Here is a 72,089-nt window from a genome sequence, read left to right as displayed (position 1 = left end):
TGTCTTAAAGCTATTTATTTTCACCACTGAATACATTCAAACAGAAATAATCAATAAATGATCAATAAACAAACATCACACATTTGCATATGGTTGGACAAATATAAGGATGTCAAAAATAACATTTCAATCACAATTTTAGACCAAAGTTGAAACTGCTAATTTGGGGGGTAAACATTCTTTGATTATGCTGTGCAATTTCTGAAAGGGTTGGGATATTTTCATGAGCAGTCACAAAAAAATGTATTAATAAATAAAAATACTGCAAATGACACAACCAGTCCGACGGCTCACTCAGCTAAATCCTCCCAGTTTTGGAGAAACTACAGTCATTTCTTCAGCCACTCGAGTGTCCAGACAAAAGAATGAACACTTTCTTGATTGCTCCCTGTATGTCTTTGAATAAAATATATGCAGTGTTGTTGTAACAGTTCTCCTCAATGCTATGTTCTTATCAGAAAGCCATCAAGCTGCATTGTGTACAGGTGGCTTTTATTCCTCCTGGCACCCTGCAACCTCAGGTTTGTGTTTGGCTACTTCATATCAAAAACCAATAAACTAATCAACTAATGTCCAGATCGTATGGTCAGAAATACACAAAACATTAAAAAGAGATGCACAGAGGTGAGATAAGACCTTTACATCCAAGCTAATGTTGTCAATTGATATGAACAGATCCAAGAATAACAGTGTTCTTCTGGCACTAAATAGAATACATTTTTCAGATTTCTTTAATACTTTTAGACTTTATGTCTTGTCATGTTGATTCCAAACTCCCTCTGCACACAGGTGCTGCTACATCATATTGAAAATGGCTTATAACTTTGAAATAAAAAAAGCTAACCTCAACCATTGCTTTCGATGTTATCAGCTTTCTGTTGCACAACCATCATTAACTCCTCCCTGTTATTAAAGATTTAAGCTGTTTCATCTGCCTTACAGCAAGACATGTCTTGCAGTTGAAAATATGAGATTTCTCCTGACATGTTTTTGATGAATTAACAGAACAACCAGTTCTGTAAAGACATTGTTTATTTTTTACACCTGGGCATGTTTACAGCTGTAAGTTCGATAAGCACCTCCCCTCCTGTGACTGGCTTCGCTCCAAGGAAGCAAATGTGAACAAATGATTTTCTTTGCAACTTTTATGTCCTTGTATTTTACGTGGTTTTCATGAGTTACTCAGCAAATTGACTTTATTACTTTACCAGCTCAGGGGAAATTAGGGGATTTTAGAGAATGAAATGGGTTCGTAATGAAATTATCCAACAATTCATTACTAATTTGTCTTAAGGGATCTTTCTTTCTGCGCAAATATGATACTTACAAGCTGAAAGGCGTCACTGTATGAACCCAAAGATTATTATTCTTTCATAACATGTTATTGCTCTAAATTTTTACTGGAAAGGATAAACTACCAGATACCTATGTATTTTTATAGAATTTATCCCCACTATTAGTGACTCAGTACCAGGCCCATGATCATAACTCGGACATGTCATCCATGCTTGGACCAATCTTCATAGGAATACACGTAGATGTTCATGTAAAAGTGTGATTTACAGAGAAGATAAATATATCAACTTAATAATAAGATTGCTTAAATCAATGTCCGATAAAGCATACGTCATGAGTAATGGTCTGTTTCCTTGATTAGTTTCATTACATGGAACTTGCATCAGCCAGAGATTTCTTGGCAATGTTTCGCTTGCCATTGCACTCCCACTGGAGGATATTTCAATAACTGTTCAGTCAAACCCACCTGCTGTGGACAATGTCCTCGCCCCTTGAAGGAAAAGGGAAAGTTGCGAGGAAAAATATGGCTGAGGAATTAAGAGCGCTGCTCAGAACTTTTTAAAGGCGACTCAGTGGGGAAGGCCCTCTTTAAAAACAGATTATTTCTTTAGAAAATGTGCACGGGCTTACTAAGCTGCAACAGCAGTCAGTAAGTGCTTGTACTTTTCCCCGTCAATTACGCTGAATGTGACAACACAACAACAGCAAGCTCACGCCAGGTGATTCCCAAACACGCAACTGGGGAGGGGGGGAAATTATTCTGTTATTTCATGATATGTTCGTTGGTAATTGTATGGTGCTACCTTCAAACACACGGTCCAAACAGCAGGATGTGTTCAAGCTGTGATAATGACTGAGCTCTGAACCTCTCGCTGGGAGGGGAGAGGGGGAAATGATTGCGGACTAATACAGCACAAGGAAAGTGCTGCACTTAAATATATTATTAAAGGTGTTTTTTTTAAAAGGGTTCTTTGCCCTTTGGACCGTTTAAGTGATGATTTATCGCTCCGCATTCCTGTGATCGCACGTGAATATTTGTGTGCAAATTCCTTGTGTGTTTCAAACTTACTGTTGTGCTCTGTAATGTAGTTTAAAGCCTTCCTCTATGGGGAGGAGTGGAAGAGCTGAGTTTTGGACCTGCCTCCAGCCTTTTGCTAGTTAATTTCCATTGGAATTCCACCTAACCTCACCTATTGAATGCAGTGTAAACATGTTTCAGCAGCATCCAAAGCCCCAGATTATAAATTAGTCTCCACGCTGAGTCACTGGCGACAAAGTGTTTCAAAGTGCATTTAGGTGGGGTATCATAACAAGCCGTGAGCTTCACACAGACACTTTATGAATCAAGAGGGCCTCTGATGCAACATTGCCGCCTTTTGCGTTTAATGCACAAGGTCCTTTTGAAGTTGAGGGTGTAAATACTTGCAGAGTGAGTTAACTGAGCATGTGCCTGACAGTTTTCCTCATGTGGTTAGAGCGTCACATCAAATACGCATTACAATTCTGAATAAGAGAAGCAAAATAAAAGCAAATGGCAACTAAAATATTATTGATAAAGTAAACTTAATTAAATAAATGAAATGTCTGCAATACAGTTTGTTTTGATAACGTAACAATTTGTACCGACTTAGTGGATTGCTTTGTACTTATTTTTATTAATTAAAAACAATTGTATAATTATTTCTGTGATAGACTGGCAACCTGTCAAGGATGTACTCCGCCTCTCGCCCATTGACACCTGGAGATAGGTAACAGCATCCCTCGCAACCCCACAACAGATAGACTTGTTAGAAAATGGATGGATGGACGGATTGATGTGTGATTATTTTTATTTTTTTTATTCTGCACTTGACTCATGGGCTACTCTGAGGAAATCTGACGGGTCGTGGGCTCCGTCCGAATACGTCTATTGGGTGAGGACTCTTTAGCCAAAGTGGAAGTGTGTCAGCTGTCACCACGATAAGTGCTGTCTGAATAGTGCAGCAGTAAGGAAGGAGGGAGGAAAAGCCTGCATGCTTTCTCTCGCATAAGGAATCCCACAATCCTTTGCATGACATGACGTATAAGCAGAGCTCACATCAGAAGGATGTAGAACCGGATTTGACTCTCATCGTCCATGTGCGTTTCCGAGCAGGATCTAGGAGCTATAGTTAGAGGTATTTGGATGGAAATTGAGATATTTTGGTTGATTGGGGGTCCTAATATCTCATATTTTATGAAAATCAATTGGTCCACACGAAGATTGGAACTGCGGTTAAGGGGGTATGTTTAGAACGAAAACTTTAGAATTAAATTGGCAAATATATAAACTTATACATAAAATCTGAAGATTTTATAATTAATAATCTACTCATCCGACAGAACAACCAAAGCAAACTGATATGTGGTGCTTAATGTCATGTTTATGAGGCAAAAGCTGGACCAACTTGAAGGTACTCGGGAGCTGCATTGGGATGGAAATATTTCAATAAAAAGTAAAAATACAAAAACTTACAAAAGTTGAGAAAAGCGTTTGGAGTGGAAGAAAAGACTGGATAGAACGGCAAAGAAAACAGGCATAGTAACAGAGGGATCCATTGGAGAGGTACAGAAACCGGTAAGAATATATACTGAGGCAGAGGTGGAGAAAATGGCACTGAAACAGAAGAACTAATCAGAGGAAATGGACTTCAGTTGAGAAAGAGAAAGAAGAGCAATCAGAGGGAGGAGGGGATCAGATGGGAACAAGGCAGAGAAGGAGAGAGAAAAGACAAATAAACATGAAATTAAGTTAAACAACAAACCCTAGGCAATCTAACAGGGAACAATCCTGAGACAGAGAGTCTAAGGAACAGAACTAATATAGAAATACCGTACCAACAATAATGACAGAGAAGAGAACTCTAGCGTGGCAAGACCAAACAAGAGTGTGATCAAAGTGAAGACACGGATGGAAAATCAAAACATAAACACCAATGGATTACGACACTTAAGTGCATACAGTAGGTGAGAAATTATTTGCTTACAGCCATGGAAGAGAAGTTAGTCGGGAAAATAAATGGAAGTATGAATTGGACAAATTCATCATGAGCCATTTATTTATTTATTTGTAATGTGAAAACAGATTTGAATCTTTACAGATTTTTGTTACACTTAATTGTTTTAAGGTTATCAAACTACTTTTTTATCAGACAAAGACAACCTGATTATGTAAAAAATTCTGTTTTCAAATTATTGTTTCAGTTATGAAGGCAAAAAAAGCTACCCAAACCAACTTGGTTCTGTGTAAAATTATAACTATGCCCTAAACCTAATAATTACTTAGTCCTTGGTAGCAAAAACTACCATGAAGCATTTGTGATAACTAGCAATGAGCTTTTTACATAATGGTGTACACCACTAGCCATGTCTCCGTCAATGCTTTTTAATGCCCATTTTGTAGTATTGCTTCTGAAAATTCAAAATAAAATACTAATTTTTGCAACAACAACAAAAAAAGTTTTTACGTTTGCTTGAGGTAGTTTTTGGCTTTTTTCAAAAAAGAGTTAATGCACAAATGAGATGGAAACACATTTGCCGAACAGGTTCTGACGTAGAGAACATTTACCTCACATGATCAGCTGTTTCTGCTGTCGCCGTCTTCCTGGGTATTCCCATAATACGCATAGGAATGCATTTCTTTCTCTATGTCTCTGGACTGCATGTAACATTGCCAATACTAGTTGACATGACAGAATAATTACAACTTGCCTGATAGGAACACGTTCCTGAACACCACTCGTTACAACCTAGTTTACGACCTCTACTTCCTGTTAATTACAGCCATGTGTAACATCAACTTCTGGTAATGTTTTTGCTTTGTGTAGCCTGGTTAATTCGCTTCAAACCAGTGGATGGAAACATGCCTAATTCACATTTTCTTTTGTTTTTCTTTTTTGCAACATTTAAAACGTTTGCTCAAAATTGGCGTGACAATTGGATGGAAACATTTTGGCCCTCTTATCTTTGCAGCATTATTTTAATCCACCCACATTAAAGGGCTGTTTAAGGTCATGCAATATCATCTCTATTGGATTTGAGTCTGGACTTTTACTGGAATTACTTACATTTTTTTAGCGAGACGTAGACTTGCAGATGTAGTTCAGATGATTTTCTTGCTAAATAATACACGTGTTGTCATGATCTGTGCCAGCCTCCTGAGTGCAGCCTCTGCCGTTCTGCCGTACTGTCCCAGCATTTAAAGCCAGCTCTCTTCATTAAAGCCGCAGCCTGTCGTGACATCATCATTAACGCAGAAGCTGCTTGCTGGCTTCCCCAAGGAACCAATGAGCTACTTAACAGCTCATTGGTTCCTTGGTTCAAATTGCTTCAAATACCCTACCTGGATTCTGAGAAGGTTAGCGGCTTTATTTCTGAGTCTCTCAACATTCTTAGACTCTTCTGCAACCACTAACCTGTCCTCTTCTTTCCCAATGGTTCCTACATGTGCCTCCAGAGGTTTCCAGTCTCCCACAGTTTACTCTTTAAAATAAAGCTCTCCTTCTCTGGCCAAATTTGCAGGTCTCCTGTCTGGCACATTACATATGTGCTTGAATTTAAGCTGACAGACTGATGGCCGGACATTTTCTTTTAGGGCCTTGTGGTTGAGAGCAGAATTTGCGGTACCATCAATTACAAGTCATCAATATCCTGAACAAGTCAGACAGTCCAACACCATCAGACTACCCCCACCATGTTTGATTGTTGGTATGATTTCTCTTATCCAGCAATATGTGTTAGTATTAATTTGTTATGAAATATTTGTTGCTTTCTGGGGCTATTTTTCGAACCTAGAATAAATACGCTTACCTTCACTGCGGTGCTTCCTCTACCCATGTTTGGTCGCCTATCAACCGCTGCAGCAAAAGAGCAGCTGTTGTTGCTGCGCAGATCAGGTGTTAAAAGAGCACCTTCATATCAACTTTGAGAAGAAATGATCACGCTCTGCCCCACATCAGTCTCGTTGGTGTTATTTACTGGACAGGGGTGGTACAGTCAAGGTAAATAGCTACTTTCTGGAAGGGGGCGGAAAATTACCATTCTATGTATACCGGTCATGGCTGCTTGTTTTCTATGACATTGAGTGGTTGTTGCTCAGGGAGCAGAACTCACAAAGATTACTCAGACATGCACGAACCCAGTTAAAAAGCTCAAAAAGTTGATTTTGCATGATACAGGCCCTTTAATACCAGATGTAACTCAAAGCACCCTTTTCAAAAAGTTCCACTTTTGTCTCACGATGTTTGTTTTTGGACTATTTGGACTTAACATTCTCACTTGCTGCTCCCCTCATCTCAGTCCCCTCACGGCCACGACTCACCTTGATTAGTTCCACTTGCTGCTGCCACTAAGCAGACGCATCCGGCTCACCAGCCACTCTCCCTGTGTATACCTGCCTCATTCAAGGTCCCAGTGCCAGAACGTCTTGTCTTGTTCTCTTGCCTGTATGTGATTTATTCCCCCAGTGTCTCGTCACTCTGCCTGCTAACCCTTTGGACCCATTCTCACACTGCCCTCGCTAGTTGGGTTTCTAGCGCTTTTGCGCACCACCTGTTTCAAGTGGTTGTTGTGGTTCTCTGTGTCTCGATCTACTTCACTAGGGACTCATCAGCAGCTCCTGGTCAAGTTTGTTGTTACATGCAGTCAGTCTCTGCCTGCATCGTCTGGCCAGTTCTGTCCCTCTCTGCATTGTATGGTCAAATCTACTTCTGCCTTAATCCTCTGAGCAAGTCTGTATCTGCCTACTTCACCTGGTCATCTGCACGTTCTTGTCACTTCCACCTAGTCAGCCTGCCTCTGATGTTTCCTGTCATTACCAGCCATTCATGCTTACCCCTTTCATCTGCATCACCTTAATCTCTTAAGAATTATCACAACTTCCGTGTCCGGCTTGAATATCGGGTTCCCGGAGCTTCCAGTCATTACACACAAATTCACAGAATATTTTCCAAAAGGTCCTAAGGAATCATCTAAAGGGGTTTTGACAAATGTGAAGCAAGCCTTTATATTGTTTTTGGTCATCGATGATTTTGACTTGGTAACTTCTATGGATGGATTTTTTTTTTACCATTGTCTTTTTTTACTTAGAAAGAGAAACATTAACACTAACCTTAACTGGGGTAAGTGAAGCCTGCAGTTTTTAAGGTGTTGTCTTTGGTTCTTTTATGAACTCCTGGATGAGTTGCTGCTGTGGTGTAATTCTGTTGGGATGGTGAATCCTGGGAGGGGTTGCCATTGTTCTGTGTTTAATGCGTTTCTCCCTGGTCTGCCAGAGTCCCAAAGCCTTACAAATAGCTATACAATTATTTCCAGACTAATGTCAGAGATGGCGACTTGAGTTTGAGACTCTGACTGGAGTCACACTTAAGTCACAAAAAATAATACTTCAAGCTCAACTTAGACTTGTGCCACAAGGACCTGAGAGTGTTATTTAATTATGTAATGAATAGTAAAAGAAAGCCAATATGTGAGCTAGAGATAACGCCTCTGACAGGTGATGCACTGCTGTGCGTGTTTTACTGTAAAAGGATGAGCTTAGTAATTAACCAGTCATGTAGGTGGATTATGGGCTGATAATGTTAATGTCATGTTCTCCCTAAATGTTTAATTAAACTCATTAGAGACTCAAGACTTGACTTAAGGCGAAAAACTTGAGGCTTGACTTGGACTTAGAAAACAGACTTGGATGTCAATAGCATTGTCATTTGTTCAATTTCTTTAAATTGGGGCCTGGTGTGATTTTTTATTTTTATTTTTTTGATATTTTTGTCTACTTCCTGTTGTCAGACATACTCTATATTAGTGATTTCTTTTTTCTGCAGGTCTCGCAGTATTTAGGCCTGGGTATTTAGGCCTGGTTGTGGCAAACTGAAAACAAAATTTGTGGTTAAGCACAGTTAGTTCATGATCTAACAAGGGGCACAATTGTGTTTTTCTAGTAGACCAGATTTGTTTAGATAGTTTATTTTTTTCCTAAATGAACTGATCACTGATTTATTTATTTATTTATTTATGGAGGAAACAAGAAAAAAAACTGTGCAAGCAGTAAGTTTGATTTGAACTACTTCTGTTTGTTAGTATTCTTCCCAAGCCAGGTCCTGGCCTTCCACTTGACAAGTCGCTATCAAAACTTTCCCTTAAACATTGTAAGTCCACTTTGTGAGATTCTCACCCTTGATTTGATGATATGTGTTCATTGTTTTACATGTTTAGGTATGTCATTTTCACAGTTTTATATGGTGCAGGTCATTAATAAGAAGTAAGTTGTTATTAAACTTGAATATGCCCTAGTTTACACATTTAATGTTGTAAAAGATTCAGGAGACAAAATGTAGAATTCCCCACTAATGTGAGAGGGGTGGTATTATTAAACTCATGTGCAAGATTCATATACAGTGAACTTCTATATCAAATATGAAGGCAATCTAATCAACATTGAGTGTGTGAAGTCTAAGGGGAGAATGAACACCAACCAAAAACTACCTCCATTCCAAAATATGAGCCATTATAAAAGAACTACGAAGAACTGTAGTCTCGTTGCCAACATAATGCCATTATGAAATATTGTATTAGAAAAGATTGATGTTGCAAATTTGCAAACAAGTTTTTACGCTCACTTAAAGTGTTTTTTTTTACTTTTTCAAAAAATTTAAATGCGCTAAAGATGAGATCGATACACATTTGTCGAGTCAGTTCTGATGTAATGAACGCTTACCTCACATGACTGATCAGCTGTTTCTGATGCGGGCATCTTCCCAGATATTCCAATAATGCAATCCAATAAAAGTAACAACCGGTACGTTTGGACTGATGAAGAGATGAGAGTATTTCTCATCCATGCAAAATAAAAAGTCAGCACATTCATTAAAGCCATTACTAATCTGTGGTGCGTGCTAGTTAGCAACTGCTACTTCCTGTTTATTACAGCCAATGTCATTATCTGACAACATTACACTGCGCGTCGCCTGGGTAATTAGCTGTAAACCAGTAGATAGAAACATGTCTGATGTGCATTTTCTATTTTGAGATTATTTAATAGTTGGCTCAAAATTTACATGAGAATTGGATGGAAACACTGTTTATGTTGTAATCTCCATTATTGAAGGTATCCTTTAGGTGTTAAATCCGTTTGCATTTATTTAACCTTCACAGGACACTAATTAACCTGAGGTCAGAGCCTGAGGTCACAGGTCAGCGTTCGTGAGGAACTGGGCACCCTGATAAGTGCTTGGCTTCGTGTTTGTGTTTGTGCTTATGGGAATGCGTGTGTGGCCATCAGCCGGGCGGATGGGATAGTTGTGACAAGCCCACAATGAAAGGTACACACAGATAAGACAGTGTGTGCGTAAGTGGAGCGTCTTTAGCCAAGAGTTTTCAAACACACCTGGGAGAGGGTCCTGCTAGAGATAAAAGTTCTAAAAACTTCTGCCGTAAATACCATTAGTCAAAGCTTGACATTTGGGACTGAACAACCTTTCAGTTTGTACTCTCAGTGAGGAATCTGTGTAGCAGAGGGGACAAAGTCATGAATGCAGGCTGTAGTGCTGGTTGTATTTGGCTCTCTCTGGCTTTTTGCATTTCCTAATATTACAGTACATTATTATTTGCACGTTAAATTATCCAGTGTCTTAAGAGCAACTATATGTTAAGTGTACTCTGTTGCACATTCATCGCATCACAACTATCATGTTGCAAGGAAGATTTTGGGGTTGATTTTGAACAAAGCCATGGATTAGTTGTGTCTCAACTCAAACTCAGCTTTATTTATATAATACTTTAATATACAGCTCAGATGACCAAAGTGCTTTACACACCCTAAAAAACAAGTAATTCAAAACATAACGGAATTGAAACAGTACAAGCAACACAATAAAAAGTAAAATAAAGAGCAACAAATATTAAAAGACAACAATAGAACCTTTAAAGCCAAAACCTCAAACTTGGTTAGCCCCATAACTCCAAATGTATCATTTTTAATACAAATATTTCTGAGGCCTCGACCTCTTCAACAAAGTCAGTATTTTTCTGAACATACAATTCACAACTTACAGATGAATATATTTTACACACCCTACATATAAATGCAGAAAACATGAGGAAAATGTATCTTGTGGTCTGACATATCAATTACGACACAAAGAAAATTTGAAAGCCTGATGTTTTATTTTTTTTTTAAGCCAACCAAAAATATTTCCTTTCTTTTAAATGTGAGGTTTCCTCACAATTACCTGTATCAGGCTTTAATGGGTTAAAATCCAAAGAGAAAAACGTGTTTTAAGAGAAGATGTAAAAACAGACAATGAGTCTCCCTGCCTGGTATCTAAAGGTAATTCGCTCCAGAGTTTGACTGTGTCTGGCTTCATCATGCTGAGTATTCATGAATTAGGTCCCTAATGGAAAAGCACCGTTCCCTAACCATGGCCTGATAACAGTTACCAGGGCACTATCACAAGATCGTAATTGTCTTAAGGGTACAGTACATGTCAATGCATCTGTGTTGTATCTAGAGGAGTGATCATTAAAGCTTCAAAGGTGAGAACTAAGATATCGTACATCAATACAATCTGGCAAGAAGCATCTCCAAGCGGCCAAGAACTAGGAAATTCTCTTTATGCTTTATAATATGAATAATGGTGGCTGCTGCACATTAAGCCAACTGGGGGAATGGAGGGATCAAAGTAGACTAAAGAATATGTGAATGTGAATATGTGAACTAGTCTGGAAAAAAAAAACTGTTGATATGCCAAGATGGTAATTAAGCAAGAATGCTGATATAAGGAGGGTTTAGCTGTGAGTATATGTATCATCTGCAAAAAACAATTATGTAAACTCTGGTGAAGGTGTTGGGATGTGTTGGGATGCTGCAAATGAGTCAGAACTGAGTGTAGTGCTAATGAGAGAGCATCCTCTGTGGAGCGATTCTCCCTGTAGGCAAACTGCAGACCGTCCAGGTCAGCAGGGATGGCATCCTTGAGCTACTTTAGGAGAATCCTCTCAAAGCACTTCATGATGACGAGGGTCAGAGCAACAGGACAATAATCATTGAGGCAGGTGATGGTTGGTTTCTTGGGGACAGGCAAAATAACGGATAATTTCAGAAGGGTCTCGTCTGGGCTAAAGACAGAAAGGACTGGACTGCTGCTGAGTGGTTCAAAGTTATGTTCTCTGATGAAAGTAAATTCTGTATTTCCTTTGGACATCAAGGTCCCAGAGTCTGGAGCAAGACAGGAGAGGCACAGAATCCACGTTGCTTGTGGCCCAGAGTAAAGTTTCCACAGTCAGTGATGGTTTAGGTGCCATGTCATCTGCTGGTGTTGGTCCACTGTGTTTTCTGAGGTCAAAGGTCAACGCAGCCATCTATCAGGAACTTTTAGAGCACTTCATGCTCCCTGCTGCTGATCAACTTTATGGAGATGCAGATTTCATTTTCCAACAGGACGTGGCACCTGTACACTGTGCCAAAGCTACCAGTACCTGGTTTAAGGACCCTGTTCTTAATTGGCCAACAGACTCACCTGACCTTAACCCCATAGAAATCTGTGCGGTATTGTGAAGAGGAAGATGTGATACACCAGACCTAACAATGCAGAAGAGCTGAAGGCCTCAATCAGAGCAACCTGGGCTCTCCTAACACCTGAGCAGTGCCACACACTGATGGACTCCATGCCATGCCGCATTGCTGCAATACAAGTTTAGAAACATTATTCTGTAACAGTGGTGGATTGCAATGTTTCTTTTGAACAGATCTTTAATTTCAGGCTGATAAGTGGCCGATAGAGAAAACATCTGACGTCCACTTGGACTTCGTGCAGCCCAGATGCATTCAGTCACCCCTAATAGTGACCGTATAAATCATGAGTCGATCAGTGTCACAGCTGTTAACCCTGGCCAGCTGTGTGGAGCGTGCCTCACAGAGGCCACGCACGTCCACAGGGCCTTTGTTGCTCCTTCCCGCTCCTCCTAAGTTCTGCTTTCTCATTATTATGTGGACATAAGCAGAAAGTTTTAGACAAAGAAGGAGCTAAAGTTCAAGTGCTTCTACAAGCAGGAACACAACTTTCTCTTTTTTTTGCTGCACATAGTCCCGTTATCTTTCACTCTTTACTTTATCTGCGTTGGTCTGTTCCAGTAAGACAGTTTTTTGTTGCGTATTCTGTAGTTCAAAGAGTTCACAATCCCATGTGGTCAGCAAAGAAGAAAAATTAAGGGAAGGAGCAAGAGAGAGAGAGGGAAATTGTGTCTCGTTTAACCTGACCAAAGGCTAGGCCTGTCAACATTGATCATATTCAGAAATGCTGGAAGAAGCTCTGAAGGAATAACAGTAAATGCTGTGTGAGTAAGTCACACAGAGTGAATCAGATTAATTAAACTGAACTTTGGTTTGCAGAACAAGCGATCCATTCTGTATGTTCAGTGAAAGAATCTTTCAACGTTCGTTGCTCTTGCTTAGCCACCCAGTTGTCTATGGTGAAGATTTTAACATGCAATATGTGCAAGCAGTGTGGTGCATACATTCGGCAGAAGGGACCTATTTGATCATGTTAATTGGATACTCAAACGCCTAAATCCAATTATATATCTTTTGACCAAAATATTTGGGGAAATGCAATACTATCTAGGGATTAAGTCTGCACATCTGTATTATATCTGTAAACTAATATAATAATTTAACATTGTTTGTTAATGATTGATACGACATATATGTGGTATCCATCCATCCACCATCTTCCACTTATCCAAGCTCTGGTCATTGAGGAAACAGGTCCAGGAGAGAAACCCAGACATCCCTCTCTCCAGCAACATCCTCCAGCTCATTCTGGGGGACCTTCAGGCATTTGCAGGCCAGACTGTATTCAGGTGCTGTTCATATAATTAGAATATGATGAAAACGTGGATTTTTTTTTTCCATTCATAAAGTGAAACTGGGATATTCATTCATTACACACAGAATGATATATTCCAAGTGTTTATTTCTTTTAATTTTGATAATATTGGCTGACAACCAATGAAAACCCAAGATACGGTATGACAGAAAATTAGAATATTACTTAAGACCTATAAAAAAAAAGTATTTCCAGAAATGTTGGCCAACTGAGAAGTATGAGCATGTAGCACTCAGTACTTAGTTGGGGCTCCTTTTCCCTGGAGAAGGGGCAGGCGGAGAAGGTTTCTGTTCAAAGAGATGGCCCCAGGTCTTCAGCTTGAACACAAAGGAGACTTTGGGTTTAGCAAGACTATGCTCTCACTCCAAAGGGAGGCTCTCTTTCAATGTGATCATTTTTTGACCATTTGCGCTGAATAAAAAAGAAAGAGAGAACGTTGTGTCCTAAGACATGAATAACATTTTTGACAGTTTAATGAACTATTTGGAGACTGTTCTTAAATCAGTTACATGAATAGCAGAGAACAGTAACGGTTGATGGCTGACTACTATGACGGCCATAGTAATTCCACTGGAAAAAATTATTTTATGTTCTACCAAAACAAAAGTTTACATTATACTTTATACCTATAGAGCTATACTTGATTTATATCAAGTATGTGATTTCAGGGGTGAATTGCTCATAAAACCCTTAGGGCTTAAGGCTTTACAAAGATTGCCTCATAATGTTCCTACAGTTTAAAGTCTTAAACTGTAGGAAAAAACACAAGATAATGTGCAAGAGTGACCAGAGTTTTTTACGGCTGCATAAACCAAAGATCATTGCATTGCTGCCCCTGCCCCTTCTATTAATGCTGTGCATTAATAGAAAGAAGGCAAATGTGTTTTTCCCTTGAAAATTTGTTCCATTTAGAAATATTTACGGTCACAAGAAAACAATCTTGTGGAAACTATATGAGCATTCTGTTTCAAAACTACGAATTATAAGCTAAGAGCAGCTCACTGCAAACACTGTGGGAACAGACAGCTCGACTAACAGCTTGTTAGACATGTGTTTCTATATAAAGAGCAGAACTACAAAAAGGTTACACCATTCTGCCCAATAAACGCGAGAAAACTACTACTGAGCTTAGCGTATTTTCAATCTATAGTTTCCCTTAGGTTTGTACATCAATATAACAACATAAATATCATAGATAGCATTACTATAACCCTGATATACAGCAGGATATATTATTTAATTGGCTTTCTGATTCAAATAAAAGCTACTAGATCACAGTCTACAATTATTATTATTTCAATTTGTTTGTGTTATAATATTGGACAATGGTGTTTTTGTTCTTAATTCTTAAATAGTATGAGATTTAAGAAATCTCATACTATTCCAGTCTTACTCGGCACACATGCAACACATAAGTGAACACCACTGGGAATAAATTACTCATGCATGACTCATTTTGTCTAGACTCAGATCACGTAGTAATATGTTGGCTGCTGAGGAAAAAGTTTACCACTTTTATATGACTATAGATCTGTCACCCTGGTGTCTGTGATCATGGAATAATTTGAGCATCTGTTGGGTATCACAGGCCCCCTGCTGGACCCGCTGCAGTTTGCCTACTTTGATAACACTGATGTAAACCAAGATCTTAGTTGTGGATATGAGCTCAGCCTTCAACATCATCTACCCCAGCCACACTCCACCAGAGGCTCACCCAGCTCACAGTGCTGACCTACACCTGTTAGCTGATAACCAGCTTCCTGACTGACTGTCTCACCCCACTCCTCCTCTCCCTGTACACAAATAACTGTAGATCATCTGACCTATATGTAAAACTCCTGAGGTTTGTAGAAAACACCATTGTCAGTGGTCTGATCCAGGATAGTGACAAGTTCACACATTGAGAAGAAGTGGATCGGGTGATGCACTGATGTGGTCATAACCACCTGGACCTTAAACCACTCAAGATTGTGCAAACGACGGTGGACTTCCACAGCACTCCCCACACATACCCTTTCCTCACCACCCTCAACAACACTGTGTCTGCTGTGGATTCCCTCCTCAAATAGACACTGTTGAGAAGAAAGTCCAGCAGAGGCGTTATTTCCTGTGGCAACTTCAGAACTACAACCCACCACAGGAGCTGCTGATCATCTTCCATACCATCGTTGTCCGGTGTTCCTTCATCACCATGTGGTTTGCCTCATCCACCCAAAGAGGACAGGACCAACCTTCAACAATTATGTCCACAGAGAAGATCATGAGGTCATAAGATTATAACCCTCCCTCCTTCCAGGGCTGATGTCTCTAGGGTGAGAAAAGGGCAGCTAACATCTTTGCAGAGCCCACACTTCCTGGACACTAAATGTTAAGACTTTAACTTTCAGGTCAGTGCCACATCGCGCTATTTGCAAAAACCAGCTGCCACAGAGACAGCTTCATTCCCCAGGCTGTCAATCTGAGGAAAACAATGAACATCTTATATCTGCGCTGGTGTGACAACCCAGTCTAACTGAACAATGTGTAATATCCACGTTGGTCCACACGGGGAAACGTAGTATTGTCACAATTTGGCTCTTTGGTCAGGCTTATGTTTTATTTGGCCTATTCATTTATATTGGCTTGTAACCAGGTCACGTGACTATCAAGTTTTCCCCAGCCAAAAAAAGAACATGGCTGCCGTTGCCCATGGAAAAGTAAACATTTAAGCAAAACAACTGCGTTTTTATGCATTTTGATTACATTTCTCGCTAGAAGTATGGATATTATTTTCATAATCTTCATTCAGAGAAGGTTGATAACCTTTCCTCTATTAGTTTTGGCAAGGATTTCAGTGTGTCTCAGAAAGACGTGAAGTATTCATGTTTGTAGGCGGTTGCCAGAACGCAATCAGTTATGTCACCGATGTGTGCGGACTTGTGTGTTCATAAAAATCAGTATTTAAGAAGAAAATCACAGTTCTATACATTTCGCTGACATCTCTAGCGAAACATAAGCATTATATATTTATATTTGTTCAAGGGAGGTAGACAATCTTTCAGTGTCACGGTTTCTACCGCGTATAGGCCAGACCAAAAGTGGGGTGCATTCTATTTACTCTATATCCATCCGCCATACCTATAGAGGGAAATGCAACATTTAACGACAGCATCTGCAATTCTTTACATTTTTATGACATTTGTAGCAAAAGTATGCATAATCTATGACGTGGTTGAAAGCCAATGTAAATGAATAGGCCAAATAAAATGTAAGCCTGACAAATATTGTAGAGTCAAATTGTGACAATACTATGTTTCCCCCTGTGGACCAACGGGGATATTACACATTTTTCAGGGAGACTGGGTTGGCTGTAAAGCTAAATAAATATATCTCACTTTCAAAACTTCCCTTTTTCTTTTTGTTGCATATAAAAACATCCATTCATCCATCCATCCATTTTTCATCCCTATTGGGGTCGCGAGCTGTGCTAGTGCCTATCTCCAGCGTTCACTGGGCGAGAGGCGGGGTACACACAGGTCGCCAGTCTATCACAGGGCAACACAGAGACAAACAGGACAAACAACCATTCTTATAGAAAACATACATACTTTTTATATATGTATATACTGTATGTAATTATACCGAACTAGCCAATGTCAAATTCCTTGATCGCATACAATCATGGCAGAATAAAGATGATTCTAATTCTAAAAATGAAATACAGCCTTGGCCTGTCCAGCACAAAAAATATGTTTGAGCCAGTGATACACTGCGGAATCACGGTCACTAAATCCTGTTTTATTCCCCGGTTTCTCAAGTTTGAAATATACTGAGGTCATATCCGCTTTAGTTCTGTTTCGCACAATCCCTCGACCCTTTATTGTCCTCATCTTATCCAACATGAGGTTGCAGAGGTAAGACATCCCTCCACTCACTGACACTCTCAAGCTCCTTATGGGGTATCTGAACGTCTTTATAGAGTACCTCTAATAGGTTCTGGGTCTGCCCCAGGGTACCTTGAAAATAACAAAAAGGAAGTGTCCAGGGGGCACCAAAATCAGATGCCTTAAACCACATTGCCTTACCCCTTCAATACAGTGCAGCAGTGGCTCTACTCTGAACCCAACCCCAGATATGGGAGTTCCAGGGTGGAATTTTTTTTTTTTTATTATCAAAGTTGTGACTCATAACAAATTACACTCTGCCAGACTTTCTCTCCAAAACATACTCATCGAAGGTATAATCACACTGCCAAATTGACCTGGAATCTGAGAACCTGCGTAAACTGCAATTATGCACTGCACTATTCATAAGCCTTTCTACTGTTGTAGCAATAATCATAAATCCACATCATGTACGCACAGCAATACTTATCCCTGATTGGAAGGAGTGCTTCAATTTAACTATGACAGCGTTGTACGATAAGTGTGTAAGAGGTTCAGTTACATACCATCAATCTGTAAATGATAAAAAGCTCATTTTCAGGAGCTCGTTTTAGGATAATTTACAAGATATAACACAATTTAAGATGTTAACCCATACAGAAGTACCCTGCAGTGCCACCCCCCACCCTCTTTCAGACTTTCAGACAGCTTTTACTCTCTTGAACGTAAAAGGCAAAGAGTGGATTCTGACAGAAGGGAGTGTAAGAGGCTGAAAGGAGGAGAGGGAACATACGAGAAGAATGTGCTTATTTGCACCAGGTGATAAAAGACCGTGGCAGTGAGCCATCAGGCTTTTGGTAACAGAAGGCTTCTGGTAAATTGTACATAATTTAAGCAATGTGACTTTCATTTGCTGACAGTCAAAGACACAAATAGAAGAGTATACAATCACGGTTTAAATACAGGTTAAAGGAAAAATAAAAAAATAAAGCAATTATGGAAAAATACTTCAGTAGCTTTGCGATAACATTTAACATTATACGTTCCAGAAAACTGTTGCTTTCCTCAGTTTTGTTTTGAATATGAAAAAAAGGAAAGGATATATTTTCACATTTGTATATAAATACAAATCTGACTAGTGTGGTATGCATTTATATCCCTCCTCCATGAATCGTTTTTTTTGTGGAACTACCTTTTTGTACAATTACAGCTGCAAGCTATTTAGGGTATGTCTCCACCAGCTGTGTACATCTAGAGACTGAATTTGCTGCCCAGCCTTTGCAACATATCTCAAGGTTTGTCCAACTGGATGGAAAGTGTCAATGGATATCAGTTTTCAGGTTTCGCCTTGCACTTTCTATTTAATTTACACTACATGTTAAATGTTTAGACACATTTAATCTAATTCAGTGGTGTTTTTTTTACTACCACTTCTGGGAACTCCATCAAGACTGTACAAAATCCATTTCCAGGGACTACCTCCAGAAGTTAACTGACAGATTGCCAAGAGTGTGCAAAGCAGTAATCAAAACAAATGAGAGACACCCTCCTACAGTTGCAGGTCACCGCCTTTTTTTTTTTTTTTTTACAAACGCAGCAAGTTTTGGACATTTCTTTTTCTTCTTTGCATAATATGCAGAGACCGAGAGAAAGTTAAAGAAAACTAAACTTAAGGTCAGTGGATTTAAAACCTAAACTTAATTTAATACCTGTGGTTTATTCCCTCCTATGAGGAATATCCCAAACCCAAACATTGGTGGATGAGAATCCTGACGTACATTTAGGATCGCCGCCCTGCTGGCTGGATGGTGAGACCAAAACAGTCTTCTGGAGCCTATAATGGTTTTCCACCAGGCAAAAAAAAAACAAAAAAACATTTTTGGTCTCATTTGACCAAAGCACCTTCTTTGGCATGTGTGTTACATCTTCTGCATGACTTTTGGGAAACTGCAAATAGGTCTTCCTTTCTTTCTTGCCAGTCTTCCACAAAGCCCAGATTTGTTTGCTTGATGAACTGTTGTCCTTTTGACAGATTCTCATACCTGAGCCGTGGGTCTCTGTACCTGCTCCAGAGTTACCATGGACGTCTTGGCTGTTTCTCTGATTTATGCTATTGTTGCCCGGCCAGTTTAGATGGAGGGCCATATCTTGGTAGGTTTGCAGTCATGCCATACTTTTTTTCATTTTTGGATGACGGATAGAACAATAGCTTTGAGATTTTAAAAGATTAAGAAATTGTTTGACAAAAACCTGCCTAAAACATGTCTACGACTTTATCCCTGATCTGTCTTCTGTGTTCCACGATCTTTATGATGATAATGGTATTTGTTCACTTAAATTCTCTACCCAGAGGAGGCTGGTATTGAGCTTAACTTATTGAAAGGTGGACCCTAAAAAAGTTCATTTGTTTTCAGAAGGGTTGGAGTAAAAGGGTTGCATACATGCCACACTCAGGTATAGGAAGAAACCTGTTGTAAAGTGAAAAGATAGGGATGACCTTGTCTTCCACTTTACAATTGTGTGCTGCTTTATGTGGCTATGTCACATAAAATCCCAACAAAACAAAGATAGCGGTTGTAACAAAACCTGAAAAGTGGTGTGAATACTTTTCCAAAGCACCGTAGCTCCCAGACACAAAGGTCTGCAGGGAGTGAGCTGCACGCCTCCAGCCTCTTAGCAACGTCATCAACCCTTGTGACTGCGTCCTGCCTTTATGTGGAAAACTACTCGTGCAGTTGCATAAAATCAGAGTGCGGGCATTCGTGGCATGATTGCTCGTGACAGGAAAAGGCCAAACATTGACTAAATTAAACACTGAAGCTACAATATAAACAGCTGCGCAAATTGCTCCTCCTGTCTTATTCCTCACAAAGTGGTTGCTCAGGGGAGTATTTGCCAGAGGATTAGAGCATCCTCGCTGTCACCCCACTGCCTCGCTACATATGGGAATCACCCTGGTTTCCTGCAAACATAATAGTGTTGACAGAGCTGTGTCAATGTGCAGATCGTTGCAGGGGAGGCTGCTTATTGTACGCACCGTGTGGAGCCTTCATTAAGGCGCCTGTGTTTAGACACCAGCGGGTATGGAGTCAGCGCAAACTGTGATGTGTTCACATGCACTGCATCCTCTTTAACCTTGCCCACTTGAGCATACTTTGGCAAACACACAACCTCTGAGTCAGCAGAAACAGGAGCTTGGTGACACCGCTAATGAACCCAGGTGTTATTTTTCAATTCACCTCTTGCCCAGGCAGAGGAACTCCTCTCAGCCTCCGCTTTGGTTACAGGAATCCTTTCCCTCCTTTAAAAGCAGCCTTTCTTATTATCTGTCTTTCTCTCTACGTCTCTGCTTTCCTGCTTGGTCATGCCGCAGTTTGCCCCTCCACCCCCCTCAAAAATGCACAAAAAGGTATGAGTAACAGTAGGCAAGCCCTATATTAACAGACACATAGTTGCAAACTTATGTCAGTAGTTATCAGCTCCTTCCGTAGTGTCTATCAATCTGTCAGTGAGCCTGATGTAGATAAACCATTGCTACTCCTGCAGCCGTCTGTCCAGAAGAGGGCATCATTACTGTATGAAGACAGCCAGTAGAGAAGATAATACCTAACTAGACAGCGCAACTATTAAGCTATTAAGATTTTTGGCTATACCTTTGAAATAGCGAAAGAGAATTCCATTTTTTTTGTTTTTGTTCTGCTGAATGAGACTGATTTAAAAATGTTAGTCTTTCATGAAACAGCAAATAGGAATATTATAATATATCCTAACTGGGGAAAGTATGTGCATTGGCTTAATAAAAATACCCCTTTTCAGAATGCAACAGCTAGCATTTGAGATGTTAACATCCAAATTACGTAAGTCATCGCCACCTTACAGAAACGTATACCAATAATAGCAAGTCATCTTCCCATGAGGCTGAAATAAGCAGAGAGAGAGAGAGAGACAGAGAGAGAGAGAGAGATTGGTGGATCCAGTCTATATATTGCTACACTACACTCTCAAGTTGAGGTTGTGCTAATTTCAAAAAGAAATTAGTTATCAATCAATGGCAAAATCCAGTGTATCAGGGCAAAGTGAATAGGAATCTTGTTGTACAGTCATATTTTGTTCACTACAATACTCACTCAGTGAGCATTGTAGTGAACAAAACAGTGCTCCAGCTGACACATTGGTGCCCTGTGCAGTGAGCAATATCAAAAAAGTAACCTTTAATATGCTGTCATGTGGAAGTATTAGTATCAACTTCTTTGAGTACTAATATAGAGTACTAATAATAATACATTTATTATAAAAGCACATTTCAGGTCATTTAATGACACTTCAATAAAACACTATAAATAAATATTAAATATCAATGCTCTACAGTTTTCCTCCAGAGTTGAGCTGGACGAGTAGGAAATGCCTATTTGGGGTGTAGGCCATATAGTCCGTTATTATCGGTCACCGAGAGAGGACACTATTTTCCATATTTCTGTGACATTCAGGTGATAATTGTAACCAAGGTGCGTTTCCGGGCGCATCCGCGCCAGCCTCCTTTCTCCCTCCAGCTCTCCGCGTCCACTCCGGGATGTCTCAGCTCAGACGCGGAGGACAAAGAGGCTGCGGTCCGGTCGGTCACCAGACCGGCCAGGTGGCTCTTCTCTCCTCTTCTTTCTCCCTCTCTCTCTTTTTCTCTCTCGAGCACGGACACCGGAAGACACAGAAAATCCATTCTGCGTCGAACCGACAGGCAGGAAGTCACGACGCACTTTCCGACCGCCGCGTGCGTTGGGTAAGAGGAATAAACTCCTGACTTGCGACGCGCGGTGGATCGAGTCAACGTTTTTCGGCGCACGCAGCCTCTCGCAGGCGAAAGCTACGTGTCCTGTCACACACGCTCCCCTGCTACTGCCTGTTGAAAGCCCTGTCTGTCATGGAAAAGGGAGGGCGAGGCAACTGAAGGCGCGCAACGAGGGGTAAAGCCACAAGACTGGAAAATATTTGCCCCTCTCATCTGTGGAAATCAGGAAGGTGTGGCGCTCGTTACTGCTGCATGCGCGTCTGGGCTCCCCTAAAATTAGATCCTGCGCGAATCAAGCAGGAATAAAAAAAGAAAAATAAAGCATTAAAAAAAATCAAACCTACTTCTATTATTTTGAACAAATTACTTTACATATCATTACATCCAAATCCAGCAACACAAAAGGCAATCCGTTCCATTCTAATTCATATTATATAGCCTAATATGGAAGATAGGGCTGATGCTTATGAATGTATCTTAAAGGGATAGTTCAGAATTTTTGAAGTGAAATTCTGGTGATAGGTTACAAACAGGTTATATCCTGTCTGCAGTAGATAGTTGTGGAAGCTTCCTTTTGTATGCAATCAAATGTTTTGGTCCCATATGTTAAAATTAGAGTTATACTGGCTCCTCTTTTACAAACCTTTAAATTGTCTGACCTTTTAAAAAGTTGGTTCCATGTAAACACCGGAAGCATTTAAATGGAACCTGATGATTATTTTGACAGGAATTAGAGATAGTAGGCGGTAAGCCACTGATGAAGAACAAAACCTGTAAACCGTTTCCAGTCAGAGAACTTCCTGAAAGATGAGTATCTGTGGTGGGAAAATCAATATAAAAAGCATTTCCTTTAACTTTCAACACAATTCCCACAAGAAGATCCTTGGTGAAGTATCTGGTCCTGCTTTTATTTCCCTAATAATTAATGTTCAGCTGTCTGTATAAATAGCAGCCCAATGCAAAACATGGGATGGTTTAGAAGCATTGTAAAATAGCCTTAACATAAATTGTTTGACATTTTGTGTGTGTGCGTGTGTGTGTGTGTGTGTTTTCCATTGCTTGAAGATGGCAGAAGTCTACTGTAATTCTGGCAGGTCTTGGACTTGCCATGGCCTTCCATGTTCAGGACTGGCCAATTTGGGTCAGAGCTGCTTGTACTTGAAAGTCAGATTTTGTGAGTTTTCGGTCAGGAGAGAACTGGATTTCTGATTGGGGAAAGTCATGGCTCTCTGAGCAGCCCGAGTTCAGTGTCCAATATGGCTGCTATGCATGTGAAGCGTTATGACGATGATTGCCACTGAACCACTGGGAAACAATTGGAGTTGTTTTAAGATGGTGGGAGTCTGTCCAGGTCTTGGCCGCACTTGGATCACCAGTAAGCTTTTACTCCTGGGACCAATCTAGGCAAATCGTCTGTTTGTACTGACAAGTCAGACCGTCTCCTACTTTTATTTCCCGTGCAAATATTCAGCAGCTTCAAAGGTGCACTTTTAATTAACAACAATAACGCAAGGAAATAGATCTAATTCATTCATATTCATTGAAAAAAATGACAGAGTGTTGCAGGCAACCGACTGGTTAGGTCTAATCTGAGCATTGATCTATGATACGGCATTAAAAATCCAAGTTTAAGACTCATTAAAGGTGGGGAAACATCTATGGAAGACGCCTTATTTCAAGCACAAAATCCGGGCGCACTGATTTTTTTCACTCTCTAACTCCCTCCTCTCTCTCTCTCTCGTCGCTTACAGATTTTTTAAAAAAAAAAAAAGAAGAAGAAGAAAAGAAAAATAGAGCGGCACATCTGAAGACTCTAGTTTTTAAATAGCTTTTTGCAATCACGTCAGAAAAACCTGAGCAAAACTCAGGAGCCCAGCCGTGCTATGTCACCACAGGACGCCACCCACCCTGGAGCCTCCTCCAATCACCCGGATGCCCATATGCGCAAAGCGCTGCTCAGTCACAGAACCGTGAAAACGAGAGAGGGGAGAACACGATCAGTTCTCCCGGCTGACCCGCTTTAACGCGTAATGACACAGGGATAAAACACCCGAAGCAATTAGACTTAAACTTTCTTTGGGTTTTTTTTTGCTTGTTTGTTTGTTTTGTTCTGGGACGATTTTCAGTCAACGATTTATTCTCTTCTTTTTTTTTTCTTTTTGTCTGTCTATCTCGCCTTGTTTCTCTGAACGTCAAAAGGCTCCGCGGCTTCAAGTTACACGTTCAGGAGCGAAGCTGCAAGTTTCAATTGGGCAGACCTTTGGAGGCGGCTGGCCCACAAGCATGGGATTATTCGTCAAATGTGGCGAGAAAATAAGGATCTGCTCCGGAACGATGTGAGACGTTGCGCGTCTTGGATTCTCACGTTTTTGGATATTTTGAAAATCGTTGGCAACAGTTGAGAAGAGAGGGGAAGAAATTGTCTTTTTTTTTTTTTCTAAAAAAGAAAAAAAAGGATTGGCGTGTACGTTCATATTGCTTCAACCTTGGGACCAGCAATGGATTTACACCCCCTGGCCCCTGTTTTCTGAGAAGTTCCCGCAGTTTTATTGTCTTTCTTTTTTTTTATCTAAATAAAGTTTTTTTGTTGTTGTCTTTTTTTTTTTTTTTGCTGAAGAACAAATAGCCGCATCGGCTGCTTAAAAGTTTTGGAACCCGTCGCTCAGCCATTGCTTTATATTGGACTGGATTTCCAACACCATGAACTTTATTGACAGTTTGACACTATTATTTTTGACGCTGTCAGCTGTCAAGGTGAGTGTGTGCTTTCCCCCTGAGTGCAATGCTGGATCTGATACAAGGAGGGGAAAAATACATGTACTAGTCATTGGTCATTAATGTGTAGCGTTGCCCTTGTCTCTCGTCTGTCTAGGTCACGGGTCGTGTTTAAACAAGGCGAAATGTTTAGTGGGAGGTTTAAACAGCCATTACGCAAAGCTGACACTGTATAAACCGAGCCCGATTACTCGTGGGTGGCTCGCTTTTTTTCCAGTTTCTACTACAAATGCTGCATTGGTAATGCTTTCTCTTTTTTAAAAAAAAGGTTATGTTGTGAAGTTTGACGCGGGGGTAGATCGCAGGCCTGCTCTAAAACCACCTTGGAGATATTATTACGCTTTAAAGGCGCAGCGGCTCCATTCTGAAATCAGGAGCAGGTTCACTCCCGGTGGCGCTGAGACCAATTCCGGTTTTCTGAGTGAAGCGTGACAGAAGTGGAAAATAGCTGTGGATATAATCATTAAGCGGGCGAGCGAACGAGGTTTCAAGGTGAAATGGAAACGAACTGGAGAGGGGGGGGGGGGGGGGGGCTGCGCGTTTCCCTGCACCTTGATGTGACTTTAAAAAGATAATTTGCCTTCACTTCCCGCTGACTCCCTTTCTCTGAATCATCTTAATCCGGATTTCACACCAGAGTAAGTCTTGGATAGAGTTGAATCCGCCCAACAAACGCCAGATCTGCGCACATTCATCAACAGGCATGTCATCACTCAGTTAAAGGGTTTCTGTTCGCAGTTTGACACCCTGATATGGGTGGTTTTAGAGGGGGGGCTGCTGGTGTTGGAGTTGTGGGGGACTCTCTCTGTCGCTGTCTCGCTCGCCCCCCCTCTCTCTCTCTCTCTGCCCACAAGGTTGGACCCTCTCACGCCACCAGAATGGGGGTGGAGCCTGAATGCGTTCACACAAGCCGTTTTCTTCTTCTTCTTTTTTTCTAAACTTTCATTAATGAATTGAATCTCATTGAGCGCACGCTGGCTGAACAGGAGCAGAGTCTCGTGCAATGCTGGCGAGGTATTGCGCGAGATGAGCGCGCGTTTTCTTTGTGATGGGTGGGGGGGGGTGAAAAAGGGCGTGGAGGTGACAAGAACTTGCGCGTAACGGACAAATGGAAAGTTGCGAGGAAGAAAAAAAAAATCTACCCCCCCACCCCCCTCCTCTCCATTGACAGCTACTCCCAATGAGAAGGGCGACATCCCCGTGGTTTGTAATGACAGCGGTTATTACCACGTGGTTGGATGCAAGGCCGCACATTAAAAAATGTTTGGAAACTGAAACCAAACCAACGCAGTGGTTCCAAAGTTTGTGCTATTCTGCCACGTAGTTCATGAGATACAAATAATTGTGGCTTCTGCTTAAAGAGCTTACTCAGCCACATAAGACAGCACACTCTCCAGCCAGCTAATAGTTAATCAGGAACCCTCACCCTCTACACAAGTGCAAAATTTAGTTGATAAGACAAAAAAGGATATGGAACATTATTTTTTCCCCACCAAACAGTGTTTGACTCAGGGCTGATCCTAGAATAGTTGGGGCCCTGGGCAGAATTAGATTTCCCCCCCCCCCCCCCCAGTTAAGTCCCTCATTAATCACATAACCACTAGTAACACTTTAAAGATGTTCATGCTTGACTGTGTGAATGTTGCGCATGTAACACGCCTAGCTTCATGGTTTACAAGTAGCTAAAGCAACTAAACCACAGAATGCTTGTAAGTATGGCTGTAAATTCATTGTGAAGACAATCTTCTCTCCGGGTGACTCATTTTGGCCCGGCAGTGGTGTCCAGAGGCTAGAGCTGCAGTATAAACTGTTATTTCTATCCTCAGTATAATAGTAACTATTGTACATTTGGCAGGCATTGTATGTTGTGGCTGAATATAAATTTTGAATTTTCAAAGATTTATGATTTTTTTTTTTTAATTTACCATTTAGGAATGTAAAAGAAAATGTAATCACATGTTTGAAGTCGCGGAGGAATTGCGGGGCTCTCATGGTGGGGTCTCTAAGCAGCAGCCCAGCATGCTTAAGCTTTGGGCTGGCTCTTTTGAGGAGCTTTAAATGGACTAAGTTGGATATTCAATTTGATTTTTAGGGGGTGAATTTGGATGGGATCTATCAGATAAGAAAATCCAAATTTTAATGTATTTTTCTGGACTAGATAAAAAAAAATCAACTGACCCACCTTAAATAGCCATAAAAGATGTTAAAGGGCATGTTCATGTAATTCCTGGTAGATTTTTATTTCCTGTATAAATCATTGGTTTATTAATGTACAGCAACTTGAAGCGAGTACTTGCCCCCAACATTGTGCTTAGTGTGGTTTTTCTATTTCAGCAATGTTCAACAAGTGTCAAAACGCAAATATATTCTTTTGCACAACTGGATAAGTAAAGGGCAACGGCGGGGTCTTTTCCTTTTTGAGTCCTTGCACAATCTATTTTAACTAACGGCAATCTTTTTTTTTTCTGTTTTCCTCCCTGCAGAGTGCCCACATACCGAAGGAAACAGAGAGAGGTCCACATGACGGTAGGTGTCCCACAGGGCACCGTGGGAATACAGTCTGTGCTGGGCTCCCTGCTTGGCTTGCAGCCAGCAGCAGCAGCAGAGGGCTGGTTTGAATTTCACCTTGACATTAAAAAGGAAACCATCGCCCCCTAGTGGAAAACTATGTAGCCTGACCCCTAATGTCCCTGAGATTTATGTCTTCAGATTTAGCTTTTTTCTTTTCTCTGTAAACAAGAACAGTTCCCCCTCATTACATTGATTTTGCAGCATCCAGTCCCACTTGAGGTTAACCTGGGGAAATGTTATGGTCACCAGACTCCATTATAGAAAGGAATGTCGCCCTCTTGGCCCAAAAATTTCATTTTGCACAATCCCAGCGTTGCCCAATCTAATTTGGACAATCATAAGCCAGGCTTCATGATATTGCTCAGGCGCAGCATGGTTGGTTTAGTTTCCCAGAGGACCGGCGGCCTCTGGGTTGTTTCAGGCTCAGTTATGGCCTCCGCGAGGTTTCAGAGGTGTTGTCAGTCCATGTGCTAATATCTTTCACAAGAACAGGACTCCTGCAAAGACAATGGGAGGAGGGGAGTAGATTGAAGGTGAATAAGGCTGACTAAAGGCTGTTATAATAGCCCTGCAGCATGTGAATGATAAAGGAGAGCTTAGAGAAGTGGTGATGCTTAAGTTTGAATTGTAGTCTTATAGATAAAATAACTCGTTGATGGTTATGAGAAATTATGTAAGTTCTTTTAAAGTGGGGCGGTCCGTGTTTTCTTATATAAACCAAATACTTTTGCATGGAAAAACAAGAATCAAAACCTGTCCAGAGCACATTGTAGTCAAATTTCCAATCTGATGTGCGTGCCCCAAGTTTATAACCCTGATCCTTTCCCCTGTGTCTCCCCAGTGATCCCCTTGAGGGAGGTGTACAACAAGAGTTTGTGTCAGCCCCGAGAGGTGCTGGTGGATATCCTGCAGGAGTACCCGGACGAGGTGGAGCACATCTTTATACCGTCCTGCGTGGTGCTGAAGCGCTGCGCCGGCTGCTGCGGCGACGAGATGATGCAGTGCACCCCGACAGCCACCTATAACGTCACAATGGAGGTCAGCGGACTCGTGCACGACTGTAACGCTCCTCTAAGCTTTCAATTCATGAGCAATTTCATTTATTTTTTTCTCACTAGAGGGTCTGAGCAGAGAGTGCCGACAGAGCTTGGCATTGATCACAAACAGATCTCCTAATTTTACACAATCAAAACAAGGCAAAGTGAAAGTGTTCAAATCTGTGGGGTACAAGACTATATTAGTGGGTGAAAGAGCTGCACTTACAGAAGGCGCTGATTTCAAGTTGCTATGTTCAGTTTAAGAGTTACTGTGCTACGGTTATGCTAGTTGAGGCTACCGGCTGTATCGGCCTGTCCTATCAGCTGATTGTGAGTCCACCGGGATAATTTTAAAACAACTTTGAGGCCTGGAAAGCCCCAGCTAAGACGCCATTGCACAATTGACAGCTTGTCGCTTAATCCAAAAGCTAATTCCACTCTGGCGGACTTAGATCGGACCGGTGTGGGGTAATTGATAAGGCGGATTGATACAGCCCGCGGCACGTTGCTGGGTTAAGAAAACACATTTGTTTTTAAAGCGTGGACTGCTAATTTATCCTTTAATATAAGAATGTATCAAACAGATATTAATGTTTTCAGTTTGAGTCATTTTAATAGCTACAGTCAGCTAAAACATGGGGACTTCTAAATGGGTGTTAGCCTCCGACCACGCTAAGGATTCATTTGCTTATAAGACATCCTACTCCTAAGGGTAAAGTCACTATTAATGATAACGACGTAAAACAATTCAAAGTGTTCCTTTTATTTTCCATCCGAGAAAAAAACTTCACACCAACAGTCATAATGCGCAAAGTTAACATTCACTTTAGGCTCAGAACATTGAGATTTACCCTTAAAGTAATTTATAATGGGTGCAAAAATTATGGTAAACCCCTCCCAAAAGAAAAATTCAAATCTCTTGAGGTGTCCCTCTGAGTGAGTATAGTATTGCAAGTATTTTATGTATGACTCTAGCATCTTCCCTGTCTCTCCATAATGAGGCATATTCACACCATGATACTGCTTCCACCTCCACAGAACAGCTGCGTGTATAAATCGCACACAGGTGGACTCTATTTAAGGGTATTGGATATTTCTATAGGGGTCCAAGATTTTATTCAGTGATATCAGAGTAAAAGAAACTGAATATAGAAAATAAAGTACCCCATGTTTGCTTTGGCTGTAACTTTACTTCACATTTGTGCCATTTACTGTTATTTCATTATATTAAGAAGAAAACTAAATAAATACACCAAAGTTTGTTGTTGTAACATGATGAAATGTAAAAGGAAAAGTGCTAGAAGTAGAAACTGCAATGCTGACTAATTAAAATTTCTCTTCTGTTTTTGTTTTTTCTTTTTACAGATTAAAAGAATAAAACTACAAAGGCAACAAAATGACGTTTATATGAGTTTTATAGAACACAGCGCATGTGAGTGTAGGTAAGAAACCTCGAACAGACGCACACACATGCACACATTCTCACGCGCAGCATCACTGAAAAAGCAAATCACTGGACCATTGTGCAGCGGAGCTGAGGTCGGCCCAACACGTCATGTAAAGTTATTGTGTGCGGATTGCCCCTGACACATTCACTAGATGCAAATCATGCAGCCTCATATCTTATCTAGACTTCTTCCACTTGGCTGGGCCCTTTTTTAAAGAAAAGTCCTGAGCAGGTTCGAACACATCAAAACGCGGCAGACATCTGACGCGATTTGAATTTATCATCATTCCAGAGCAGAGCCGCAGTTCTGTGGCGAGTATCAGGTCCTACCTGGAACCGCATGCCGCTGCTGGGATCACTATAGTTGTTGATCTCTGAGGAGTATAGCGCTCAGTCTCTTCCTGAGTTATGATGTCACTTAGAGGACACAGAGATATGTCACTTCTAGAAGAGCAACCAACAATGGGTAACACGTATGATGGCGTAGCACATCAGGAGTTTGGTCATCTTGCAAAAACTGCATTTTATTGGTTGTTGCAATTAGGTATAAAGGTTGTGAGGGTATCATATAACACAAGCATCTTCTCTTCCGTATAATAATTGAACTTTATTGATCTCACAATGGAGAAATTCACTTCTGCAACTTAACCCATCCCCTTGGGGAGCAGTGGGCTGCCACTGTGCGGCGCCTGAGGAGCAATCGGGGGTTAAGGGTCTTGCTCAGGGACCCACAGTGCAGGCTGTGGGGATAGAACCGGGTACTTGCAACCTTCTCAGAGCGCAAGCACACTGCTCTAACCACTAGGCCACCACTCCCCCAAGGATTACTTGTATACACAAGTAATCATTCATTTGAGAAGCTTAACATTTCTTTTTCCATTAGTTGAGGTCAGTAAACTCAAAAAGCCTCTTTAATTTGTTTTGTTTTATGTGTTGTTTTTCATAGAAGTTAGTGTAAAAAAAAAGAGTGATCAAATGCACAGACTGGAATAATGAAATTTAAATGTGACTGAAACGGAAACAAACATCATCATCTTGAACTAATGACAGCTCTGTCCCGGCTAATCGCCAACAGATCTCTCTTCTGTCCTTGAGTTTCTTGTGTTTACTATTTTCCACTTTCTGATTATGGTGCTAGTAGGGATTTGAGTTATGACGCAGCAGCTCAGGGGGGACATGCCCCGTCCTCCCACATTGCAGGAACATCTGAAAAGAAAACAAACAAAGCAGGGACAGTACATCGCTGACCGAGGGTCGAGATGAGTTACCCAATTGTTGCCATAAGTCTCATGCGTACGCAGTTCAAGCTGGAGCCTGACGTTGCCCATTTGTTTGCCAAAGTTCTCACAAATAACCTTCAATTTAAAGCATTGCCACGCAGATCTAGAGGCTGTGATTAGCTTAGACTCTTACCATCCAGTGACACCACCTGGGGGACAAGAGGGACACCAATACTGGGACTGTCTCCCATGCATATTTTCTTATGAATCTAAATTGAGGAAAGGAGGAGATCATTTTTGATAACAGATGCACCAACCAGTCAGCCAAAGATTGGAATTGTCTGATTTCCCTTTGATCCAGTTGGATTTTTTTTAATTGATGTTCAGTAAGTGCATCAAAACTAAGAACTCACACCATTTTTAGTTTGTAAAAGGACAAACATCGTTTAGTTGGATGCACTTTCTGAGTCTTAATATTAAATCCGATAATCAATGAGGCAGATGATCTTGTAAGTCCTTTACTTGCTGTCAGATCCAAAAGATTTTGTCTCTTTTAAAACAACAGCAACAATGGAATCAGTAGCTCATATTTAAAACTGAAGATCGGCATGAGCCACAAAAGATGAGGCATCGCTAGTTGCAGCATTTAAATATTTATGCTTCCTTTGATTTGTGTTCTTGATAGTTGACTATTGACTCCCTCCCCCAGTAGGGGAAGACAGCATATTAAAATGCCTGAAGGTGTTTGTTTTAGTTTGCCATCCCAAGATCATCATTGCTCCCTCATCTGGCCAGCACTATTCGGATATAAAGTAATAGCCTCATTATGCAATCATAGAAAAATTTATTGCAATTATTAAGCGACAATTTAACAGAATTAAATGTTACTTTTAGAAGAAGTTTTTCAAGTAGATTAGAATTTTTCTAATCCTATTAAAACCTATAAGCAGCAACACCAGACTAAACAAGGAAGCTTTTGTCTTTGATTGATCATGCTCATCGCAACGACTTTAATATATAATAGAATATATTATCATAGTGCCACAGATAATCAGCATTTCGTAGCTTTAGGAATTGTGTCGCCAACAATGAACCAACGCCACAGAAAACACTTTGTTTCTTGAAAACATTCAGTAGATAAAGTATTCCTTCTCAACTGTAACATTTCGAGTTTAATTGAGCTTGTTTTGTCTTATCAACATTATAACTCCCTAACTGCTTGGCTGAATATCTTTAAACATGGCGGAGAGACCAGCCAAGGCCAAACGAAGGAACCTGGTAAATTTCAGTGCAGCCACATATATATCAGTGTGTTCCTTCAAAATGAAACACTGGCCTTGGTGAAGCATCCAGACACAATAACCAGATAGTCTGTCTAACCCAGGAGGTGTCAGTTGCCTTTGAATAATGCACACGCTCACATTGTTATTTTATTCATTATTTCATCTCATATACTGGAAATGCGGAGATCTTGCAACAGTTTGTCAAAACAAACTTTGGCAATGAGTCCGAGACCATCTCGGGGGAAGCACTGTTTCCTAACTTTATTGGCAGACTGCTGCCTGGGGAGCTTGCCAACGGAGTTATTGCTAAAACACTCTCTTATCGGCAAGAGCTGTCACATGGATAAAAAGTGAAACAAACCTCTTAGCTCTCAATTGTGAACGTGTTTGTGTGTGTGTGTGTGTGTGTGTGTGTGTGTGTGTATCTGCCGATGAACACACCCCCACGTGTGCCTGCGGCGACAATGATCAGCTTTATTTCCCAATCGCTTTGTTTCATTGACCAAGCAAGGCACTTGAAAGTGAGAGCTAGCTTTAGCACCATTCCGTGTAAATGTCATGGCAGTGATGTAACGTGATTTGAGAAGATTAATGTGTGTCAACCAGTGATGGAAATCCGCCCGTGGCCTCCGATGGCTTTGATGCGTGTCTGTTTTAGCGGCTGAACAAGCGGCTACTTGTGTCCTAACGTTGTGTTTTTGTCGCTCCCTTTTAGGGTAAAGACAGAAGTCAGAGAAAAGAAAGAAAAGTGAGTACCGCAGCTCTTTCTACCTGGAAACTGGGATATTGCTGAAGGGGGGGGGATGGGAAATGGTGGGAAATTCAGATTTCATATTGCATTACAAATGATCTCTCTCTCTTAATCTCCGTAACATCACGCTGCAGTACGCACTCTCAGTTGATCTACCAGTTAATCTTTCCTTCTTTTTGTCTGTGCACGGTAATTGTTTCACAAACAAAAACAAACACGAAACAATCCATAGCAATAATTTTACACTCTCCCTGGATGAGATACATGGGGCCGTCACGGATTAGCATGCTGTGATCTGTTGATAAATGCTGGGAATGCCAACTAAATCAACAGGTGAATGACTGACTTGATGAGGCCATTGCCCTCTCTCAACACCTTTTCCTGGCTTTTCTATCTCATTTTTTTACAATCTTCCCCTCTGGCCTCAACCTGTTTACATCCCACTTAACTTCTGTTACTCCCGCTTCTAATTGCGCTGATATAGATAAGTGTTTCTGAAGTGCTGTTAAGCTGTCTGGTTCATGGTCCTCGCCTTTGTGATCCTCCCTCTCCCATGCCACGCGAGTTGCTGTTCTAAAGGTCATTAAGGCTCTTTAATCCTCCCCCTGTGGGTACTCGTTAATATTTTTCCATTGTGCGGCTGTTGTTGTCGGCCGTATTTTGGTTTTTATGTCAGGCCGTCTGTCATATAGATAAAGCTTGGCTTTTGAGACCTTCTCTTTAACCTTGTCCCAACTGTTTACAAGTCTGGCATTGGTGACGTGCTTCGACAAAATTATGGTCCTGGGGGTCATTCAACTTCTGCTTCTGACGCTTTCAGATCTTCATTCTAGTTTTTATCACTGGCTGCTAAGCTCTTCAGAGGTCCCAGAGGCTGTCAGAGTGAGTCATCCTGCTCAAGTTGTGAAACAAGTTAACTGTCAACGTCCAACTGTGAAATCAGACCTGATTTTTGACAATTTAAAGAGGAAGCCTTTACATTTGCACACATCCTGTTTTGTGGATCGGTGTGTGGCATATTTACCATCCTGCTCCTGGTCTGGTCTGACTCAAGCCTTCCGGACTCTTTATGTTTCTCCCTGACTCGGCTGCAAAGTGTTTCCTTGAAAAATTTAAACAAAGTTAGTGCTTTTGCTAGCAGAAGGGCTTTTGGGACTTCAATTGCTAGTCTTTCTTTGCTTTGCAATGCAGTTCCCTACATTTGCCAAAAGCAAGTTTCTCCACAGATATGTGATGTGATTACGCTAGTCATCCGTGGACCTCGGAGGAATCTCCCTGGCTTTTGTAAACTTTTGCTTTTCCTCTAGTGTCAGAGTGGGTTTTGTGGTCACTGTTCATTGTGAAACATGTGATGAAAGAGATGAAATCTGGGACACATATTCATGGGCTGCAGAAGATGATGAATGTAATGAATCGATCCCCCAACCTCTTATGAAAGGTCCTCGTCAACAAGAATTGCTTTGATTGATGATTAAAAAACATTCCAGCGAGGCCGGAGTAACACCAATTAGCAACTGTTTGAGTGCTAACTACAGGGCTATACTTGTTGAATAGAAAGCTGCCAAACATTAGCATGCTTATGCTGTCACGTAGCAAATTCTCACTGTGTCATGAGCATGGCTTTGCGTCCTTGTGTCAGACATTGAATTTTTCCCCCATTAAATTCTACCTTGCCTGTCTGTGTGGGGTTGGAAAGCAGCAGCAGAATCGAAAACATGGAGAAAAAAAATAAAAAATGAGTTTCTCATTGTTGGAATGAAGTGATGTTTGGTGTTGTTATGATGAACAGTCACATGGAAAATTACAAAGGATAGCAAAAATCTAACTTTCGCCTGTGCATCAACGTTTTGGCAGAGTTGCAATTTTTTTCTTCAGAAAAATGCCCACAAATGAAAGCAAAAGTTGTTACATGAGCCTTTTGTGCAAAGCATCACCAACCTGTGAAAACCAGATTTCTCCAAAGGTTTGGAGAGTATCCAGAAAGTATCCAGACATGGAAATGATCAAGTCAAAACTTGATCATTTCCATGTCTGGATAAGTACAAAAAACAAATCGTACCTGAGTATGGAAAAAGTTATCAGTTTCCAGCTTTTCTATTAGATAAAAATCCAAATTTCAGAAAAATTAAAGGCTTTTTAGATCAATTTATATTTAGACAATCACGTTTATTTTTGTTTGCCACATCACAATTGCAGTTTTTGTCCAAATAGTTAAACATTTTGGTCATAGAAAAATTGCAATTTCACTGCTCTTCTGGCTTTTATATTCTTTTAACTATGGTCTTTAAACTGGACCCAAGGTTTCTGAACTGGAATTGAAATAGATGTCAAATAGATAATTACAATTCAGATTTTTGTGAAATTAAGGTATCATAAGGGGATTTAAAGCATCTGTACATGATCCAGGATAACCCAGTTGAACGTTTTCTAAGCTTTAGAATTTTAGCTGATCCAAGTTCTAAAGGAAAACATTGAAACCATCTTCAGCTCTCTGTTGTCTCATGGTCTTTGAAACAGCTGAAGCAACCAAAAACTGATCTTAAATCCTGGAGCACTGCATCTGGAAAATGGGGAGTTTTGGAATGGAAGATTTGTGGAGACCCTGTAGCAGAACCCCCTCTCTAAGCTGCCTCTGGTCGTTATAAATCACAAATTTAGTTGGCACTATGGACAAACAGAGATGGAAGATGAAAAGAGTGAAATTCAGCAGGGCGTCATGTCGGACATCTCCCATTCTAATGAATTAAACCCATCTGTGGCTTTTGACATCTTATTGGTTTTATTCTACTTTTCATCATAACCACTACCGAAGAAACCTTCCTTGGCTGAAGTCCGGCGATCTGCCATGTTTTGTTTTGCTGTAAAGACCTGTGCATACTCTGTATGAACACAGAATTTGTTTTCAATATTCATTCTGGCCAGGACAGTTCATACTTCACAAGCACTCAAGTGCAAAACGCCTAAGTCTTCATACGTCCTTGCGTCAAAACAGCTATCACGTCCTCTTCATCCAACAAATCCCCCTATCGTTTTCGGACACCAAACAAGAAAAACTTTCCGCCCAGAATGTTTGTCAACAATAGGCTGTAAAAACTCCATAACCTCAGTGCTACGAACATACTTGTATACATTTTATTCTTGCAGCCCTGGGAGTAGAAGCAAAAATCTGCCTGTTCTTGTGGAGCAGTATAGTCCCTAAGGCTGCCAGCCATCCGGCTGCATGGACTCTCTGTGATTGCTACGATCACAGAGAGTCCATCCAGCCAGATGGACCTGAAAGAGTGATGTAATGTCACGAATTAACAAACAGGTTGCGGGTGTTTGAAGTGATCTGCCCATTTACCAGGTTTGTCTCTTTCACATGCGTTTCACATCTTCTTGGAGAACCTTAGTTTTGGCGATGGCAACATCTCCCCCAAAGAAACAGAGTTAACGTTTTCTGTTTGCACTAAACATACAAAGTATATAGTCCCTAATGTGTCTGCTGTGATTTACTATAACACGAGTAATACCCGAGTTGATGACTGAAGTTTTGCCTAACTGCAGCCTGCACTTGTCAAACACAAGGGCCTGGGTGCATAAAGCTGTGTGCAGATTCGTAAAAAGGTTTTTGGCTGCGTATGAAATCCTTTTGTTGTATTTGGAAAGCAATGCATGCACATGCCCTGCTTTACAAACATACTAAACAAGACTGAATTACATTGCCATGTCGACACATGAATGAATGTGTATTCTAGAATGAATCATTTGCATATAAAAAAACTCTCGTTGCTTCACGAGTCTTTAGACATGAATGAACACAACTGCTAAGAAGAACAAAATCACTGAATGTGAAGCTAAGACACTAATAGGTAACGACACCAAAAGTTAAAAGTGGAAATCTTTTGACTTTGTCAAATTCAAATATACATGCCGTAACCAATACGTTGGGAAGATTTTCACCACACATTCTTCCTTTACAAGTTGTAGTGGGTTGGGAAGAAAAGCGTACTCATGATTGTTGTGCCCACACATCGTTTATGCATCCAGCCCCTTGTGTACGCTTGATAAGCACACTTCTGTTTGTTCTCATTGTGCTCCATTCTGAAACAAGTTGAATCAGTTCTAAAGAGTTGACCCAGATATGTTGAAAGATGCCGTTTTGGTGAAGTCCAAGCCTTTTGTCCTCGATTCATCCGGTAAATTTCCGCCCACGGCAAAGCCTCACAACTGTTAATTGGTTTCACTCTTTCAAGAGTCATTGTACTATTTTATAAGACCAATCATCCTGGGAAAAAAAGGCTTTTGAAACTATGTTGGACAATGAAATGAGTCCCTCATAGATTATACATCATATTCAATGACTCCAGGATGTGGATGAATCTGGGTGTGCCTCTTGTTTTGCCATTTTTAAGGAAAGCATAACCCTAACCATACTGGAATATGTCTTTCCTCCTAATAAAAAAGTTGGATTTTTCAAAATCATACATAAGAAGACTGGTCTTATATGATGTTGGCTACAGTAGTCACCAGTTTAAGATGTCAGCATACCAGTTCATCTTTATCGCCAGTCTCTCAGGCATTTCTTTGGGTTGTTGTCCTTTTTCTCTTGCAGAAAACTCCGGAAAGGCAAAGGCAAAGGCCTAAAGAGAAAGCGAAAGAAAGACCTTGACAAAACAATTCACGATGCGTATGTCAGCTCCGCCTTCTCCACCTACCTGCACCTGAGTGTTGCGCTTCTCATAATTAAGCTAATTTGGGAGGAGCTCTTTTGCCCCTTTTAATTTGTCCCATTTACTTTACCAGTCAGCCATACCAATTAGCATGTCGCTTCCGTGTAATGTCCTAACTTTGTCTCGTCAATCATGCTTTCCGCAAATCTAAGAATGTATGTCTGAGCTGGCCTGTTTGCCAGGTATTGCTGCTAATGTGTTCTCTGTAAAAACTTACACATAATACACCCCAGGAAGAGTTTGCCATATCCAACCCTGTTTAAAAAAAGCTATATAACATATCTCAATGTCTCAAACACCAACAACTAATCTGGGCGCAAATGTTTGCAAGTATGTCCACCCCACACCACCCCACCCCACCCCAACCCTTATGTAAAAAAGACTGGACCAATGATTGGGATCAGATTCAGCAGCATAAATCAGAGGAACACACACTATGTCCAGTAGCTGGCTAAGACGATTGATGGTGATGTCTGACGAAGCTGGAATAAACTGATCTGAAATGAGCTGTTAGCTGTAGCGCAGACCTTTTCCTGCAACAGGTCACAAATCCAAAAGCATGGCTTCAGAGACTTGCTCATAATATTCTGTTATCTGTGCTGGGATCAGCAAGATTGTAATCATGGTCCTGTCTTCAGTGTTGAGTCTTTGCTGCTTTGCTGTGTCTCTTTGCCTCTCTCTGTTCTTTTCATCTTAAAAACAGATTTTTTTTTTCTTGTTGACCTGAGCTTAATGCTGGTACTTTTTATGTAATGTGAAGATATGAATGATTGCTATCTATTGCCTTTTTTTCCTTTCTTTTTCCCCCCACTTTGGTTTGTTTGCCGAGTACTGTTTTTGTTTCTTTGTTTTTGTTCTAAAACTAATTTAACGATGACCTCATGTTTCTCCAGGCAGATATTGTGAACTTGTTCTGTCTGTATGTTCATTTGTCATTTGTACACTGATGTCAGTGGGATTTCTGAGCCTATTTCCTAAATGTACTTTAAACCCATTTTCCGCTTCTGTTTTGAAACTCGTGTCTTTCTGTGGGAACCACAGTTTTCAGTTTCACTCAATAAAATGAAAACTTTCTTAATGGTGCACAAAACAGACCCTTGAGTCTTCTTTATCAGAAGAGTGAGAGCAAGAAGTGTGCTGTCATTAACCTGCAGCTCAGTGCTGTTATGTGTCGTTCTGTTCTGCATGAAGTGGTCTAGAGCTTCGCTCACTGCATGTCTAACCCTAACCTTTTTGTGAGTGGCCCGATAAACATGGAAGGGATGGGAGGTCAGGTGTCATTTTTAAAGCTTGACTTTTTGTGTTGCTTGCTCGGTCGGAACCTGTGTGCCATACTACCCAAGTGTCACATGCAGGGATTCCTGGCAGTGGCTTTGAGGAGCAACTGGGGCATATAAAGGGTTAACCGTAGGGTGACCTGTGATAGGTGGAAATAGAACCCTGTTATAATCTGCCTCTCCCTCTTCCTCCCCATCTCTGTCTTTGTCTCTGTCTGTCCAGTGTCTGTGAGCCATGTTGTGATAACTGCACAGAGAGGAGAAAGCGTTTGTTTGTGCAGGATCCTTCGACCTGCGGGTGCTCCTGCAAACACACAGTTCAATACTGTAAAGAACGCCAGCTAGAGCTCAACGAGAAGACCTGCAAGTAAGCGTTGCTGCTGTAGCTGAAGTCAGCCTTTGCAGATTATCTTTGAAACGAACTAGAAGACGTAGATGGCTTTTTAATAACCCAACTAACTAAACATTCAGCTGTGCAACTTGGTAGCAGCTACTGTAGTTGGCTTGTTACCCCTTGTTTCCATTGGGCGCAGTTACATCGTATTCCGGGTAATTTGTGCTATCCATCTTGCGGTTTAATATCATGCCCAGAGATCATTTCAGAAATAGAGCATAGCAGCGACTAGACGGTACACGTTGAACACATTCAAGCTAAATATCACATTTCTGTTTTAGGATTTGAAATAACTTGCCCCCCTTGCTTTCTACTGCTGAAACTCCTGCAGGTAACTTTAACAACCCGTACTCTCTGGTGTTATATTTTATCTTTAAAGACGTCATCGGAAGTGTGTCACATAATATCCAGTTAACATTGAGGTCTAAGGCCTGTACGGATGAAAGATAGGTTAAAAACGAGCTCCCGGACGGGATTGGACGCACTTTACACCATGAACCTGTTGATTGTTTGTATAGGTTTGTTGCAGGGCAGCTCAGGGTGAAAAATGGAACCAATGTGGTTCCTAGATGTGTTATACAATTGAAACAGATTTTCTGAGTAACCATTGGAGACCCAGCTAAGACCTTTTGTAGGATTCCCAACTGGTTTTGCAGATACGTTTGCATTCAGTGGAGCCAAGAGGGTCCCATACGAGAAGCTTGTTGTCGTCTTGTCCCACTTTGCATCATTCCAACCTAAACAAAATCCATCATGGGACCCACATTCACATGATGGCGGGTAGAGGTGGCTCGACTGCCTAATCTCTTTTCATCTATGATAAAAATTCTCAGCTCATTCCACCGATGTAGTTATATTGAAGTCTGCAAGAAGACTATTGTTCAAGTCATTCACCAGCCACTCGTGACGATTTTATTGTTGTTTTTGTTTTTTTTTTCAAATGCAAATGTTAGTAAAAAAAAAAAAAAGCTCTAGACCAGACTGGATGCAACTGACACAGACATGAGAAATTTGTTGCAACTGCGCCCGGTGTTAACAAGGGGTTAGACTTAGCAGTGCAGTGAAGCATTGTACCTGTGTTGCATGCAATCTCCTTCTCCACATCTACATATTTCTTGTATCATCTTTATAACTCCTCTGTCTCAAAGGGGGTAACATGTTCAAATAGTACACGGTAACTACAACCCAGTGGCAAGCTTTGATAATAATTAACTGAGATCGTATTTCGGGACAGAATACTAAAAAGGCTAACAGCATTCAGAATGTCTGCAAAATTGAAATGACATAGTCACAGTCTTTGCCATACCAAATGACAAAATATTGTGTTTTTGGGTATAGGAAACTGTGAATTTCCATATTCTGCTGAATGTCATACTTTTTTTTATTATTGTTGACGGTGTATTAGGGCTGTCTTAAAGGTATTTAATTTGGTACTAAAGTTGTTATAAAGACTTCTTACCTGTTAATGAGCCATGCTAGAAAATCGAGAGAGATAGCTGAAAACACATCTTGCTTGGCTGACTTGCATGGTAAACAAATTGCTTATAATTTATGGGGATTAGCTAATTTGACATAGTTGGTATGGCATTATATTCAGTTGATAAATTATGGCTTCATTTGGATTAAAGGGGAGCTAATTTGTGATTGAAGAGTAGCTAAGCAACTAGCATGTTAGTTAACATTAAGTTCTGGTTGGTAAGATCCAATCTTAGATCATTTCACAAAATCAGATCACCTCTATGCCAGATTATGCCATCATGAAGAAACCTCGTGACATTGTGTAAAATAATTTCATTTTAAATTTTTGTTTGATACCTAATTGGTATTTAACCACCCTCATTTCCAAATATGGTAATGTCAGGTCCTGGGTTTATTTTAAAAGAATTTAAAGCCAATGGGCAATTGCAAAAGGCTATATCCACTGCTTTAAACTAAACAGTAGCTGCTCCAAGTAGCCAAATGATTTGTCACAGCTATGAGATGTTTTTAGCACCAGGTGATGCAAACTTGTGACGCATCACCCACTTTCACTTATGTTTATTTTTGTGCACACACAAGACATTCCACTAAAAGTGCTTGACTTGATGTTATTCTTCAACTACGCTTTGATGCAAATTTTTTTTACTCACAATCTTTATTTTATCTTTTATTGTCTCTTCCTGTTTAGATGTGACAAGCCGAGAAGATGAGAGAGGTGCCAGCACCAGATGTGCAAGATGAAGGAACATTTTAAAGATATTTCACAGCACAGCACTTTGACCTTTATACCCTAAGCTCTTTTCTGTGGAAAGCATTCCCCCTGGACTGACAGAACAAAGAGAAAGACTGAAGTTTCCTCTCTCTGTATATCTGTGTGTATATAGATCATATCAAAAGAAAAAGAAAAAGTACAGATGTGTTATGCTGCTACAGAAACAAATAACTAAATCCATCATTTGACTAAAAGCGAAATAGCCGACATGTGGTTTTGCATTTCTAACAGGCTTTCGACGCAGATGTGGTCTTATTGTCAATTCATTGTATGCGATTACTTCACTGGATACAAGTCTACTGTGGTTGTATGGCAGTCATAACAAGCAAAACCTCCAGACATATTTAACTTCTAAACCAGCGGCTAAGACTGAAGAAGACGTGGGTGTGCTCTGCTTTCTAAAATGATGGATGACCTTTTGCTGGCTGACGCTTTTGGAGAAAAAGGACATGACAAATGGGACAGCGAATGGAAAACTGTCCCTGCTTGAGGTCGCTACCCTCTGAGGACATTGCAGGACTCATGTGGACTTTCGCATGGCCAATGTTGCGCTCGGACGGGACTCTGGAATGATGGTGCCATATACTTTCAAAGGGATACTGGTCGTTGGTATAGCATTTAACGTTTTTCAATGTGCTACAAGAAAACCACTGAAATATCCTATATACTGTAGTTTGATTCCATTTGAAAACTGTGCCTCACACTATGTACTGAGAAATCCTTTGAGTGCTTTTTAAATTATTTTTGTTTCTTTTGTCAAAGTAGTTGTACACACTACAAAAATTAATTGATTATACATCTTCTCTGTGTACATAGGTAATATCTCTTTATCCCGATGTCCATTCTAGATAATTTATAATGTTATAGAGTATTTTTCAGTATTCATTCTTGTACACATATTTAATTGGGTCTATTTATGTATGCTGTGTTATGTACTTGTAGCTCTTGCCCTTTTTTCATGTGTAAGGTCACTGATGGCTACTCTCAGCATGGAGGCTCTGTGCTTTTCTATAAAACAAGTAAAAAAAAAGAAACATTATATGTTAACATTCCCTAAATGGATTATTTGTACTGCCTTACCAATGACGTCTCTATTTCAGCCCTTTCTCATCTAAAGGGGCGGATGTCATGTAGAGTTTTAACTTTTCTGAGTTTGTCTACTGTATGAATGTGTGTTTGAATGAATGTGATCTTAGGAGTTACTAAATTGTATTTAAGAAAGTAGCAGATTTGTTCTGTTCATTGTGAGAAATGGAAATACAAATAAACTACTGCTAGCAGCTAAGCATAAACTATCATAACACAACCACAAATTTAAAATTGAATCTCCATTCTGACCGCCATCAGTCTTAGACCCTCTATTATAAGATATTTTTGTGTCTTCTACACTATTAACATGTTTTTTGTGTCGTGTAAAACAGTAAACATATTTATTTTCAAGTCATATTGTTTTTATATAAAATAAGGAAAAGGTTGCAGTGTGGCGAATGCTGTGTTTTCATCAGTTAACAGTTTGAGGATTTCTTACATGAAGCAAAGTGTTACTTATACAATTACTTGGATTCTCTGTGCAAATGTAATGTAAAGGTGGATGGGACAGTGAAAATAGAGATTCCTGCACACTTCTAGTGACCGATAGACATTCAGCCATATGAATACACATGCACATTGTCAAAGTGTGCAATAATTTAATCAGTTACATCATAGTCTAAGCAACAATACCGTCATGCAAATTAAACAGAAAACAGTTTTCAGACATTTTTTTTATCTTACAAGTACATATGTACCACTTTATTGAGTACACCGTTGTTGTATCTAAACCCAAATAGCCACTCAAGGGGCAACTCCATGCATTTTGATGGCTTGTTGAAGCAGCGCATCAGAGTGGGAAAGAAAAGGTATTTACCTGATTCTGACCATGGCATTGTTGCTATGTCTATACCTACTGATCTACCTGGATTTTCACATACAAGGATCTCACCTTTAAAGAGGATGGTTTGAAAAAGGGAAAACATCCAGCGGATGTAAAATGCCTTGTTGATGTCACATCTTGAAAGGGGAATAGGTTGGAGAGGATAAACGCCAGCAGTAGCCCAAATAATCACTTAGCACAGTCGAATCTTGAAGCGGGCGGGCTACAGCAGTAGAAGAACACAACACGTACCACTCGAGTTTGTTAAGAAGAGAAAACCATCATGACGATTCACTGCATGCTCAACAAAATTGGAAGGTAACAGATTTTGGAAAAACGATGTCTCAGCATGACGCGATTCAAAATGCAACAATCAAGTTTGTTTTTTCTGCTATCGTATAGTTAAACAGTATTGAATTGATTAAATGATCATAATAAGCTTTCAAAACAGCTAGATTTTTAAATTAAGGTAAAATTAAACTAAAAGCAGCCATTTTGGCCCAATGTATTTGTAGATCAAACTCCAGAGGCTTTGGTGCCTTCATGGACCTTACCACCTGCCACTGCATACAAGTCACCGTCTGCCCTTTGTTTGACCTTAGCAACACCTACCTTATCTTTATGGTGGATCTCCATGTACTCTGGCAACTTTCCTCACTCTTCACAGTGTCCAACTTCTTTTTAGCTGATCTCTTTCTCCAAACCCACTCCTGCATCCCCTCCTTCCACCACAAAGTCTCTTTTACCAACTGTCCTTCCAGAATAAACACCATGTACTCTCCTACCTGTCTCTCTGATAGAATTAGCTGTAGTTATCCGGTCATCTGGAAGCACCTCCTGACCACCCAGAGCCTGTCTCAACTCCTCTCTGAAAATCAACACAATTGTCTTCCTTTTCCAGCTTCCACCACTTTGTCCTCTGCTCTGCCTTTGTTCTCTTCATCTTCCTCACTGTCAGACTCATTCTACACACCACCATCCTTTGCTGTCTGGAAACACTCTCACCGACTACAACCTTGCAGTTAGCAAGTTCCTTCAAGTTACATCATCTGCTCAAAGTGTAATCCCCCAGTGTGCTCCTACTTCTGCTCCTGCCTCTTCTGGAAGACGGTATTCACTACAGCTATTTCCATCCTCTTTGCAAAGTCTACCACCATCTGTCCTGCCTTTCTGCTCTGGATAGCAAACCTGCCCATCACTTCCTGTTCTGGTTCCTGTTCCAATGTGTCCATTTAAATCTGCACCAGTCGCTACACTCTCATCACTGGCTAAATTCTGCATCACTTTCTCTAACTCACAACTGCACCTATGGGACACCAGCAGCACTGAACAACACACCTTCAATTTCTAGCTCCAGACTCATCACCTTGTCTGACAAACTCCTCCTTCCAGATAACTCCTTACACCATTTATCTTCCCATCCACGCCATGGTAGGACAGCTTGAACTCTGCTCCTAAGCTTCTAGCCTTGCTACCTTTCCAGTGGGTCTTCTGAACACACAATATGTCCACCTTCCCTCTCTCCATCATGTCAGCCAGAATCTTTCCTGTCATAGTCCTAAGAATCAAAGTCCTTACACTGCCATTCCTCTTCTTTCTCTGCCAATGGGTATATCTACCTTCTCTTCTTCTTTTGTAACCAACTGTTGCCCAATGTCGACCGGTACCCCATTGGTGTGCCGTTGTTAACCCAGGCCTCAACCGATCCAGTATGGAGATCATGTTAATTAACTTACATGGTAGCGCTGCAAGTAACGTTGTGATGTTAGCTAAATGAACTATGTGGTTGCATTGGCAGCGCTGATGTAACCGGTTGTGATTGTTGGATAATCCATAAAGATTTATCTTAACATTAAGATAAAGTATTTTTTCATACTGTTTGTAGTTATTTAAGCCATGCTTCTCATGAAGCCATGACATTAACTAGCTAACAAGATCACATTCCTTTCACTTCACAGCATCTGATGCAACATCATAACTCATTTGCACCACTCGTTGTAGTTATTCAACATCAAACAGAGTTTGAATGACAACCGTAAAATGTTTCAAATGTGTGGTTGATCATCTGCCAATGTTTCTCACAACTGGTGGATTAATGCGGTTGAGCCTTCCCCCTTCGGGCACACTCATATCAACTCCTTCAAGTGTGTTAAATCAGATGATATTTTGGTTTGACTGCCTATTTGCATTAAAATAGATTTCCCAGGAAGAACTTTTTTCCAGAAATGAAACCAAGTGTGTGGAAATAAAACACTGGGCATATGTTGCTAAAACAGCTTTTTCTTTGTTTGGTCTTATAAAACCCATTTCTTTCTCACTTGCCATGTCATCTGCAACCCACCAGATAACTGAAATCTTTTTATTTAAAAAAAGTGGATAAAATGCATTTGTCTGCTTTGATTGCAAGATTAACATGTCTCCTGGCTGCATTTAATCCAACAATTGCTAGACAAAGAGCAGTTATAACAAGCCGTGCATTAACACTTGAGCAGTTGCTGATCTTTTGGCGCCTACACCAAATCTGACCCCTATGACCATAGATTAGGGTCATAGGGGATAATAATACCCCCTCCTCCCTGAGACTCTTTGATTGCCATTTCCTGCTGGATTAGTTTCTGCTTCAGGCAAATGCTCCTGTGCAAAATCTCTGCTCTCTTGTTCTCATGCTCTTTATGTGCATACCTTAATATAAAGAACAACATATAATCCTTGAGGGGCCCACTTCCCCTGGGTAAAACACCCCAAAGAATGTCACAAACCATATAATCTGTGGTTTTCCATGAAACTGTAATATAGCATGACCTGTGTTGTTAGTTTGCTGAACCCTAATAATTTTAAATCAAAGAAAACAATATGCTGTAAATAAATTATATTCAAAGTGGCAAAAAAGTAAAACCAATATGGATATGCCTTTAATCTTAAAAATTCTAAGTTGTGGGTCCCTGAACATGGGTAATGATGATTTTAGATTTCAAACATTTCACATTCATATCTTGAAGTACTATACAAGATAACACGCCTGTGGACATTCTCAGTTATCCGTGTCATAGAAACAGCCAACAGGCTTAAATCGGAGGCAAACAGACTTTGACTCAGAAGGAGGGTAACCACGGAGACAGACAGTTAGGTTTAGAAAGTTTATTGAAAACTGGTGTAGGCTTGGGTGTGGTTCTGGCTGGTCGGTTTGTCCGGGTTCCACTGGGGACAGAACAGGGAGACTGGTGAGCAGAGGAAGGTGCCGATGTGTCAGAGAAAGGAACGAGGGACTCACTGGGTTCTTGGCTGGGTTTTAGTCCAGGGAGGGTGATGTTCTGGGTTCTGCGGTGTTGGAGGGTGGACAGGCAGGTGAGCACAGCAGGAGGACTTAACCGTGAGTGAGGTCTGGGAGTTCTGATCTTGACACGAGGAGATCTGACTTTGAGGTGCGTTAACCCGGGAGTCCAGGATTCTAGATGGGGCAAGGAGCAAAAGCATGGAGTTAAACAAGGCTCGGAAAGATACTCAGAACTAGATACAAGGCTGGTCATATACCACGCTGGAAGCGAGTAAGAACTGATGCCCTCCTGCTGGAAAGCAGCTCCTTAAGAAGTGCCTCAATCAACGATAATGTAGAGCACCTGCCCGTCATGCCCTGCAGAGGAGGAGCGAGAGAGAACCCAGCCTGCACCCAGCCCTCAGCGTGTGACATTTCCACACCTATCCAGTATTCTTTGTCAATTCTGGTGGCTCACACTTGAGCAACCTGTAGTTGAGGTGTTGCCGTTTTTAAGCACATGGACGCCCATCCTCCTAGGCGCATTCTTAGTCAGATGCAAATCAATGACCCACCCGTCACTGTTCTGGGTCGAAGCAATTGCTTGGTGTGAGTGGAGTACCTGGTTACCTGAATCATGACTAGACTGCTGATGTAATCTCTTTGCAATGTGTTGGTGGACCGAGCTGTAAACACTGGGGAGCTGGAATCCTACCCCTCTGTTTAGTGATGGCTTTTGACCAAGATGGCTTCTTTCACCCCTCTTTCAAACCATCTGTTTTGAAATCTTGACATTATTGTCATTAAAAATGTGCCCTTTGTTCTTGAGGTGCAAGTGGACTGATGAATCTTGCCCCCGAGTTGCTGGTGCTCCTGTGCTGCTCCATGTGTTTATGTAGCTGTTGTCTGATTTCTCTGATGTAGGAGTCCTCGCAGTCCTCGCTGCATTGGACCGCATACACAACGGCGCTCAGCTTTGGCTGTTCTGTCTTTGGGATGAACCAGCTTTTGTCTGAGGTTGTTATTAGGTTTGAAATTTACTGGTATGCTGTGTTTGGAGAAAATTGTCCTGAATTTCTCAGAAACTCCCAACACATATGGAATGACCATATTTTTGCGCTTCTGTTTAAATGCAGTTTTGTTGTTTCTGCTAGTTTTGTTGGCCGACTTGACAAACAGCCAGTTCGGATAATCACAAGGTTGCAGTGATTTCCTGACATGTTTGTGTGTTTTGTTTGTTTGTTTCTTCTCTGTGTCAGAGACGATAACTCAGAGTTCTGATAACAGAGAGTTTGTGATCCTTTTTTTTAAGCATCCTGTCTGGCAGTGTAGCATTGAGAATTGTTTTCTTAATGCCAAGAAAAGCCTAACAGTCATGAATAGGAGTTTGAACCCTCATTCAGCCGCACACAGAGCTTTAGGTAAAGAGTGTTATTGAAACCAGGATGAGTTGTGGACAGAACAAACCAGTCTTGACCGTGCAGGTGCAGGAGGATGAAGATGGCAGGAGCTGGAGGACTGGAAAGAGAGAGAGCTGGAGGGCTGCTGGTGCTGTGCTGTGAGTCCAGGGAGACGCTGAGAGCCCAGGAGCATTCAGGGTAGGCGGGAGAGCACTGACTAGCAGACACGAGGAGTTCAGACTGACAGACGTGGGAAGATCTCTGACAGCCGGTGCGAGGAACTTCTGGCAGAACAGACATAGGAAGATCTCTGACTGACAGAAGAGGGTAAGGTGGAGAGTGAAGCACAGAGGTCCAGTAGGCAGCTAAAGCTCAGCTGCAGAGCGAGTACTTGGAGCGCTGAATCACTGAAGTTGCAAGTGAGCCGACAGCACAGCAGCATGATTACTTGGAGCGTAGGAGCGCTTGAAGTTGCAGGTAGCTGGCAGAGAGTCCCTTGGACGCAGGAGCTGCAGTAGGACCAGGAGCGAAGCAGAGAGAGAGAGTCCTTAGAATGCCGGAGGCTGCAGTAGATCCAGCAGCGAAGCAGAGAGGGTTCTTGTAGGTGCAGGGGCGGTAGACGAGGGAAACTCAGGCAGACAGACGTGGGAAAATCTCTGTCGTGCTGAAGAGGAGATACACGAGGCAGGACAAGTTTTGGGTGAAGACAATCCAGCGGGGAAGAGAAGACTAAGGAGGGCTTTTGTAGAGATGTGAGCAGGTGGAGTGAGTTTTGACTGATTGGTGCCTGACAGGTGTGACTGATTGCTGACTATGCAAAGAGGCCCCAGAAACCATCCAGCATCTCACAGCAGGGTGAGATACTAGTAGGGGAGCAATACATGGAACATCATAACCAAGTGGCTGGTATAGTGGACAGAAACATCTGTACAGAATACCAACTGGAGACCCCCGGGTCAAAATGGGAGGCACTTCTCAAGGTGGTGGAGAATAACAGAGCTAAGATCCTGTGGGACTTCCAGATACAAACAGACAAAATGGTAGTGGACAACCAATCAGACATTCTGATCATTGATAAGCAGCAGAGGACAGCCGTTGTGATCATTGTGGCCAGGTCAGGGAAAAAAGAGCACGAGAAACTGGAGAAATATCAAGGACTCAGGGATGAACAGCCTGGAAGGTGAAGACAACAGTAGTGCCTGTGGTCATCGGAGCACTCGGGCAGTAACCCCCACTCTGGAGAAGTGGTTCCAACAGATACCTGGAGAAACATCAGACATCTCAGTCCAGAACAGCGTAATCTTAGGAACAGCTAAGATCATAAGAAGAACCTTCGAGCTTCCAGACCTCTGGTAGAGGACCCGAGCTCAGTCAGTTGACTGCACTGGCCAAACACATTTCCTGAGAAGCTTAAGCGTGTAAAATACACTTTAGGGTCTGCTAGGACTCGTACCGAGTTCCAAAGGTCTGATATCAGTCCCTTTTTGAATTGTGTGAATTACTGTAATATGTTATTGCATGAATTAATCCCTCAAAGCTCCTTTGTTGATACATTCATGTCTGCAGTAAATTCTGTGCTATAATCTTAAATCTACATATACAGAACTACTGTGCGATCAGAAATTCCTGAGAAATAAGAGTGTGCAAATATGCATTAACAGTAGTGTCATTGTAACGTGTAACAGACACTAATCTTCTCAGCAGTGGGCGATAGCCCTCACAGCTTTTGGGAAGAAGCTGTTTTTGAGTCTGTTTGCTTTGTATTTAAACTTTCTGAAATGTTTACCAGATGGAAGTGAGTCTGACAGAGCATTGACCAGATGAGTGGGATCAGTGGCAATGCGTCTGGCCCTTCGCTGTACTGGTGCATCATAAACCATGTCAAGATCTTGCAAACAACATCCCACAATCCCCTGTGCTGTCCTCACCACCGATACTAGGTCCTTCCTCTCCCCTCACTTTTTGCCATTTTTATTGAACCTCTAGCAGCAACAATTAGACAAACAAAGGTTATTAAAGGTATAAAATGCATGAATATAGAGCATAAGATTAGTCTTTATGCTGATGATGTATTACTCTATCTTCAGCACTCAAACTCTTCCCTTTCTCAAGTAATTAGATTACTAGAATCCTTCTCAAAGGTTTCTGATTACTCTATAAACTGGTCTAAATCTACGGTACTGCCAATTAATTGCTCTTTCCAAAACCCCCTAGATTTACATTTGCGCTCAGGAAACATCACATATTTGGGTATCACTGTGTCGTCTAAACTTGCAGATTTAGTAAAATCTAATCACATCCCACTTTTAAAAAAGATAGAAGATGACCTGGATAGATGGAAATCGCTTCCAATTTCACTCATGGGTAGAGTAGCTTCGATTAAAATGATGGTCTTACCTAGAATTAATTACTTATTTTCAATGATCCCCAATAAACCATCATCTGACTGGTTTAAATCTCTAGACTCTTCAATCTCTAAATTTCTTTGGAAAGATAAACCGCCCCGTATCAGCTTAAAGACGCTACAGAAAACTAAAGACAGGGGGGGGACTAGATTTGCCTAACTTCCATAAGTACTACTTGGCAAATAGACTACAATATATCACTAAATGGATAAAGCAAAATCCGTTAGACGAGCCCTGGATAGATATAGAACAGAAAATATGCAATAATATCATGATTTCAGATTTGCCGTTTATTAGCTCAAATATAAAACGGCATACATGCTTTAAAAATATCAATATCAGCTCTACTCTGACAGCATGGTGGGAGTTTCTTAAAATGACAAAGTCGTCACTTATCCCATGCAGTCGTACACCCATCTGGAACAACCCTGACATCCTACAAAATAATAATATGATAAACTTTACATACTGGAAGAATAAAGGTATTGAATATCTGGAACATTTACTTGATGGAACCGAGTTCATCAATTTTTCCAAACTAAATATGCAATATGGCATTAGTAAAAATAAATTTTTGGAATATGAACAACTTAAATCTATAATTAGAAAAAAATTTAAGCATATTAAAGGTGGTTTACAAATTCCAAGTAATATATTAGAGTTCCTAGATTTAAACCCCCCCAAACTACTGTCTAAATCATACAGGACACTGACTAAAATAGATGATTCAATATCTCTTCCTATTACGAAATGGGAAGAGGATCTATCAGTCAACTTTGAACAAGACTTCTGGGCTCAGATATGTCTAAGAACTTTCAAATTGACTAGTAACACCAACTTACAACTAATACAATACAAAATCCTTCACAGAGTACACTACACAGGACAAAGATTATTCAAGATGGGTCTGGCACAATCTAATATCTGTCCTCACTGCATAGGCAATCATCCTGATAATTATATTCATGCGTTATGGTTATGCACACCAGTCCAGAGGTTCTGGACACAGATATGTAAGGACTTATCAAAGTGCTTGAGCTGTAAAATTACACCTTCCCCATCAGTTTGCTTGCTTGGTAATTTTGAGGAAAGCCCACTGGGGAATAAAATAGTTTACATGGTTTTCACTGCACTATGTATCGCAAAGAAAACTATCCTCATGAATTGGAAAAGTAAGGAGAATCTCAGTATCAATCAATATAGAGATCTTTTGTTGGATCATATTAATCTTGAGACAGCATCTGCATCCACATCTGTTCGATCTCTTTGGGCTCCTTTGATTAGCACTATCACTTAGTGGAATGGGGGGCGGTGGGTTGCTTCCTGCAGGGTGCAGTGGCTGGGTGGAGGGGTTCCTGGGGCTCTGGGGGCACTTGGAGTGGGGCGCTTGGTGGGTCTGACTCCAGGGTCTGTTGCCCCCATATGGGAGGAGCTTGGGAGGCCTACGGGTGGCCCACAGCACCGCTTGCGGCGCTCTTGGGGAGCTATGTGGGGACGGACGTGGGTTACTGACCTGGTAGCTGTGCTGTCGCTGGGTGGGTCCTGGGTGGGTCTGGGGGCCTGGGGTCCCTGGGGCGCGCCGCCCTCGGGCGGGGGCCCCGGCGGGGCCTCGGGGGTTCCGGTTCCGGGGGGTGTGCCGCTTGGGGTCTGGGCCGGCGGGCGCCCGGGTGTCCGCCCCTGCACGGGGCCTCTGGTGCGCTGGGGGTCCTCAGGGCCTGTTGAGCTGGTAGGGGGGGCATGGTCATTAACATCTCAGGGCAGATGCTCTTCCCCTTCTTTGGGTTGGCATTCTGCTAGTGGGGGGAGGGGAGGGAGGGGGAGTAGTGACTTACCCAGCCTGGATGTCTAGTGTCGAATGTATGGTGAGATGTTTGAATGTTAGTGTTGGGGAGGGTTTAAATCTACGGGTGGTGTGGGGGGGGGGGGGTTTGGTGGACGTTCTGGTGGGCTTGTGTCCGGCCCCCTGTCCCGGTCCTGGTCCGTGTAGTCTCCCGGTGCGGGTCTCACCTGGGGGGTGGGGTTTGGGATGACTCTTGCGGGCTGGCTGGCCAGGGCCCCCCATCTTATTAATTAATTTATTTAATTATATATTATTATTATTATTATTATTATTATTATTATTATTAATATTTTTTTTTTTTGTTTTTTTTTTTTTGTTTTTTTTTTTGGGGGGGGGGGGGTTAGCATGGGGGGGGGGCTGGGGGAGGTAGAGGTGTTGGTCCTGGTGGGTGGTTGGCTGGCGAGCCCTGCGGCCTATCCCCGGCCCCCGGGCTATGGTGGTGCCGCTGGAGGGGCCCCTTTCTCCGGGTGGGGCTTTCGGGGAGCGGGGGTGCCTATTGGAGTCAGTAGGGGAGCTGGCTCCCTGGGTTGGCTCCCCAGTCCTTTGCTCCCCATCCCCGGACTCCTCCCTCTGCCTGCTCCATCACGCCGCCACACATGTAGGTCCTTGGGGAGAGGGCGTTACTGGAGGTTGCCACCTTTTGGTGACGTCCCTCTCCCCAATTTTATCATGCATTTTAGACACTTTCACTCCAAACATTTTTACAACGCACATCCATGTAGGCCACGATATGGGGGGGGTGGGGGGAAGACGTCTGGGGGGGGGCTTATGTTGTGTGAGCCTCGCCCCGGGCGGCTCCCTTCACCCCCTCTCGCATTTAGACATTGAGGGTTCTTCTGGGTAGTTGCTTGGAGGGGGGGCACTGGCACCAGCTCCCTTCCGGAGGGGGGGTGGGCTGTGCCGTGCACCCCCTTCGGTGCTCCCAGTTTTAAACACACCTGAGAACAACATGCAACAACACAACATCTGAGCGGGCGTAGGGAGGATCGGGGGTCTTTTGCACACCCCCGATCTCCGATCGCGGCACGGAGTCTGGGGCCTGGAGGAGGTGCGGGCCACTGGGTACGGGGTCTTGGCGGGGGGGGCTGTTGCGGCTGGCCGGCGGCTTACCGGATCTGGGGCTGACGCCTCTGCTCTCCCCAGGAAGGGATGGGGGGCAGGGGTGGCTAGGGTAAGGTCGGGGTGGGAGGGGGTTTATTAGGTATATAGTGGGTGATGGGGGGCTCTGGTCGGATGGCCCGTACGGGTCGTGTCGGCCCCCCCTCTTTGGGGGGCCTGGTCCGGGGGGAGCCTGGTCCGGGGCCGGGGCCGGGGGTCGGGCACAGGCAGTCGTATTGTTGAATTGTGGTGACCCCCCCCCCACTTGGGATTTTTGGATGTGAATGCTATGTGGGAATGTGTGTAAAGCGTCCTTTTTTTATTTATTTTTTATTTTTTTTATTTTATTTATTTATTTATTTTTTTGGTGTCTGTGTGTGGCGAGTGGGGCACAAGGGAGGGATGGTGTGAATGAGTGTGTTTTTTTTTTTTTTTTTTTTTTTTTTTGTTTTTTTTTTTTTTTTTTTCCCCAGGTTTGGGTTCGGTCCGCTCCCTCTCCCAAGATCATCTCAAGTCTCCGCTAGGTGCGGAGCCCATCCCCCCACGTCCTGCCCTCCTCTGCTGCGTTGGCGGGCGCCTTGACCCTCTGGCGCGTTGACGGTCCTCGGGTTTGGGGCGGGTTCCCGGGTGGGCGCCGGCCCATTCCCGGCGGTGGCTTCGCGGGGCCTGGCCCCCCGGGGGGCGGCCGGGGCCCCCGCCGCGGGGGCGGGGCGCCCCTGGGGCCTCTGGCCCCCAGGGCCCATGGCCAGGACCACTTCAGCGCGGCCGGCTGCCGGCGGAGCCCACGGGCTCGTCCCCGCGGCTCTTGAGGGCGTCGGCATTGCGGTGGCTGGGGGATTTCCTCGGGGTCGTCTCTCCTCTTTCCTCAGGGGGGGGTTGCAGATTTCCTGTGAAGGCCCCTCTCGGGCGCACTGCTTTGGGGGCCCCTTTGGGAGTCCGGGGTTATGGGTTCCCTGACCCCTGCCTCTGTGCTCGGGGAAGGTGGGTCTTCGGTTCTCCACAATCACTATCAAGCCATTTCCTTCTGGATAATTTTCACCTAAATTAGTGCACTCTCACAATCTCCCACAGGTGCTGGGTCCCAGGTATTAAATGTTCACTTATATATAGAAAGGCTATAATTTATTTACTTTCTTTTACTTTTTTTTTAGGTATCACATTACACATGTCAGCTTAAATAATAATACATATGATTTAGCAATGGTATCAAGGTGTTACACGATTGTATCTGTTGCTTTATGTCTGTTGGTTGTGCTGTTCTTTTTGTGTCTCTTTCCAGGTGATGGAGCAGACAGAGGAAGTTTTATCATTCTCTTCCTTTTATCTCTTCTTTCTTTCGCCTCTTCTTTCTCTTTTTTTTCTCTTCTTGTTTTTCTTTTACTCTCCTACTTTCCCATTGTAGTGTCCATATAATTTGAAATTCTCCCTGCAGGAATCACAATAAAGCTATTTACACGCACAAATCAAGCGGAGCATTATGGCGAAAGCTGTTTGCTCCACTTGTGAAAGTAAAATCTGTCGAGCTCTATTTGGCATTAAGATATCAATTTTTATTGCCACTTTGCTAGACAGGACACTGGGAAAGAAAAAAAAAAAAAAAAAAAAAAAAAAAAGGAAGGTGAAGACAACAGTAGTGCCTGTGGTCATCGGAGCACTCGGGCAGTAACCCCCACTCTGGAGAAGTGGCTCCAACAGATACCTGGAGAAACATCAGACATCTCAGTCCAGAACAGCGTAATCTTAGGAACAGCTAAGATCATAAGAAGAACCTTCGAGCTTCCAGACCTCTGGTAGAGGACCCGAGCTCAGTCAGTTGACTGCACTGGCCAAACACATTTCCTGAGAAGCTTAAGCGTGTAAAATACACTTTAGGGTCTGCTAGGACTCGTACCGAGTTCCAAAGGTCTGATATCAGTCCCTTTTTGAATTGTGTGAATTACTGTAATATGTTATTGCATGAATTAATCCCTCAAAGCTCCTTTGTTGATACATTCATGTCTGCAGTAAATTCTGTGCTATAATCTTAAATCTACATATACAGAACTACTGTGCGATCAGAAATTCCTGAGAAATAAGAGTGTGCAAATATGCATTAACAGTAGTGTCATTGTAACGTGTAACAGACACTAATCTTCTCAGCAGTGGGCGATAGCCCTCACAGCTTTTGGGAAGAAGCTGTTTTTGAGTCTGTTTGGTTTGTATTTAAACTTTCTGAAATGTTTACCAGATGGAAGTGAGTCTGACAGAGCATTGCCCAGATGGGTGGGATCAGTGGCAATGCGTCTGGCCCTTCGCTGTACTGGTGCATCATAAACCATGTCAAGATCTTGCAAACAACATCCCACAATCCCCTGTGCTGTCCTCACCACCGATACTAGGTCCTTCCTCTCCTGAACTGTGCACCTCCCATACCACACTGTTATGTTGAAACATAAAATATTCCCCAATGTTTACAACTGGGTCCTCAAACACATTCTAAAGAGATTACATCAGCAGTCTAATCAGGATTCAGGAGACCAATTACTCCACTCACACCAAGCAATAGCCTCTGATGACCCAGGACAGTGGCAGGTGGGTGCTCTGATGACCCAGGACAGTGGCAGGTGGGTGCTCTGATGACCCAGGAGAGTCTCAGGGGGGTCATTGATTACAAATAGTAATCGCAATGCAAGACTTGACCTGGACTGCGTTGTGGTGCAGCTTGTTTAACAGTGGCCTTGAGGCAACTGAGTTTGAGCCCGAATCTTGAGTCTTTCCCAATAGTTGTCATGGTAGTGAATGATGTGTTTCTCGTTTAGTTGTTTTGCACTCAAGCTTTAAAACTGATTTATTTAGTTAATTTCATGGCTTGTATTATGTTTGTTTTGTCTTGAAGCTGTTTATTTGCTTATTGTTCTTTCTACAAAATTGTGCTTCACATTTGTATTTCACAAAATCTCCTGCCTAAGAAACAGAATTTGGTCCCTGTAAACTGCATGAAGGTAACAGACATAGCTACTTTTCCTGCACTATTTCTGAAACAATACTTTGAATCTCAATGTTCTACTCCTGCTGGAATTGTGGGTGGAAAAGTGGAGAACAGACACAGAAAACCAAAACTGGGTTCACCTCTACCAAACGTGCAGTAGAGTTGAACTGGAAACATTTGGCAGAAGGAGAGAAGTGCTTCAACTCATACCTTTGGAAGAGCTTCCCATATTTCCCAAGGTGGTTGGGGAAATCATATCTGGATGTCTATGATCAGGACCTCTATTTTAGATGTAGCCTTCAGTGGCCCTGAAAGGCGAGCAGTGCCCATCGCAAACACAACGACAGAATCAATTGGTAGTTGTAATTGAAGCTTACAAGATCCAAAAGAACTTCTTAGGAATTTGGTTGGCTCTGGGGACTCCTAAAACCGCTGACAGAATCTGGTGACCTGAAGGACAGCAGTTTCTTTGCTAGCGGAAAAATATATAATTCAATTCAATTCAATTCAATTTTATTTAAATAGCGCCAAATCATGAAACATGTCATCTCAAGGCACTTTACAAAATCAAGTTCAATCATATTATACAGATTGGGTCAGATTATACAGATTGGTCAAAAATGTCCTATATAAGGAAACCAGTTGATTGCATCAAAGTCCCGACAAGCAGCATTCACTCCTGGGGAAGCGTAGAGCCACAGGGAGAGTCGTCTGCATTGTACATGGCTTTGCTGCAATCCCTCATACTGAGCAAGCATGAAGCGACATTGGGAAGAAAAACTCCCCTTTAACGGGAAGGAAAACCTCCGGCAGAACCGGGCTCAGTATGAACGGCCATCTGCCTCGACCAACTGGGGTTACAGAAGACAGAGCAGAGACACAACAAGAGAGACAAAAAAGCACAAAAGCACACATTGATCTAGTAATCTGTTCTACATTAGATGGTAGTAGCGGGTGAGCCGTCTTCTCTGGATGATGTCACAGTTAACAGAGCGCCAGACCAGGTGTACCTACTATGAAGAAAAAGAGAGAGAGCAAAAAGTTAAAAGCTGAAATGACGAAAGTCATTTCAATGTAATACAATGCAAAACTGGAGAACAGTAGACTGAAGAACAGTAGAAATCAGTAGAGTGAGAAAATTAGACCCTGATGTCCTCCAGCAGCCTAGGCCTATCACAGCACAACTATAGAGATAGCTCAGGGTAACATGAGCCACTCTAGCTATAAGCTTTGTCAAAAAGGAAAGTTTTAAGATTAGTCTTAAAAATAGACAGGGTGTCTGCCTCACGGACCAAAACTGGGAGTTGGTTCCACAGGAGAGGAGCCTGATAGCTAAAGGATCTGCCTCCCATTCTACTTCTATAATGGTTCTCAAATGTGGAGCTCTTTGTGGCAAAGGAAAAATACTTTAATTTTTCCCAAAGACGATTAAAAAAATTATATGGAGAAGGTAAACAGGCGCTACTCAACCTGTGTTAAGGTTTTGGGGGTTGTGGGGTTGGAGAGCCCAGACTGAAGATATCCTCATTTAGTATAAGGAGCAAACTTAGAATCCCCTGAATCCACACTTCATGTTCTGTGCCCAGGAGGCAGGGTCTGAGAAAGGTGAGACCATTACCACTGCAGAGGTTGCTGAGGAAGCTAAAAACCTCTCCAGCAGTAGGTTGCTGGGGGAGGACCTGACATGCTGTATCTCAGCCTCCCTGGGAAAGGTTTTTTCCTGGTGATGTTGTAAAGGAGGCTCCTGTTAACCCTTGAGAAGGGTGGCTTTCACCCTGGGCATGGAACGGTGGACCAGATCTTAAACCTTGCAGAAAACTCAAGGCAAAGTCAGAAAAAAATTGCATGATTTGGGAACCTCAGGATCTCATCTTTGCTTCTTGTGAATGATGTGGTTTTGTTGGGAGCTTTAAGCCATAATATTCTGTATTTTCTGGAGTGGTCAGAAGCCGAATGTGAGCTGGTCAAGATGAGAGGCAGCTCCTCTAGGTCTGAGGTCATGGTTCTCAACTGGTCACGAGTGATCCTCAGATAGAATCAAAGATTGAGAAATAGACTGGTTTGCATGTTTGCAGTAATGCAGGCACTGCTCTGGTATGTTTTGGTGAAGAAAGATTTGATCCAAATGGCAAAGCTCTCAATTTGTGAGTCTCTCTAGGTTTCACCCCTCACCTATGTCATTGTACTTGGATAATGACCACAAAAACAAAATCTGGAGAGTAAAGCACAAGCTTCTAAAAGTGGCTCAAACTAGTTTATCTTTAAATTGGTTGTATTCAGCCTTAGAAAACATCAGTTGAGTTGGTCTGATCAGATGTCTTCTGGACACCTCCAGATCTGCTAGGCTTTAAAATTGTTTTATTCGTTATTTATGACACTCAAAATTGTTTTTGTTAATTTGACCATCGTTTTTTTTTTTATTGTTTTTGTTCAATCTCCTGACCTTGCATATGTTTTGTCTATATGCTAACTTAAGTGACTTTGTGACATAAGTCACAATGTTCAATTCAAGGGTATCATTTATTGTGAAATCCAGACAAATCTAGACATATGCTGAATTGATGTTCTCTCTCTGTCTTACTGAGCCTCTTCATAAAACCCATGGGGTCAAAAATTACTCCATGAGGGTGTGATGTGTAACTGCGGGAAAATGAAAGAGAAGAAAAGTAGGATAATGGCGACAGGTGGGATTGAAGTCCTGCCAGCATAGGCGACGTGCTTCTGAGCAGGTAAATCGCTACATGCTGCTGAGCTAAAGTGAGGGAAATCACGACTCTGCAAAAAAAGAAAACTCCCTGAGGTGTGTCAGCAGGGCAGTATGTGCACACTCACACGTACTACGTCTTTAAGGCCTCCCATCTATATTTACCCACGTTTTATGACTGATTGTGACGCTGAATGATATCCTGCATAAGTCACGTGGCAGGCAACGGGAGACGGAGAGAGGGAGAGAGAATAAGAATAAAATGAGTTTAAAAAGGGATCACTGGAACAGAGTGCAAAAGAAACTAATTGAGGTGAAGGGGGAGCAGAAAAGAGGATGTAATGCGACATAGAGGGGAGCATAACTATGAGAGGAAATAGACAACTTTGGAAAAGAAAGGGGGATTACACTGATGTTGGAAGTTATTAATTTGCATTTGGGTTTGCATGCTAAAAAAGAAACCGATTTGAATATGTGACATGCTTTCCTTTTAAGCCTCCCCATAAAGAAAGTATCACACTGTTTCCTTTCCTTTATTACATTCATAGGACCTTGGAAATTTTTCACATACTGGGATTTTATGAGATACACCAACACAAAGCAACACATAATTCTGAAGCAGGACAAAAATCTTACACTAGTTTAATATTTTTATTTTTTTCAAATGAAAATCTGAAAAGTGTGGCGTGCCTCTTTGGCACCTTCTACGCTCCCCCCCCCCCTTCCCCTTTGAAAATTCCTCTCCAAACAATTACTTTCAGAGGTCACCTAAATAGTACATGCTGACCACCTAGAATCAGATTGAGAATCATCTTTATTTGCCAGGTTTGTGGGTACAAACAAGAAAGATGACTTCGGATTCCAACGCATAGTGTGAGAAAACAGGAAGACAAGCACAGCAAACAGAACAGAAAACTACAATCTATAACAGAAAAGACATTACTCAGGGCAAAAAAGTAAGAACAGGAGCAGTCTGTCCAGCAGAGTTTTGTTTTTTTTATTTTTTTTTTGTTTTGTTTTGTTTTCCACAGCAGTATGGCTGTATATCCTGATGATCCTCTCAGTAGCTCTAATTGTTTGTTGCCCTGTCAAGGTGTGTGGATGAACTGAACCACACATAGATGGATAAACACAAGACAGACTGAATGATGGCAGTGTAGAAGATGATCAGTAGCTCCTGAGGAAGGTTGTTATTCTTAAGTTTCAACGGGAAGTTGAGTCTGCCTTCTTACAGATGGTGAAACAAAAGTCGATCAGGTATCCAGTGAGGGCAGGGCGAGCAGAATACCCACATAGAAACTCAGGACAGGCCGGTGGTGGATACAAGCAAGGTCACACATGGCAATGAGATGGTCTGGCAGAGACTGGCTGTGAGAGGCAGGTATATCATGGCAGTGTCATGATTTCGGCACTGTTGCCTGGTCTGCTCTCCCATATCACACACCTGTTCTAGCTCCGCCCGTTCCTCATCACTTCAGATCTGTTCCACCTGCTCTCACTAGTATATAACCAGCTCTAAGACCAGGCAACAGTGCCAGTTTATTTCGATCCTAGTGTGAGACTTATCCCAGCGTTTATTATTCTGATTCCTGATCCTGACCTGTTTGCCTTTCGACCTCCGAGCCTGCTTACTCCCGTCTGATTCTGTTTGCCCGATCTGACCTCTGCCTGTCCTGACTACCCGCTGGATCTCTGCCCTGTGTACCGAACCTGGAACCGTGACCCGACTCCGTCCTGGATTATCCTTCGGTACCTCACTGGCTCTCTGATCTCCTGGCTCCGACCTTCGACCACGTCCCCGACTTCGGCTTCGCTCTACGGCTCATCCTGCTCACGTTTGCTCTCACGGTTCTGATCTCCTGCCTGTCCTCCGACCACCGAAACACCCGCCGCTGGGACTTCATGAGCGGCAACCGCCGCAGCGAATCGACGACCCGCCTGCTGGGACCCACTGGGACTGAACTGAACATTAAGACCAGGTTAGTGACCGACACGTTTGTGTGCAAACACCTTCAGATAAGCGTGGTCACTAACCTGCCGTCTCCTTCTGCAGAGGATCCCGCTGTAGACGCTGACGCCTCCCGCTCCGCACCTGATCTTAATAAACTGTTAAACTTGAACGGTTTGTCTGCCTTGAATTCTGGGTCCACCTGTTCTGAGCCTAACAGGCAGAGTCCCAGATGCAAACACTCTCAGGTAATGTGAGCCGTGGCAGATGAGTGGAGCAGAGTAGTAGGAGGAAAACGGTCAGCCAGCCCAACAAAAACAACAAAACAGAGCTGGTGGTTGGTCAGGAAGCAGGTTATCCACAGACGGGTAGAAGGCGGCACTGTGAGTTGGGTGAGCTTCTGATGGAGGATGTCTGGGTCGATCATGTTAAAGGCTGAGCTAAAGTCTACATACAGGATCCTGGCATTTTATCCCTGAATGGTCGAGGTGGCGCATGATGAAGTGTAGACCCAGGTTAACAGAGGTCTCTGCCAACCTGTTTGCCCGGTAAGTAAACTGCAGAGAGTCCAGCAGCAGGCCTTTGATATCTTTCAGATGCTTCAGCACCAGACGCTCAAATGATTTCATGACCACGGATGTCAGGGCAATAGGTATGTAGTCATCAAATCCTGCCATGGTCCGTTTCTTGGGGACACGGATGACGGTAGAGGGTTTTAAGCAGGTGGGAACTTCACACAGTTCAAGAGATTTGTTAAATATGTTGGTGAAGATGGGGGACAGTTGGTCAGCACATGTTTTTAATCAGAGGGGGTAGACACCAACAGGACCCAGTGCTTTCTTTCCACTCAGCTGCTTGAAGACCTTATTTACATCTTCCTCTTTGATCTCAGGTGCTACCAGAGGTTGAGAGAACGAGTTGAAGAGTTGTTGGTGGGTCCTTTTGGGAGAGTGGTGTGAAAGTTTGTCGATCAAACCTTCAAAAGTCATGTGGAGGAAGTGTTTGGTAGTTTGTTATGGATTTCAGGCTCCTCCACACTTAAAGAATTGTCATTCGTGGAGAAACTATTATTTTATTTTCTCACTGAAGTTTCTTTTCGCTAACTTGATCTCCTTTGTTGGCCTGTTCCTAGTCTGCTTATACAGGGCCAGGTCTACACTGTGTAAAACTTCTTCTTTGGTCTGACACGCACATGTCCTCACAGATGTGGATGTATGATGTCATCAGGCTGTGTGGATGCTTTTACTCAGCAGAAACAGGGTTCTAGTCAGAGTTAATGCAAAGACTGATGGAGCTAAATATGTGAATCTGTGTCTTAAATTTGTGTTTGGGTTGAGCTATTTTACAAAGAAGCATGAAAGTCAATTTTGATCTCTAGGTGATTACAGCTAGTGAAAACTTCAAATGCCTAGTGGCTTTGACTACGAGGGAAGGTGTTGACTCGGAGGGCTACATAAACCCGATGCTGGACTTATAAGACTAAAAAATAATGTTCCTTTCACCTCATGGTTTTGCTGTACTTTGTGTTGGCCTTAGACATAAAAATCCTATAAATCTAATGACATTTGTGGCTGTTACAGGACAAAATGTGAAAAAGCTTTAGGAGTATAAACACGTTGGCAGGGCACTATTGAGTTGCACACACTAAAATAGTCATAATGGCTACTTGTAGTTTTGTTGTTTGGCTCCACTGTCCCCACTCAACCCTTACATGGGTGTAGTCCAGATTACACTCATTACCACAGTATTACCACTCACCAGGCATATTCAAGAGTACAATAGGGTTTCTGTGCATGTCCCAGCATTCATTTAAGTATGTACAGATGCAAATGGGTATTAATTAACTGAACACCATTGCACTCTGTACTATATATCTCTGTTTACCAATAAGTTTAAGTGGTATATTTTTGTGCTTTTTTCACCCAGATTAAACAGCCAGTTTTAAAAATATATTCTCAGTACAAGCACTTGAACCAATGACACGATAGGTGTTTTGTAATCTAACAATACAAAAAGGAAACAAGCTGTGTAACATGGAAGTGTTTTATTATTATTATTAGAATATTCTTATGAGAATTCTGATTCACAGAGTCATTTTGTGCTGAACATCTCTGTGTGACTGAACCCTGACTACACACTGATGAGATCCTACAACTGGCTCTGTGTTGCAAAAGTATAGAGCTGCAAGGAAGTGATGTGAGCTTATGGACTTACTGCAGATCAGGCTGAAATGAGCTGGATTTGTGTGTTCTTGTATTATGAGAGGCCTAGCCTTGTTAGAGAATACACAAAAGCTCAATGTTAAATTAAAGAAAAAAACTGGCAAAACCTAACTAACTCTTGATCAACGCACAATCACTCAAAAAGAAAAGGAAGAAAAAGGGCACAAGAACCTACCTAAAAAATAACAACATTTCAGACTAGTATTTATTCTCCAAAATGAAATCGGTAATTAGATGAACAGTGATGCTGGGGAATTAGGGACTTTTTTTTCTTCTTTGTTGGAGGTGGATGAAAGACCGTTCTCACAGTGAAACTTGATTCCTGGAATCCCAAAGTCCAAACAGGGACTTTTTCCTGAATCCCTTTTGCATTGGCATGCCTGCTGGTTACTGTTTGACTTCCTATATGACTTTCTTTAATGTTTGTTTATTAAATTGTAAATCAGCATTTAAAGACCATCTGGAAGCTTACACTGATCCTCTAGCCAAGAATCTCAAGCCAATTGAAATGTAGATTTTTACAGCAACAACCGCAAATATGATGACATGACTTGCATGTTTAAAGTTTGTTAATCTAATTTTCATCTGCACCTTTTAAAGAAAGCTGTGCTGATCCTGAGGTGTTATGTTTTAATTTTTTATTTTGTGTTCATATTTTTCAGCATTTTCCCTGTTGTTTATTATGTCCAATAGAGATTGCTATATTCTGTTAGTTCTGCCATTTGGGGTATGCCCAAATAGCATACCCCAAATGGCAAAACTTGTGTTTAATAGGACTTGAAAGGGTGACATAACAACTGCACTGCATTGTGGGATGCCTGGGCATCTGGAAACACGGGTTCCAGCTGAATACCTCTATTGGGTAACAACTCTTTAGCCAAGGTGGAAGTGCGTCAGCGGTCGCTATGATAAGAGCTCTCTATAGTACAGTCAATAAGAAAGGAGGTAGGTAAAGGAGCCTGAATGCTTCTTCTCGCAGTTAATTTAGAATAGGCACATTGTGATGTCCCTTACTGGCCCTAAGGAGCTATAAGGAATCCCACAATTCTTATTACATTTGGCATATAAGCACAGCCAACCTCACAGAAATTAATGAAAAAAGACTGAGAGAAGAGAACGCTTTGTAATTCGTTTTCCGAAGGCTTTAGGACCAGAGTTGACTCGCATGATCAATGTGCATTTCCACACACGGACGATGAGGTTTGGTCGTCTCTGTGCGTGCGATGACCAAACCTCATTTTCAACACCATATGCCGATATATGTGTGTATGTTCAGAACATTTTCAAACCGATAAGTTTGAATCAGAGCTTATTATGCTGTTTTACATGGAGCTTTTAGCAGGCTGCTAGCCCTAGCCTAGCCAGCTGAGGGTAGTAAACAGAATAGAAGTAAAGGGGACCCTCTATTTCCACTACGCATAGGAGAGTAATTCAAAGTTTACATCATAGATTGTCCTCACTCCTTGGAGATTATCTGTGGCACTTCATTTTAACTGAAATACTTTTAAAAATATTAACGGCCATATAAGTTTCTCAAAGCTTATAGTGTTTTACATGGAGATTTTAGCACGCTGCTAGTATGAGCCTAGTCAGCTGAGGGTAACAAACAAAGTAGACATAAAAGAGACCCCGTATTCCCTCCACGCACTGGAGATCAATTTTGAGTTTATTTAAGCATTTTTCTGGTATTGACTGGTCCTTTGTTGTTGCTCAGTGCTTCCCCTACTTTCTGTGGCTTCTTCCTCATCAGTTGTTTTGGATCCATGCTGTAATTTTAATCTATTTTCATTAAAATACTCATCTGAACTCTGCTGTGCATTTGAGTCATTTAAAACCAAAACATGAAAGTTTTTCACCTGATTTTGGTTTCGAATAGCAACACATATGTTTAGGCGCTGTATAAATTAACCCACAGTTTTTTACATAGAAGTATTGCATTGTGTAAACATGTATCTATTTTTGCTGCAACCCCACACTCTTTCAATTGTATCTATTTGGCTCATGAAACTGGCTGCACCAAAAGTAGCCTGCTACCAGATAGAAAAGTTTGGAACTTTCTTTAGGTATTTTCCAGGTATGAATATGAAAGGAAACAGAAAACACAATGAGGAAAGATGCAGGCACGTTGAATTATATGATTTGATGAGGTTCTTTTCAAAGTACCTTTTGAAAATAACAACCTTTGAGCAGGTGAAATTAATGCTTTTCATTAACCCACAGTTATGTATACAACTTTTTTTTCATTGTTTTGATAAAATATTTTGATCTTGCTGCAAGATGAAAATCATCAAGATTTGAAAGCAGCAGTCTGTGTGTAATTAATAGAGGTGTAAATCACCAGCTTTGTCACAATATGATGTTAAATCGATTTGTTTGGATGACGATATGATATTTACCGATTTAACAAAGTCTGTTATGATTTCCTATCAATGTGATCGATATGACCCAATATTATCTGTCGATCTCACACTATTATTTACAATGATATCAACTCACAAAAAACAAAAACAAATATGATTTGACCATTTTATTTCCAAGCTCAAATATCAAGCATTTAAATCAAAATAAGCATTCTTCTAATTCTAAAATAATAATAATAATAATAATAATAATAATAATAATAATAATAGATTACCTGATCACTGTAGTCTCATGTCTGAATAGAAGTATATCTTAAGAATGATAATATGATCAGTATTTTCATTTTGCATTGATGTAATTAGATTGTTAGTGATTTAATCAATATATTGATACCAATCGACGTATTGTTGCATCCCTATTAATTAATCTTTATAAGGTGTTTCATTTTATGTAAAATTAATTATTAAATGAACGAACTTTCAATAATTTTCTAATTTATCAAGATTAAACCACATTTGTGTTTTCAAACTTTGTATTTTGTCACATTAGCTAAACATTCCATTCATCCATCCAATATATTATGGGATTTAGGGCAGAAGCCAAACAAAGGGCAACAAGGAAGTTTTTAACATTTAACCCACTGATCGAAAGTAGAAAACTGCAAGAGCCCAGAGCAATGACAAACTGACATGGCAGGAATTTCATGAATATGTGCACCAGTGACACCATTATTGGCTGCAGTAATGGTTGCAGCAGACAAACAGGAGCGGCAGTTCTAGGTAAAAATAAATTGTGTAATCCTGTAAATTAGACTGAAAAGGTACTGTCATAGATCTGGAAACTGAGACCTTTAACTGCTAGTTTCCATGTTATCAACTACAGAGAAGGTGTTCCTGCTAGCTCTGTAAGTGACTCCATCAGTTCAGTTGCTGACAGGCCACGAACATCACTCATTTATTTTCCATCAAAACATATTTCAATTAGTCATACTTCCACTGAATGTTTAACACATTCTTTTTCCATTGCACCCATAAATATCAACATATTTTATTAGACTTTTACATGAAGGACCAGAAAACAGAAACAGAAAATAGTCCATGTTTCCAAAGTGGAAGGAAATAAACCACAGCTTAGGTGGAAGAATCTGTAGGCAGCACAACCGTTAGTTATGCACTCTAAAAAAAACTTGTCTTTAGGGAATGTCATAAAGGCCTGTCTATAAAAGTGGCAAAAGGAAAAGCATTGTTGAAAAGAAAACAAACAAAAAGACAATCACAAAATGTCACGATTGTGGTTTGCCTCAACCCATGCAGGGTACAAAGCCAAAATGTGGAGGGAGAGCTTCGATGTTAAAATCAAACTTTATGGCCTACATGCAAAACATTACACGTCGTATAAAATTAACCGATCCCCCTGAACACACCATCCCCATCGAGAAACATGGTGGTGGCAGCATCTTGCTGTGGGGACTATTTTCTAAGCAGGGATATCGAAGATGGTCAAAGTGGATAGAAAGATGGATGGAAATAAACGCAGGGCAATCCTGGAAGAAAACCTGTCATGGGCAGCAAAACACATGAGACCTTTCAATAAGACAAAAACCCTAAACAAACAATTAGGGCTACAGTGCAACTTTTCAGATCAAATTATATTCATGTAATAAAATTGCCACTCCCTATGAGGTCATTTCTACATCTGATGGTATGGTAGACTCAGTCCCTCGATTCTGGACCAAAATTGCAACATTGTTACTGTTTTCAGATAGTAGAGTATTCTTTCACACTGTAGTTTGTCACCCAAACCAAACCTTTTGACACAACCTTTTCACCACCTCACCTGAAGGAAAGAGGTTGGTTAACAACACAGCGCAACTTCCTTTTCCGTAAAATGTAAACAAAACGAAGGAGTGCATACAACTTCATCCCACTGATGTCACGCCTACACAGACGCAAGCAAACTGTTTATAAGATATGTGTAACTTTGTTAGTATTGGTGGTATTTACCCAGAATTAGTCCCTTTAGTCTGCTTCTTTTGGAGTGGCCTCCGGTTTATTTGGTATTCACATGTGCATTTTAAACGCATAACGGGTCGTTAAGCTGAAATGCGCTTAACGACCTGAGTTTGAATTTTTGGTCCACATCAGAGTTTGATTGCGCATTCACCCCTCCCGAAACAAACCAAGTTTTCTGAGCAAACAAACAAGAGATTGACTAAAGCGGACTAAATTGGCCTGGTGGAGATAAACATGGTAAAGGTAGTTTTATAAAGTATTCCCTTAGGTGGTCGCTACAAAAAAAAAAAAAAAAAAAAACAGAAATCTTATTTAATTTACTTTCTACTTTTGTTAGTCTGGTGGCACTTAAAGATCAAATACATTAATGTTTGTGTTTGGAACTTGTTCAAGCTTGTTCAAGCTTTATGATTACTTTTTTGAGTCACTGTGGTCCATTTCAATTTTTAAACAACCCTCACCTACACAGAAAGAGACACAGAGTTTTTCTGCGTATTTGTTTTCATACATCTGCTAGTTACAGTTACACAATACTGCCACATCTTTGGACCAGTGTTTCAGCTGAAGTCATTCAGTCAAAGTTGATTCTTCTAGTGTGTCAACCCTAACCTCCTTATGTTGTGTTCTTACTGACTCACTCATCATCTCACTCCCATAGGGCAAACACGGGACAGTTATACCCCCTCTGACAGACCACAACAAGCTTTGACCTGAACGTTTTACTGGCAACAACTTCTCAGCACAATAAACAGGCTGTGCAAAGGGATCTTTGACTTTTCCCATAATAAACCAAAATTTGATGCCTCATATGCTGCTCTCATTGGATGACATTTCACTGTAATTTAAAACCCAGCAATAAACTGCCAGAGACTAACTGTAAGATTATTGAGGTGATTTTTTTGGTAAATTATACTGTGCATGAAAGAAAGAAAAAGGTTTGTGGTTGGGTTTACAGAGAAGACCTTATTGATGAATCATTTTGAATGATCAATCTCAGACACACTCTCCCATTATGGGTGCCAAAAAGGAAGCAAAGTCCAGTAAACTGAGCGAAAGCTCTAAATTTAATGTGTTTTTTTTTTGTGTAAATATTAAGTCTGTTGTGTATGTTATCTGTGTACATCCTGTCTGTCTTGAAAAAAAATGTACCCTGGTAACACATTGACAATAAAGATTCTTGATTCTATGAGCACAGAGAAATCAACTAATATAGCAAAACCCAAACTTAAAAAATACCACCAAATATGGCAGGACCTTTACGACATAATAAACAAAAAAGGAAATGCTGAAAAATATGAACACGAAATGATAACCTAGCACCTCAGGATGGTGACTGAAGGGACATCTCAGCGTGGTCCAAGACCAACCCTATTTACAGGGTTAGGGTTACTTAACCTCTTTTCTTCGCACCTCCGCTGGACATTGCTGAATCGCTCAGTTCCATCACAAACATATATACATACCACCTTCATGAGGACTGAATCGCATGTCGACATCAACGCCATATCAAAAGTGGCATAGTGGAGCAATTTGGAGAAGATGCCTCACTGTACCAACCAATTCACAGTACAAACCACATCTACTGGCAATACCTTTCACAGGTAAGAATAAACATAATATGCTTATAATTGTTAGTTATAACATCATTATAACATTGTAATTATGTCTGTGGACTACATTGTTTATTTTTGTTTACTCATTGTACTCATGCGCAATACCTTAGATCCAGTCATATGGTTTTGTTTTGGCAAATGCCTGTGCAAATTCTCGGTTATCTGGCTCATGGCAACAGCAAACAGGCTTAAGTCGGACGTAACTGGACCTTTGCCCAGTAAACTTAGCCAACTTGCGATTGCCTCCAATTTACACTTGTTTGCTGTTTTGGTAAATATACACAAAGGCACTTTGTTTGCTAACAAATGGAACAAAAACAAAGTTTAAAACACAGAAATAACATATAAGACAACAGGGGGTGATAATCTAATAAAAAAACCTTTGTATGTCACGAGCGGAGCAGAAGGACCCAGAATTCAACCAGACAGAGGGTGCTTTGTTTTGTTTATTCAAACGGAAAAGACAGCTGCGCGCTGTGGGACTGTCCTCAGCGTCCTTGGCCGGGAGGTCTCTTAGAATGCGGGAGACGGGAGAAAACAAAAGAGGGCCGGCGACCGTGGGTAGGCGGACCCGCCGGAGATGGTCGTTCAGCTCGGGGGAGGAGCCTTTGACAGTCACTGGTTGCTCGAGGGGCGAGCCGATGTTCGGATCCGTTAGGGATCGTGGGCAGAGGGTTCAGATGGGATGTCCAGTTGTCGTATTTTGATGTCCAGTCCAGGGTCAGATCCAGGTCAGAGGTCCGGGGGAGGTCCGAGGGGAAATCCAAGGCGAAGTCGAGGTCCAGTTCCAGGTCGGTACACACGGTACACAGATTGGCTAGGCATTACAGGCAGGGGTCAGGCAGGCTCAGAAAACGGGAAAACAGATCGGGTCAGGAAACAGGCAGTCAGGTTCTCAAGAAATAACGCTGGATTAGTCTAACCAAGTGGCTCGAAAAAATCTGGCACTCGTCTCTGTTTTGGAGGGAGATTAAATAGTGACAGGAACAGTGAATGAGATGAGTGGTGATGAGAGAAAGGCGGAGCTATCCAGGTGTGTTGGGTGATGAATCAAACCAGCGTGAGTGCCACGATCATGACAGAGCCCCCCCCCCCCCCTCCCCCTCAAGGGCGGATTCCAGACACCCTCTTGGGCTGGTTGGGATGGGCCTTGTGAAAGTCACTGATAAGCCTCTTGTCAATAATGAATCTGGATGGGATCCATGAACGTTCTTCTGGCCCGTAACCCTCCCAATCGACGAGATACTGGATGCCTCTGCCCCTCCTTCTAGATTTGATGATGCGCCTTACCGTGTAGACGGGATCACCGTCAATCAGTCGGGGGGTGGAGGGGGTCTGGAGGAGGGCACGAATCTTGACGTCTTAACAGGTTTGACCCGGGACACGTGAAAAGTGGGATGAATCTTCATAGTGCGAGGTAGTTGAAGAAGGACAGCTACTGGATTAACCACCTTAGAGACCGGGAACGGGCCAATGAACCGTGGTGCCAGCTTCTTGCACTCTACCCTTAAGGGAAGATCTCTGGTGGACAACCAAACCCTCTGTCCCACCTTATACTGGGGTGCTGGGATCTGATGACGGTTGGCGGCCTGTGTCTGAACCTGTGACATGTGACCCATGGTCCTTCTCGCCCTCCCCCATGCACGTTGGCACCTGAGGGCAGATAAACGGGCAGATGGCACTCTAGACTCCCTCTCCTGTATGGTAAACACCGGTGGCTGAAAACCGTAAACAACATAAAAAGGAGAGAGACCAGTGGTGCTAGACGGTGTGGAATTGATTACATGCTTGACCCAGGGTAGATTCTGTGCCCACTTAGTGGGGTCAGAATCGCACAAGATGCAAAGCTTCGTCTCAACCTCTTGATTGACCCTCTCGGTCTGGCCATCTGTCTGAGGGTGGAAGCCAGAAGAAAGGCTGACAGAGATGCCCAACATAAAACAGAATTCCCGCCAATACCGGGCTACAAACTGGGGACCCCTGTCAGAAACTATATCAGTCGGTAACCCATGCAGTCGAAACACTTCTCTGGTAAGAATGTTGCCCATCTCCTTGGCTGAGGGAAGCTTAGGCAATGGAACCAGGTGGACCATTTTAGAAAACCTGTCCACCACTGTGAGAATAACAGAGTTACCCTCTGAGACAGGCAAACCAGTAATAAAGTCCATAGAGATGTTGGACCAGGGCCGAGACGGCAGAGGGAGAGGTCGGAGTAAGCCGGAGGGAGGACGGCGGGAAGCCTTGGCCTGGTTGCACTGTGTGCAGGCCGCAATAAACTCCTTGACATCCGCTGACAAGGAGGGCCACCAGAACTGAGACTGAATAGCCTTGATGGTCTTAGTCACTCCCGGATGGCAGAACAGACGGGAACAGTGACAAAAGTTCAGAACCCTCTCAGTCAGGGCGTCCGGAACATATAGACGGTCCCTAGGGCAGGTCTCAGGGATAGATTCATTGATGAGGGCGTCCCTAACCTCCCTCTCCAGGCCTAGCATGGTGATCGAGCATCTCACTGACTCCGGGAGGATGAACTTCTCTGTACCACCGGAACTCTCCTCACCCACCTCGTACATCCTGGAGAGGGCGTCAGGCTTGACGTTCTTGGTCCCAGGCCTGAAAGATAGTGAGAAATTGAATCGCCCAAAGAATAAGGCCCACCGGGCCTGTCGGGAATTTAACCTTTTAGCTGTTCTCAGGTACTCGAGGTTCTTATGGTCTGTCCATACTAAAAAAAGGGAGCTTGGACCCCTCAACCAGTGTCTCCACTCCTCCAAGGCGAGTTTCACAGCTAGA

General features: G+C 41.9%; 1 protein-coding gene and 2 long non-coding RNA genes across 6 annotated transcripts; 2 read left to right on the top strand and 1 right to left on the bottom strand.

Moving 5' to 3' along the window:
- Nucleotides 1-23,682: 23,682 nt before the first annotated feature.
- vegfab (vascular endothelial growth factor Ab) lies at nt 23,683-43,000 on the top strand. Of its 4 annotated transcripts, XM_036147544.1 has the most exons (9): nt 23,683-24,596; nt 27,101-27,143; nt 28,030-28,226; nt 29,591-29,667; nt 32,891-32,923; nt 37,521-37,595; nt 39,139-39,282; nt 39,591-39,640; nt 41,477-43,000. In XM_036147544.1, exons 1-8 carry the CDS (start codon nt 24,543-24,545, stop codon nt 39,595-39,597), a joined length of 630 nt encoding a protein of 209 aa, XP_036003437.1. In that variant the 5' UTR covers nt 23,683-24,542; the 3' UTR covers nt 39,598-39,640; nt 41,477-43,000. The 4 variants fall into 4 exon arrangements, with proteins under 4 accessions (XP_036003437.1, XP_036003439.1, XP_036003436.1 ...); XM_036147543.1 differs by lacking the exon at nt 39,591-39,640 and having other exon boundaries at nt 23,706-24,596; XM_036147545.1 differs by lacking the exons at nt 37,521-37,595; nt 39,591-39,640 and having other exon boundaries at nt 23,720-24,596.
- Nucleotides 43,001-46,595: 3,595 nt separating this feature from the next.
- On the bottom strand, nt 46,596-47,239 carry LOC118566180. Its single transcript, XR_004932870.1, has 2 exons — nt 46,744-47,239; nt 46,596-46,670 (listed from the first exon to the last, which is right to left on the bottom strand). It is a non-coding gene; the product is annotated as an uncharacterized LOC118566180 (long non-coding RNA).
- A 13,805-nt stretch (nt 47,240-61,044) lies between these two features.
- On the top strand, nt 61,045-61,260 carry LOC118566181. The gene is made up of 2 exons (XR_004932871.1): nt 61,045-61,119; nt 61,194-61,260. It is a non-coding gene; the product is annotated as an uncharacterized LOC118566181 (long non-coding RNA).
- Nucleotides 61,261-72,089: the final 10,829 nt, after the last annotated feature.

Source organism: Fundulus heteroclitus, chromosome 15 (assembly GCF_011125445.2).
Source record: "Fundulus heteroclitus isolate FHET01 chromosome 15, MU-UCD_Fhet_4.1, whole genome shotgun sequence".
Lineage (NCBI taxonomy): Eukaryota > Metazoa > Chordata > Actinopteri > Cyprinodontiformes > Fundulidae > Fundulus > Fundulus heteroclitus.
The sequence above is the reverse complement of the archived record's forward strand: the minus strand, read 5'-3'. Positions and strand labels throughout refer to the sequence as shown.

Bases quoted from the DNA above. Each gene is read 5' to 3' on its own strand.
- vegfab (XM_036147543.1), top strand. From the start codon at position 24,543: ATGAACTTTATTGACAGTTTGACACTATTATTTTTGACGCTGTCAGCT. The intron at 37,596-39,138 runs GTATGTCAGCTC...CTGTCTGTCCAG, and splicing joins GACAAAACAATTCACGATGC to TGTCTGTGAGCCATGTTGTG. The intron at 39,283-41,476 runs GTAAGCGTTGCT...CTTCCTGTTTAG, and splicing joins CTCAACGAGAAGACCTGCAA to ATGTGACAAGCCGAGAAGAT.